General features: G+C 45.2%; 1 protein-coding gene and 1 non-coding gene across 2 annotated transcripts; both read right to left on the bottom strand.

Moving 5' to 3' along the window:
• Positions 1-2187: 2187 nt before the first annotated feature.
• On the bottom strand, positions 2188-33848 carry HSPA9 (heat shock protein family A (Hsp70) member 9). Its single transcript, XM_074960708.1, has 17 exons — positions 33628-33848; positions 31497-31555; positions 27707-27794; positions 27416-27597; positions 24986-25110; positions 23023-23096; positions 22831-22937; positions 21330-21492; positions 20438-20530; positions 17934-18143; positions 14644-14871; positions 13255-13359; positions 12007-12124; positions 7676-7770; positions 5521-5613; positions 3740-3880; positions 2188-2927 (listed from the first exon to the last, which is right to left on the bottom strand). The coding sequence occupies exons 1-17, from the start codon at positions 33706-33708 to the stop codon at positions 2865-2867; spliced, it is 2025 nt and encodes a 674-aa protein (XP_074816809.1). The 5' UTR covers positions 33709-33848; the 3' UTR covers positions 2188-2864.
• Positions 13728-13798, bottom strand: LOC141993077 (small nucleolar RNA SNORD63). Its single transcript, XR_012640771.1, has one exon. It is a non-coding gene; the product is annotated as a small nucleolar RNA SNORD63 (small nucleolar RNA).
• Positions 33849-72089: the final 38241 nt, after the last annotated feature.

Consider the following 72089-nt stretch of genomic DNA (forward strand, 5'->3'; position numbering starts at 1 on the left):
TTCTATTGCTGTTAGGACCTTGGGTGTTGCCAAGGTCTGAATGGGCCACGGAGACCAAACCTCCCCATCCCTGTGGGCTGCTATGCCAAGGTAGAGTCCCTGTGACAGCTGTGAACAGAAAGGCCCTTAGTCTCCAGTAGATGGATTACCTTCATCCAAGGACAGAAACAGATACCCCACTGAAGCCACCAGAAAATCAGACACAAGGAATATCACAGCAGCAACTTTCACTGCCACAAAATTAATTCAGATCGAAGACCAGCCAGCTTGCAAGAAAGACACCCCTTTTGTATCACTATAAGCTACATTCCTCCTCACATCAACCACTTCCCTGCCCCATGACAATCCTGAGTCTGCTCTGGAAACTCCTGGCTCAAAGCTGTGATCCCAACTACGGTGCCTCTCTCTCTTCCTGCAGTGATGCATGTCTGGCCTCTCTCCCCACTGACTATGTGTCTTCCAGGGCTCTGAGCTTGCATTTTTCTAAATTCAAACTCATTTAATCCTTTGATGCCCATCTTTTTCCCCTCTAGGCCTCTCTGTCCTCTGTGGAATTTGCATCCCCTTTGATACCACTAGAGCCCTGTTTAGCCCAACACCCCACCTCTTTTGGATCACTGATGAAGCTGTTCAACACCAGATCAACCTCCAATTATGGGGGCACCACTGTATACCTTGATACAACACCATGTTTGCCTCCGTACCGGCTTTCTGCCAAGGGCTCCTAGTCAAGCCCTTTATTTTCCAAGAAGACTTTTGAAACAGCCCAGCAAGCGCTTTACTCAAATCCATTTCCTTCTCACTAATTAAAATGGGCCTTTAATGTGTCCCAGCCCAAGGTGTTCAGCTCACACATAGGTGTCATCATTGAACTATTTCAGGCAAGAGGTAGAACCTGTAGATCAGATCTATTGGGTGGGGCTATTTATGACTTCCTTTCCACACAGATGACCCACCGCGTTTTACAAAGCCCCCCTTTGAATAGATTTAACAAAGTAGGCATGTTCTCAATTCCTCTCAAGAGGAATCTTCTAAAATCTGTATAGGCTTTTACGTGAGCCCACTTGGAGATGAAAGTAAGCGGCTGACCTGACTGCTCACATTGACTAACCCAATAGTGCCAAAGCTCCCTGCTGGAAACTGGCAACACACAGGGGTGGGAGGTAGGAGCAGCAGCTCTGAAGTGGAGTAGCTGAGTCTGCAGGCTTTGCTGTTAGTAGAGGAAAAACAATCTTGGTTTGTGGAGCAGAAGGGGGGCCAGCAGCAAGGGATGGAGAACACTTTAATCCAAAATCTATAGCTGAGAGAGCGAGAAGTCTAAGGAGTGAGCACAGAGAAATTTGGGGGGGAAGACCGTCAGGATGAGATGCTTGTTGGGGTCAGTATCGACAGATGTTGGAGGAGGCAGGGAATGGGAGGGTTTTGCAATTGGGATGAGAGTAGGGATTAGATTTACCATGACAGTGAAATCACTGCTGGGCACGTGGGAAGGAAGAAGTTTGGGAGTGGACAGGTTGGGATGGGTAATCCGTACTTTGGGGGAATTAAAGTATTAATTTGCAGATTGTTAGTCAGGAGCCAGTTGATACATTGTCTTGCCTGTTCATAGAAACTGGACTTTTGACCAAGTTTCAGAAGATAAAGGCTTCTCCATTGCCTCACTTTGCACTAGGTATGAAGTGTCCTCCATTGTATATACAATTCCAAGAACTGCACCTAGCCCAGACAAGGAGGAGACATTTATATGAACAACCAGTCACATTCAATTAAGTTTGTTGTGTAAGTGTAGTAATGAGGGTATAAACCCCCATTCTTCATAGTAATAGCCAACTGACGGCCTGGAAGAAACTTACAGAAGTGCAAAAAGCCCCATAATGCACAATTTCTTCTGGAGCCAGTGATGCCTGGCTCCAAGCAGGATATTGAATAGATAAAGCACTGGTCTGAGCCAGCAGGACAATTCCTACGTCCCAAGAAGAGCATGCAAGTACTAAGTAAGAGAAAGGCAGGAAGAACTTTTCTGAATGTAACCAGGACTAAAGCATCAATGAAGCTAGTTTCAAAAACATGTATGGTGTTCAGGTTTCCAGTTTGCTCACATTCTTTGTGTCAGTAGGGGGTCTACCAACAAATGCCACCACACTCGGATGCAACTAGCCAAAAACCTCAAGAGAAATTAGACGCTTTTCCATTTTTATTTTAAAAAATCCAGAATAGATCCAATAAGAACAATTTTATTATCAGGGAAGTTGTTTTACTATACGCAGAGAACAGACATGGTATGGAGCAGAAAGCTTAGACAAGCAATGCATGTAACTTCAATGTGGCCTTATTTAAAAGGAATCAAGTTACAGCCAAATTAAAGTAACCCATTCTCCTTCAGTACAATACTAAGCTAGCTGCAGATTTAACGTTCTCTAGCAACGTAGCTGGTCCTGCCACTGGTGAACCCAGGACCTGTTACAAATCAGTTCACAAGCACTTGGCTCCATGAAGAGGATACATAAAGACTCCCATCCCCACCCCAGAATCTGTGACATGGTTTCAAACCTTTAAACAAATTAAGTATACCACTTTGTCAAATGTTAGGAGTAAATGATGAGTGAATCCCCCAACCGCTCAGTTGAAAATACCACAGGGCTGAATATTTAGAACTTTGTCTAGCATGAATTAACTTTCATGAAATGATGATTCATCTAGTGGACACATCACTAAATTTATACATTAAAGAAATTATATATAGAATACTGCAAAAACACAGTAAGACTGAATTCTGCCCATTCCTGCTCAGGAAGGTCCCTTCGCTCCCAAGCTTCAGAATTTTCACCCTCTTCCTGCTGCAGTCTGTGCGCAAGAGTGACATTCTACTGTTTCTCTTCCTTCTGGTCCCCAGAACTTCCACCAGAACCCTCTCTCTCCGACGCCATCTGTGAAAGACACTATCTGTTAGTTACAGAACGCTACTCCCACAGAGATATCCTGATAGCTTGGAAGCAGCTGCCCAGATTTCTTCTAGACTGATCACAATATTCTTCTCACATTGAAAGACAAAGTCTAAAGACCAGATTATTGAAGGTATTTAGGCACCAAGTGGGAATTTCAAAAGCGACTAATACCCACTGAAACCAAAAGGAGTTAGGCACCTCAGTGCTTCTGAAAAATCTCATTAGGGCCTAGCTGACCATTTTAGACAGAGCAATCAGGAAGCCCATGATGAGTCTCTAGCATCCAGTGACTATGCACAGAAGTTTAAATAATGTTTGCCATCATTTTAGTGGTTTTTAATAACTGCATTTGAACATCTGGACATAGTATCCTTTCTACGCTAACTGAAAGATCTACATTCATACTTCTGCTAGGAGGTTTGCCTGATGCCCATTTATCTTGATGTATAAAAAGAGTCTCAAGTATTGCTTGTCACCCATCAAGAGCTTTGTAATGACTGTTTTGACAAGGTAGTTTTCCATTAAAAAGTTATACGTAATCGGTGGCACAGATCAGCAGCACAAACAAAATGCTACATAATATTGAAGGTCAGACTTCAGAACTTCTGTGATTGGCTGGACAGCTCATGACGTTGTGCCAGAGGAGATGTCACTAGTGCAACAGCTGCCCTTTAGGGGGAGTTGACCTGTGGCTTCGAGCTACCCAGGCACGGACAATCCTCTAAGGCTTCATTTGGATCAGCTCCCTCTCCCTGTACAAGCACCAGTGTGATCCACAAGCCCTGCACACCCACCTTTTTGTATGCCATTTCAAAGAGTTTAAGGGACGCCTGCTGCAGGCTGGACGCTGCCTGTCTGATGTTTTCTCCTGTTTCAGCATCTTTACGAGCCAGCAGCTCTCTCATTTTAGCAATCTCCTCCCTCAGTTTGTTGCACTGTAAACAAGTTACAAACAGTTACATTGCACTTAGTTCATTAAAACTGAGCCCTTCCCTTCACTTCCACAGCCCCTCCCAGCTCTTGCCAAAAGGAGTGGACTTAAGTCTCAAATGAAAAGTCTGCAGTGCCTAGTAGCTTGTCCAGTTCCCGGCGGGCATGTATCCACATCACTGAACACACTACAGCTGCACTAACTGGTCACCTTGTTTGCAGTCTCAGCAGAGAAGCCAAGGATTGAAGAAGCCACAGAGACAGAACTGCCCCCTTTGGCTGAACACTTGCCTCATTGATACCTTGAGTGATCTACTGCCACCACAGAATCAAGGGGAGCAGAAAAAGCTGCTCTTCATCTACCCATCTTTAAAACTCCTCCAGAAAGAACCACAAAGCAGAGTGTTCAATGCACAAAGCCCCTAAGTTTCCTCCCTTTGTTGTGTGTGGGAGGAGTGGGGATGCAAACAAAAGCAATATAGTCCCATCCCATCCCTACTGCCATCTGTCAAACCCTCCACACAATCTGGCACTTCTCTGTCAGACTGGGAGTGCGCTCAAGAGGGCAGGATTGGCGATGTGAGGTTACTGTGGGACAGCTGCACTGACAGAGCTGTGAGGGCGTGGGACACTCACTCAGCCATGTCTAGAGGCAGAATGTGGGCAGCCACTGTCAGTCCTTTACTTTTAGGCCCACACGTTGGAAGGAATACTATGTTCTTGAAGCCTTGTAAAAAAGATTTCCCTGCTCCAAACAGGCCACGCTCCTTACAGTGCCCATTATCACTGCCCCTCCGGTCTCCCACAAAGCTGATGATGGGGTTAAACATGTTTCCCATGCAACTTCCCTTCAGAGGCTAAGTATGTAGTCTCTTGCCTTCCCAGCCCCTGCTAGGCTGGAAAACAAGTTCTACGCTCTCACTGGGCTACACGAGCACCTGGCGTTTCCACACCCATGTTTTAAAGAGAAGCCCAGCAGTGATCTGGGTAGAGCCACTGAATCTTTATCCAAGGGTACTTGCCAAGAATCTCCAGCCTCAGCCCCTCCTAAAACCCCAAATTACTCTTTGTGTTTGAAGTGGATGCTTTAATACTTTTGCAGCTTGTGAACTCAGTTTTAAACATAGCTTTTGAAATGAAGAATAATGCAGAGATGAAGCAGTCACTGAACAGTATTAAAACCCCTCTGACACTACGCATCTGACTCACTACACGTAAAGGAAGGAAACTAAGTTAAAACCATTTAAGCTGCTCCCAAGTTCCTGGGTTCTGTACTTGCAAGTTCACCCATGGCTCTGAGACACTCAGGACAGAATGGAAGCCTTCAGTTAATGCTGATTAACTTACAGACAAAGTAAACTTGTTTCATACATTCAGTGTCTGAAGAAAAAATTCCCTCTGAAATCAGACAATCACCTCCACTGTACGAGTGGGACAAAAAGCAGCCAAGGACTGTGCTTACCTTCCACTGTTAAGAATCCTTCATGTATTCTGAAAGTCAACTTCTCTAGCAAGTTTCAGCCACATGCTATTTTAAACAGTTAAGAATCCCTGAGAGGTTACATGCTAACCCATTCTTCACCTGAGAGGGCAGATACTGTAGGGAACTCTGGCCCCTTTAACAAAGGCATCAGAAAATACCCACCTCATCTGCTGGCAGCTGATCCTTAAACTCCTCCATCTTGGATTCTGTATCATGGATGATCCCTTCTGCCATGTTCACAGCTTCGACACGTTCCTGGGCAAATTGACAAGTGGGTTATTTTTGCACACCAGGTTTTCTGGTCAAGAAATGCAATACCTACTAGCTTTCCTGGTTACAAAGATAACCAGCATGGGACCTGCTGCAGTGCTGCTTTACTACAGGTAGATGAACCGTGTGGTCCATTGCTCAAGTGCGTTAATCCACGTGGCGGCATGAACTATTGCACTGCTGGCAGTCTCAAACAGAGCAGGGCTGGATGTTCCACCCGTTTAGAAGAACGCCCCACAAGAATAATGCTGCAAGGTGCAATGGATTTGTTAGCAAAAACAAAAAACAAAAAAACCCACCTCCTTTATTGTCTATTGGTCCTCGTCAGTGGTTCAAAGTTCACAGCACCTAATCTGAAACCACCACCACCCAAAGCACCTGAGCTGGTACACCCTGCAGAGGCCAAGAGTTAAAAAAGGGAACTGGAGAGTGAACTGCCCTCATCCAAGAGTGGGTCACTCCAGATCACGGTTTAAGCATGTTAGCAGGCAGCACAAGAAAGCTTGTACTGCTGTCTGTGGTGCACCCAATCTGTGGAGGGGTGTGTCTCCCGCATTTCACAGCTGTCATCTGGGCACCTGAAACCACCAACAGTGGTTAGGTTACATAGGTCAGTGGGTTAGGAACATAAACAGTGACAAGACAAGGAGATGGGGTGGGAATGTTCAGAACACTCTACACAAGCCCTATGTGTCCACAAAGTCTACCTGACAGACAATACATGAAAACAGTTATGCAAGGAGCTGGCACCTCTCAATAGTGTATTTTGCACATGTAACTCCCAAATGCCAAGGGGTCAAGAATCTCAGGGTTTCAACAGAGGTCTGAAGCAGAGAAGAAAAAGCTACAACTCCTCCTAAGAAAACTGAGCTCCTTTCACAGAAAGCTACTCGAATATTCTATCCTTTGGTCTATACCAGAACCTCACCCTTTGAGGATCGGAGATTTAAAAGTATTGCCAAAACAATATCACTAGTTCTGTAGAGATGAGAACAGTGTAAAGCACCTACAGTGGGAATTTCCGCAGTCTGTAAGCATATGCTAGTGCCATATCCTACAGTATCAGCTGCTTAAATCAATGTTCTATATTTAGTAGAGCAATTCATTATAGTTTACCCTCATTAAATCAATTAGTCCTAACCATTAACCTTATGAATATTATAGATTGGATCACTTGAGTGCAGAAAGCATCACTCCTTTTTGACTAAGGAGACGCGGACTGTGACCAGATATTCCTTGAGGGAATGGTGATCTCATGTGCACAGAAGGCATAAATACCAAGACTCAGATGAGATCTGGCACTCAAGATGCTGGAGACCAGGCTTTTAACATGTGCACTGCAACTGCCCATTGAAAAGGGTGTGCGTGTCATGGGGGTTAGGACCAACATTTTGGTTTTGTAAAATTTACAAAAAAACACACACAACAAAACTTATTTCAATGAGTTCAGTGAAAACAGCTCCCTGCTGTGTTTGCAACTAAAGATGCAGCATTGCATTGTTCCAGGAGAAACTGGAAGTGAAAGTGGTAGGGCTAGCTTCACTATCCAAGATGAATTAAATGTAAACATTCAACAGCATCCGTGGTGAAAAGTAGATCCAACCAGATTTTAAAATTTCAGTTCACATATTAGTAACAGGTAGGGGAATTTGTCTATTTATAGCACAACCACGTCCCTTTAATTCTTTAGAAAAGAATTTTAAAATACTTGGTTTGTAAATATAAGGTCAGCTATTGACCAGAGGCCAATAAGCTGGGTATTTATATGCCTATATTTTCTTGCAGTTAAAGCCAACTGCATGTAGAAATTTGGTAATAGGGGGACAAGTGGTTATCTAGGCATCTAAAAATCCATTTGCATAGGCAATTGCACTCATTGCACATGCAAACATAGGCATGAGTACAATGATTACGATCTCTTAATCTGGCCTTTATATGTCAAGCCAGAAGTTGGAGTAGAGTGCCGTTTCATAATATGGAATGGAGATTTTTGACTGGCTGGTAAACTACCCATTAGAAGAGACCACAACAACCATCATCAAGTTACCTTTCTTCGCCTGTCTTCCTCTGCATATTTCTCTGCATTCTTCACCATGTTCTCAATGTCATCTTTGCTGAGGCCACCAGAAGACTGGATCACGACTGCGTTAGAAAATAAAGTACAGTATTAAAAAAAGCTGCTTTGTATTTTAATCTCTTCTCCTACAGTGAAGATCAAAATACTCATGTTCTTTTGAAGAGAGAGCTCCTACATTAATGCTCCAGACACACCAGCTAAGTTATGTTGCTAGGGATCGTTTCCTTGTACTAATGAGCTGCTAGCACAAGGCATGTATTTGAGCCAGTGCAATAGTGACTCCTTAGAGCAGTGGTTTTCAAACTTTTTTTCTGGCGACCCAGTTGAAGAAAATTATTGATGCCCGTACCCAATGGGGAGTGGGGATGAGGGGTTTGGGGTGTGGAGGGGGCTCTGGGCTGTGGCAGGGGGTTGGGGTGCAGGAGGGGGTCAGGGCTCTGGGTGAAGGAGGGGGCTCTGAGTTTGGGGGGCTCTGGGCTGTGGCAGGGGATGAGGCTCCAGGCTGGGGTGTAGGCTCTGGGGTGGGGCCAGGGATGAGGAGTTTAGGGTGCAGGAAAGGGCTCTGGATTTGGGGAGGCTCAGGGCTGGGGCAGGGGATGTGGGCACGGGTTTACCTTGGGAGGCTCCTGGTCAGCGGCACAGCCAGGGTGCAGAGGCAGGCTTCCCACCTGTCCTGGCACTGTGGACCACTGTGCCCCGGAAGTGGCCAGCAGCAGGTCTGGCTCCTAGGGGAAGGCGTGCAAGTAGCTCTCACCTACAGGCACTGCCCGCCCCCACAGCTTCCATTGGCCGGGAACGGGCCAATGGGACTTTGGAACCAGTAGTCAGGGCGGGGGCAGCACATGGAGCCCTGTGGCCCCCCTGCCACAGAGCCGGACATGCTGCTGGCCGCTTCCAGGGCGCAGCGCAGTTGGAACAGCCTGCCTTAGCCGGGCAGCATGGCTGACGGGACTTTTAAACAGCCTGGTCAGCAGTGCTGACCAGAGCTGCCGCGGCCCGGTGCCTTACATTCCAAGACCCAGTACTGGGTCATGACCCATGGTTTGAAAAGCATTGCCTTGAGAATGCTTAGTATAAACATAAACTAAGATCTGATGAGAGAAAAGTGCCGATCCCCAATGACTTTCCTTCCTAGTGCCACATTTACCACTTCTCTGCTCTCATGAGAGCATTCAGCTCTTGGGCTCAGAGAGCAATCCTTGTGCACCTTGAAAGCAACAGAATGCTGAATGGCTGCAGTTTCTCACGAAGTTGCTAGTAGTCTGCATTATTCTAGTTAGTGTGCCTATCTACGGAGACCTACTAGAAAGTACAAGGACAGAACAGCACTTGGAGAGGTTTGGTATAATGGACAAGACAATAGCCTGGCAACTCAGATAAAGGTTCTGTTCCCAGCTGTGCTAGATACCATCTTTGTAACCATCTGCAAGCCACTTCACACTGTTCTTCAGTTACTCCATGTGGAAAGTGAGCCTGTGTATATGGCCCTCAGGCCAAGGGGGCATTCTGGCTCAGAATGCAGGAGGAGTCTTTATCAGGCCATGGAGTTTCCTTTCACTTTTGGAGAGCAGCCCAGAGAAATTCAGAAGCAGGCTACAAGCCTGTTTCCAGCCACACTCTCCCTCCATTTCCTTCAGTGACAGAACTGTAGCTAGCTTTCAAATAAAGGCAACTTAATTTTTTCCTACTGCTGCCCTGTGAAAGCTGCCTTGTTTGAGCCAACATTACAAACTACATTTCAAGTGGGGTGGCATAATCCAATTTCATCGGAAAGCAAGGGACAGACGTCATTGGACATTTTACAACACTTCAGGAAGGGAACCAATTTTAGGTCTTCATCTCAGTAAGCACCTAAAATTTTTCACAGAGTATTCTAGGTGACAGTGAGCCTAAACCCTAAAAGCCTAACACTAGTCTATTTCAAATGAGTCAGAGATTTACAATGGGATCATGGTTGCAACCTTTGTTATATGCTACAGATAGCTAAAGGCTGGTATGAGAACCATGGTCCCCCATATCCTGTTGGGCACCTGCAACCAGCTAATACAAGGCGACAAACAGTGTATGCTCCTGCTCCAAATGAATTTGGTATCAATGAGGTGTTTTTTTGTTGTCAATAGCAGCAGGACTGAGCCCAAAAATATTCACCAAGATGATTAAAGCAAGTTTCTAATTATGTTTTCTTCAGCTATAACCCGCAAATTCCTCAAGGAATTCAATACCTCTGGAATGAAGAGGCAATACGCCATTTTTGAATGAAGCAGAACACACTGGAAGTCAACAAATCATGTTAGGGAAGTAAGTGCCAAATAATGACAGTTTTTCTTCAAGCTTTGTAGAAATCCAGCAATTCAGGCTAAAGAAGTTCTCCAAGCCAAAGTTATAGGGGTCTAAACCAGTGCTTGATGGTTACAACAGTAATTGTGGAGGCAATATTGCCTCTAATATTTGATTGTGTTGTTAAATAAACACAGTGACCGCTTCAGCTCTCCAAACTCCCTGCAGTTTAAAGATGTTGCTTCTAGGCTACCAGAATCAGCTGGTTATCAGGGGAACCTGCCTTAAACACCTAGGTTTTAAAATTCTTGTGGCAGAGTGGTTAGGAATAAAGTACATTCTTAGTACTGTGCTTGTTTGACCAGATGCACTCTTCATACCATGGGTGCTTGCCATTGGCCAGGTGTCTTGCTAATTAGCCTCCTCCCCCTAACACAGCTTGGCACACTGATGCTGTCCCATGACTAGACAATAAGCTGCTAGGACTATTAACATATGACACTAGTTTCACAGATGGACAGTGTGCCAAGGAGCATAGCACAGCAGACCAGTGAAAACAAGCTCCTACCTGGTCCAGGGTTCCCAGTCACCTACCTCCCTTTCTCCCCAACCAAAAAAACCAGAACAGTCTTCGCCCCAAGTGCCTCTGTGGGTAGGTAGCTCTGCTTCTTGGAGGTGCAAGGGGGCATGACCTACAGCTGCTCATCTGTCACTATCAGGGGACTTCTGTCTACATCATTGCATTTCACAAAGTGAAAGAGTCAGGCTGCTTTCAATGCAATTTCATCTGCTGAAGAGAAGACTTAAAAGCTTGTCCTATTTCCCACCAGTGACAAGTCTCAACAGGGACTGCTCGTGTACAGGGCTCATTTTAAATGGAAGTTGGGCAGCTTTAAGGTAGTAGATGAGGTCACAACAGCCACTAAAGCCCTTTGGTGGTCCATGCCGAAATAAATGTTAATGAATGAGCCAGGTTATTGAAGGGTGCAGTTTTTTACTGAAGTCACTGCCATTGACTCATACCACTCCACTCCTGCATTACCACAGGCTCCGACTGTGCCCCATGCCACCCAGTTCATTACTACCTCCCACTGGCTGGCTGTTTGAGAGCTGAGAGCCAAGAGCACCAGGGGCAGGGCACACACTCTGCCAGTAGGGAGAATGCAACCAGAGCTGGGTGGCCTGGGACAGAGCTGGAGACCAGAGCTGATGGGGAGCCTGGCACATGGGTGGAGTCTGTGCCCATGGGGGAGGCAGAGACTGGGGGGAGATCCAGTTCAGGTCCCAATGCCCCTCACAGCCGCAAGGAAGGGACTCTGCCATTACAATCCCAGCTCTAGATATGCCTCCCCATTGGCATGAGTTCATCCCAACTCAGGGCCTGGCCACAATTAGATTGGCTGTGGGAGGTGGGAGCCAATGTTAAGGAAGCAACCAGAGACTGGTGGTGAAGGGTAGAGCCCTGCCCCTGCTTCCGTGATGGAGAGACGATTGGGCCATTAGGTGGCACTGCAATCTGGTGTGTGGGCTCCTGCTCCCAGTCCTGGGCTCCGTTTGCCCTGTATTCCATGATTCCCCTCACTTTAAGCACAGTGCCTGGTACTCAGATCTGAGTGGGCTGGGTGCCAGCTGGGTGCACCGCAGCTCACTTGTGGCTACATCTCTGCTGCCTACTGGCAGGCCAAATAAAATGATCTGGTGGGTTGGATGTGGCCACCAGCGGCCCATCCCTGGTGCTCAAGGTTTAACACACTGGAGCGGATACCATACCTCCTGGATAACTGGTAACAAATATAAATTGTCCTACCTCTCCCTTCCCTGTATTTGCCTGCTTAGCACCCTTACTTGCTGAGCTGTGTGTGACTCTGATTGTAAGCTTTTGGGGGGCAGGGATCCCATCTAGCTTGAGACATCTAGCACACTATTGGGGGTCATACACTCAGAGGTTCATACAGAGTAGCCAAGCATAATTCCATAAATTTCCTTCCCTTCACTATAAGAGATCCAATGATAGCTGCACTTACTTTGCTGTTCGCGTCCCGTCCCTTTATCCTTTGCTGAAACGTGAACAATGCCATTAGCATCAATGTCGAACGTGACCTCAATCTGGGGCACTCCCCGTGGAGCTGGAGGAATTCCAACCTGGAAACCAGAAGTGCTTAGCCATTAGTTCCCCAACAGATGTAGGCTTGGTGTCGAAGCCTTCAGTGTTGTGCATATTATCTTGGTGAACTGCCAATTCAACTAAAACAACCTCAAAGCAGATCCCAGGATATGCTTGTCAGAAGTTGTGACAATTTAGTGGTATCTGACAGACTTAATGGGACAGACCTAATTTCATGCAGCAGCAGACTTCTACCCAGAAGCTGGGGAAGCTGCCATAAATGTCATAAGAAGAGCAAATGCTGTTTTACAACTTAATGCCAGTAAATCACTTTCCCCGTCCCATGCATGGTAACAAGTTCAATTTTCTTTAGTTAATTACTTGGGTCTATTCTGGAGAGAGCCAGGCCCCGCTTGAGGCTACCATGTTTAAATGGTGAGAGATTCACCATGCTTCAGGAGATACAAAACCATGCCTTACCGGAAGGCTCCTTCCAGCAACTGGATTTAATATTAGAGATGTCAAGCAAGAAGAACCCCTCTTAAGAACCTGTATAAGCTTCAGGCGGTCCCAAAACAGTACAGCCCTATTCAACATGACCACTCTTGAAATTAAATCAGAAACATCCATACGGATCAGGAGGACAAATACCTGTACAGGCTGATTATGTATGAAGAGAGTGAACTACTCAGCCACACTGAACTGCAGCAGCTATGTCCTATACACAATCACCCCTTGAAGCATGGTAACTGCTGTCTAACACAATCTAGGCTGCTCCAAAGGGATTTGAAGGGAGTGGGTGATGGGCCAGCTACCGGCTGCCTCAGGGACAACTGTGAAGCAACATGGGATCTAAGTACTGAGTTATATTTGGCAACAGGATCTAACATCCTAGTTCCATGGGTACCAAAAAAAAAAAAAAAAAAAAAAATCAATGCCTCTAAGAGCGTATGGCTACTGAAGGCAGGCGGTCAGTAAGGCCTACTGATTTACGAGCCTGGATCACTTTGTGCTTTACATTTGTGGGGCAGGTAAAAATCAAATGGCTTCTGTTAAAGTCCCCACTTTCAAGGGGGGAGGGGGGGAGGGGTTTCCAAACAAAACGGGAGGCTTGGAACTTACTGAGTAAAGATAGTTTAAAGGTCATGAACATTTAGTGCAAACATACCAAAGTGAACTGGCCAAGAAGCTTATTGTCAGATGCCATCTCTCTCTCACCCTGGCATACTTTAATCTCCACTTGAGTTTGCCCATCAGCTGCTGTAGAAAACACCTGTAGAAGGGTGAGAGAAACAGAATATTTGACAGCTTACAACCCCTGAATTGAACTACTTACTACACAAGGACTAAAGACTGGGAACAGCATGAAAACTTGGAAGTTAGGCTGGAGGGATAAAGAAATACTTTAAATGTGTATTTTCCCTCCATGCCTCACAAGCTTTTTAATACAGTAAAGACTGTAAGGCAAAAAGATAATGATTAGCAGGCGAGATTTCAACAAAGGCAGTCAAAGTGTTTGTCTGGGAGTCAGAGAGAAACAAGAAAATGAGCGCTGGAGCCCAATCTTTTCAGTATCCCTGCAAGATGGGGGGGAGCACTCTCTAGGACTCCAGACCAGCAAAGGCAGTTCTGGCCATGCATTGTGCTCAGTTATATTAAGTCTCTGCACTAGTTCTCTTCAGAATGATGTGCTGACAGTAACATCATAGCACAGACACATGGCCTGGTTCTGTCCCAAGACAAAAGCTCAAGAGATTTCTCACCTCATGCTTCTAAAGAGGGGGGAAGGAAGTTGAGTTTACTGGGTTGAAAGCTACCTCCACCCCAACAAAGAAGAGTTACTCACTAATCGGCCTCATTTTGTGTTGGATTTCAGCCTCTCCTTCCACTTGAATTCTGTCTAGGTTTTTGGGTGTGGAAAGGAGAAGAGACTCTTCCGGGATCCACTGCTCTCTTCCCCAATACCTGCATATTGCAGTGACCCTCATTAGCTAGCTGAAGAAGCCCTCAGCCTCAGATGGTTGTCAGAGAGCAACACAAGGCATATCCTCTCTCTCTGGGGCAGAGGGCTGCCTTAACAGGGCTCCCAGCCCTTGCTGCAGTGAGAACTCATCTTAGCCCTGAGCCCAGAAATGCTACCACTACTAAACCAGCTGGACCTTCACTGTGTGTTCAATTCCAAATGCCCTTTACCTATTCCCCATACTGGGTGTCCCACCTTCTCCCTCCCCAACCGTAGAATCATGCCCATGCTGCTACCTCTGCACATAGTGCTCCTCTAGTCATGCTACCACAGGCAGCAGAATGAAACTGTCAAGCTGTTCAGTTTCGTCGGCTGGGCTATGAGGAAAGCACCGAGTGGCATGACTTTGACCCTCCTGGAAAACATGGATAGGGAGAAAAAGCATACTGATCACAGTGTCCCCATGGCACTTAAATACAGGGACGGGGCAGAAATAGAACATGGGGCACCCAATGCCTGCTATTGTGCTGTCCCTAAGACAACAGCCCAGGAACTCCATTAGATGCAGACAGTTGCCACGATGTTTAACCGCACCTGGCTCTTCTTGGTTGGAATCGTCGTGTTCCTGTTGATGAGCTTAGTGAAGACACCTCCCAGCGTCTCAATTCCCAAGGACAAAGGAGTCACATCCAGCAGCAGCACATCGGTGACATCACCAGCTAACACACCACCTTGAATAGCGGCACCAATAGCAACAGCTTCATCGGGATTAACTGCTTTGCTAGGAGAACGGCCAAACAGATCCTGCACAGTCTGCTGCACCTGAATGAGTACAGAACACAGCCGATGCGTAGGGAACTCCTGCTATCACAGCCTTGCTGCCACAGCCCACCCCACGGCATAATAAAAAATGTATATGAGGAAGGAACCCCTCATTATCTGCCCTCCAACCAGCTGACACTTTTGCCGTTCCCTTCCCCCTACCCCTACCACTTCTGCCATCCAGTGACGTATGAGACTAAGCTTCAGGCCCATGACTGGCTCCTACTCCCCCCATCCCTCAATTTGCTCCTCCTAGCACCCAGCTGAGTGGATTCAGGTGCACCCGTATTTGCCCTACACCTACATCACCTAGGAGGCCAAAAGACAGACAGCCCCCTCCCCTGGAATACTGCTTCCAACCCAGATAGCCAGCAGTGAGTGACCCAAGGAGGGGAATGAAGAACACTAGCCCCCCGCGAGTTCAATACTCCCACCTACACTGACCCCTAGCTCACCACACAGCAATAACGCAGCAATATTCTGCTCGAGCAGAACAGGGATCACTTATCCCAGCTGGGCACAAGTCAGCACATTCCAGGCTTATTCTCCCCAGTGCGGGGACCAGCTCCGGGGACTGAAATGCAATAGCAAGCACAGAACCATGGGACAGGCTAGAAAATCCACAGAAAGGAGAGGACACACCTAATCTTGTTTAGTGTATTAAAGAATAAATGAAGCCATATGAAGGGCAACAATGTCTCCAGCCCCTTACTTAATGTGGTGTTTCAGAAGATACTTTGCGCTCCACCTTTTCAGAACAATATGCTGATGAATTTATCAGATCCATGGCTGAAGGATCAGGACAGAAACTCAGCTGGGTGTTTGAAACACCTTACACGGCTCTCAATTCCACTCCAAGGCACCCACCTTCACCACTGAGATTTTAGCTGATGCTCACAGCTCCTCTGCATCCCAAGCTGCGTTAGTGGAGCAGCCATTTTCTGCACAAGTGAGCACTGTGCTCCTGGGGAGCTGTGAGCACTGCTCCAGCTCATCTGCCCATGAACACTCCCTTGATACAGTGAAACACACAGGAAGACCATATAATTAACTGGAAATCTTCCCCCTAGGGGGCATGTTTTACAGTACAAGGGGAAGCATTACTTCTGATCACTGACCTGACATTTCCTGGAGCATTGGCTGTGTGAGAGCAGTTTCAAGTAATGTCAAATTCCACCCCAGCAGTGGTGTGAAGGGGAGCTGGGCAAGATGCAGTACAAGAGGGAGAAAGCTACATTAGTGTGTGCAATACACAGGTGCAGATTTCAGTATGCCTGTGCTCAACTCAGCCTGCAGTTAAAGCTTTGAGTGAGAGTAGTCAGGGAAGCGTTATGTAACCTTGCAAGGCCACATGGTGCTAGAAAGGTATAAATAGGATACTGACATTTAAGTAGTGTCTTCCACTCCCAAAGTATTCTCAGTACTTCAGGAAGGGCTTCCCCCACAATGGAAATAAAGCCACAGGGCATAACACTACATAAGAGACTCAGACAAAAGGCTAGGAAAATATTATGCCCAGTTTAAACTGCAGGGACCTTAGTAAGGGAGGATGCAATCACTGGACTTTGGCCAGGACAGTAGCTTTTAGTGACTTCTGTCCTGCAAACCTTAGAGTCATTGAAACCTCAGAGTATGTCTACACAGCATTTGAGCACCTGCAGGAGCAGCCTCCCAGCCCTCATCAACAGACTTGGGTTAGTGGGGCTCCTGCTAGTGCTCTGAAAGCAGCTGTGTAGCCAGCACTTTGAAGCAATCACTCCCAAGCAGACTCTTCCCACCAGGGTACTCTGGATCCTGGATGGCTGTCAGTCACAGTAAGACGGTGATAACATCTGAAGAGTACCACAGCATCTACAGAGTAAAGCAGTCTTTACTGTTCTCCACAGACTGGGAGTGAATAACTGAGGGTACATCTACACAACAAACCAACCCATGGCAGTGAGTCTCAGAGCGAAGGTGAACTGACTTGGGCTGGTGCTGCAAGGCTAAAAATAGCAGTATAGACATTTGGCCTTGGGTTGGAGCCGGGTCTCTGAGATCTCCCCGCCACCCACTGGATTTCGGGGCCTGGGCTCCACACTGCGTCTCTACACTGCTATTTTTAGCCCTGCAGCACAAGCCCATGTCAGTTGATCCGGGCTCTGATACTCACTGCCATGGTTTTTTTTTTTTTTGGCTGTGTAGATGCACCCTAAGAGACCTCCAGTAGCAGCATAGTCCACATTCTTGAGGACACCCTTACACAAGCATGTTCCCCACTGACTTCAGGGGAGCTGAACAGTTCTTTTTGGAGCTGGGAATCTGAGAACACTAAATCAACAGCAGGTGGGTCCTAAATGTTCAAGACTTTGCATATCAGCAAAGCAAGTCTAAGTCACCTACTGGTGCTTATCACCACAGTATACAAGAGTCAAGTATATCTAGGTAGCCAATGCTAAGAGCATAAGGCCAGTGAAACATGCTCATCGCTTATGCCAGGGAGCAAACACATACCCAATTATGCGTTAACAGCAGGTGACAGAATGACTTTGCTGACAGCCAGAACAGTGAACCTACAAGATCCCTAGATGGCAAAGCTAAGTTGACAAGAGGGGTGAATTCCAAAAAGTCACAAGTCTGGCAGCAGCATATTGACCACACAGCTGTTCTCCCAGGCTAGAGAGAAAGCCTTAAATTCTTAAATCTCAACAGCACTGCTTGTGTTCAGTCCACATCAGGCAGCAGGAGCCAGAAACAGACATTTGTAACTCCTGCCAACTCTCACTGGTCTTGGGAAGGTTAACTCCATCAGCAGTATCTTCCAGACAGACCCATGGATCAAACACCAACCAAAGGAGGGAGTGGAAATTGTTCTAGTCACATGAGCGGCATGCCTGATCCTGTCCCCCCTACCCACTCATCCTGCTGACTATACAGACAGCCCTTCACCTACAGCATCGCCAAAGTTTCTGGAATTAGGACTTAGGTTCCCTTTAAAATGCTTTTGTGCAACACAAATAAAAGTGACTCAATCCTTGGACAAAGGTGTTAAGTGGTGTGTGTCACACAGGAACATGCCATACCTTAGGCATTCTGCTCATGCCACCAACCAGAATGACTTCACCAATGTCGCTCTTGCTGACTTCAGCATCCTGCATGGCTTTTTGGCAAGGTGCTACTGTCCTCCTGATCAGATCTGCGACAATCCCCTCAAACTGGGAACGACTCAGCTTCATGTTCAAGTGCTTTGGTCCAGAAGCATCCATAGTAAGGTAGGGCAAGTTAATGTCCGTCTGCAAAACAAGAATTCACTGGTTATCAGAAGCAGGAAATCAAGACAAGCAACTATATGTGGCTTTCAGTGTTGTCACAGTTCAACAGATAACTGATCACTTACAGATGAAGCCAACAGGTTTCTGTAAGAATACCTTTAGGATTCTTTTGAAAAACATACTGAGTTTTTACACATATTTTAAGATTTCTGTATATCCCGTATTGCCTCAGTTTAAGGAGGCTGGTCACATTTTATATTAAGGTTCCAGTTACAAATGGCTTATAAAGGATAAATTATTAATATTATAAGCAGGTTACAGACATGATCTGCTTATGTTAGATGTTTATAACCATGGCTATAAGCAATCTATTGACCCATTAGACTTTAAAAATCTAACGATTGATATTTTAATAAATGGTTAATCAGTTAACTTATTATAAACTACATCTAAACAGAAACTTAACATTAAGTGCAACCACAGATCCTCCATGGTTAAGACAAATCTCATGTATTCTACCCAGTTTCTTCAGTGGTGGAACTTTTCTGTACATTTACCCATTTTTTAAATTTTATAAAGCTGAGTCAGGCCCTGTTCACAGTAACTTTGCAGAGCTGTGAACTGTTTGCTGTAACCAACATGTGTAAACACACAGGAATGGGAGTCTAGAAACAAAAACCCACTGGCACCTTATTACATGCAATGTTTTTTATCAAGAGCTTCACATTTCACATCACAGAGGTTAAAAAAAAATCGAAGTGACAAAACCCTGCAAGATAGAGCACATGCATATTTTCTGTTAAGATAGTATAGAAAAATTCACCAAATACCCCTCATTTCTAATTTTTTTTTTTTTTTTTTTTAAATACAAGACAGCCTACTCCACTGGGGTTAAACATTCAGCAACAACGAACTGTTTCCTCACAAACCAAACAATCTCTATTTTATAACATTTATGCTTGAGAGCAAAGCCAACTGAATATTTTAAACAATGATTTCCATTTAAAGTTAAGCACCAGGCATTACAATTTAAAATGCTCATTTTCTCTGACTATTTAAGCAAGAGGTTTAAAATCCAGTGTCCCTGCTTATAAGTCCACTGCACTAATTTGAAGTGAAGCACAGCAAAAACAGCAGCAAAAGTGCTGAGTCATGCTGACACTACAAATCACTGCAAAACATTAATGCCTCAACACACACACACAAACTCGATGGAGAAAGTTTGCAAAATCAGAACTGGTCCCTTGTTATAGACTAAAGCCAAGCTCTCTCCTCTTAAATAGCAAAGTCAATAAAGTCATATCAAAAGACTTTTCTGAAGGCTCTTCCTTATTTAACTCTTACTGGTGCAGTATAGAAGCATTTTCTGGCAGAATGGAGCGTATTTTCTAATGTAGCGTATTTTCTCTCTCCGGTGAGCTGGCAAACCAGAATCTGTTATGCCCTTGTCAGAACTATGTATCCATCGTGACTGACCTAAGGACCATGCTTCCTGTGATCTCCCCACATTGCCAAAGAAAACTCCCATTCAGAAATAACAGTTCTTAACACTATTCAAATCCTGGAAATTGGAAACAAAGACTCGAACTCAGACACTGTCTAGTTGACTTCAACAACATTTAAATGAGACTGCTCCCTTCAATGAAAAATAATTAATCATTAGCAACAGATAAAGAGAGGGATCTGGAAGCATCTGATAGGTGAAGCAGAGGGTGGGGGAAGTGATCCTTGGAATCTGCTCTCAGTGTCTCGTGACTAACCCCCTTGTGTGCAGCTTTTAAAAGAGTAGTTTTTTTAAAAAACAGATTTTCTTCATCATGCAAATAAATGGTTCAGTCAGTGGTTACATTTAAAACTGTAAGATTTTGAATAGCTAGAAGTAAAGCCAGAATGTATCAGAAGCAGGATTATCAGCAATTCAATTCCTTGATGCCCTCCAGAGTTCTGGAATAAGTAGCATGCAGACATGAGAACAAGGTCAGATATTCCTATAGGAGAGAGAGGACATATTTTGGGGTCAAAGCTAACAGGATTAATATTCCTATCCCGGAGGCAGAAACCGCCGCTGTTGTTCTAAGCCTCAAGCAATTACCTTGCATCACCTAACAGATGTTCAATTTTCTCTCAGATTGTTAATACCTATACTAGCTCATCAAAGCATTTCCCCCATGATGTCCTTTGCACATACTCAAGTTTGTTTTATCAACCCAAATTACTGCCTTCACATTTGGCTGGTCTTTTACCTGTTAAATAAAATGTGCGAAGTGACATATCAAAGTGGCCGACTAATGCACTTTATTGTACAGTCATCTCACCTGCACAGATGAAGAGAGCTCACATTTGGCTTTTTCTGACGCTTCTCTCACTCTCTGAAGAGCCATGTTGTCTTTAGTCAGGTCAATGCCCGTCTAACCAATAAGAAACGTGTGTTAACAAAAAACCTGTCAGTCTCCAAAAACCCAGAAGCCTGCAGCTGACATTTGCTGTAGGTCACCCCTGCCCCACTGTACTAGAAAGACATCTGCAAAAATTAGAATTTGAGTCCTAGTGCTTTGTCTGCTTATCCCCCACACTTGTAACCATAATGATAAATACTTGTATTTCGCATTTTACATACATTCGCCCTAACCACCAAGTGAAGTACTTTTGTAGTGATATATCCATTAACGATTAGAAGTATTGGAGTAGACACCGTGCCTTGCTGAAGGTAACACTGGATCAATGACTGAGTTATAATTAAACTGCACAAATTTTCCAGCTGCCACCCTTGTGCTCCATCTATTAGGCAGTAGCATCATGCAGCACTGATGGATTTATGTGGCCAATTCCCTTGTAATATGAAAGGGGGGTGAATTATCTGTAGGACAACCCCATAGAGACAGTGTCAAAGGAACAGAAGAGCAGAAGTCTTGCTATTCTGTTTGACCTAGACTCCTGTGAGATGTCCGCTCTTTAATTCGTATTTATTTTTTGACAAATATGAGGCAGAATACTAAAGAGCAATCCAAGTAATTTTAATACCCTACACTTTTAGCATTTAGGTTAATGGTCAACTAAAACTCAAAACATACCAATACAGAAGAGGATCCTCATCCTTCTGAAGTAATTTGAGATTCCCTAGCTTTGAGAACTGGTTTTCAAAGCATTCTTAGTAACACAATCAAAATTACACATGGCATGTTATCTGTGCAAACAGATCTCATTTACCTCTCTCTTGAATTCCTTGACAATATGCCGCAGCAAGGCCTGGTCAAAATCTTCACCACCCAAGAAAGTGTCACCATTGGTAGATTTCACCTCAAAGACTCCCTTCTGAATTTCCAAAATAGAAATATCAAAAGTGCCACCACCCAAGTCATAGACTGCAATACTAAGACAGAAAACAGAGAGACGATATGTCAACACCCTTTAAAGACAAAGTCTTTTGGCTTGAACACTTTCAAACTCATGAGACGGGGGTGCGGACAGCCATGTGAACCTTTACATTGCATGCATAGGCTATTGTCTACAAAGATGAAGGCTGATAGTGGGCCTGATCCTGCATTCCTTACACACCAAAAGTCCCCATTTGAAGACATCTGACTCCTATTTAAACTGAGAGTTTGTGGTGCACAAGGAATGCAGGGTCACGCCCATTATGTAATTTCAGCACCTGGTTTACTGTACTATTCAATTATTTCATCTCCTGGAGTACTGATGAATAGTAAGTTTCCTCTAAAGAAGCCTTCTCTAAAGAGGGAGTTACCAAGCTGACATAATCGGCCCACTCCATGCACATCTGGAATTTCTGACTTCAAATGAGAGTTCTGGGTGCACATGGACTACATGATTGTGCCAATAAGTAACCCTGGTCATTGCTATTACCTGCCTTACTAGGGAAGGCTTCTCCAGGGGAACTTCTTATTTACCAATGCTCTGTGCCTACCACTGACCAAACTAGAAAGATTGGAACTGGATATTGCAGTTCACAAATGCACTCTCTTTTTAATACAAATGTTAAGGCTGGTTGGTTTGTCTCCCATAAAGTCATAAGGCAAATTAAGGTATGGCACTAAAGCCCCAGCATTTCAGAGTTATGAGACAGCTTTTGGGAAAGGCTGGGGGAAGCAGAGAGTGCTTACACAGCACTATAAACTAAGAAAAATTCTCTTCAACAACATCAATTTACAGTTTGTAAGATCTATCACAGCAAAATTGTTATGGTAATACTGACATGCAGAGGATAATAAAAATAAATTTCTTAACAGGTACATCGGGAAACAAATGCTTTCCAGGGAAGAGATCTTGTCGCCTACATGCCAGTAAACCAGAACCTGGATAGAGATTTTTATGCCACATTTAAGCTTAAATATAACAAACCTCTCAACTCAATCATCTTGAAGAACCACACTAAGAAACTGTTATTACTTACCACAGTTGAGTGTGCTTAATTTAGAGGTGTGCAGTTGTGCTGCTGTGGAACTACTGCTAACTAATTTAAGATGCAGTTTTGGAATGAACATCTAAGATTCGGGTTTGTTTGTTTTTTTTAAACTGCTAAGAATGGAATAAAGCTCTGAGAGCAACTGCATAAAACAGATTACCGTGTGATTAGTTTAGCAATTAAGTCTGAACTAGGATTTTAAGAAACAAAGTCTTAAATTATTTACAAAACAGAACCCTAAAGTGCTCTGGCTAAGAGGGATGGGGATTACTAGCAGACATTTACACTTTGTCTTCAGACTTGTCTAGACCGTAAGCCAGGGCAGCAGCAGTTGGTTCATTAATCACCCTCAAGACGTTGAGTCCAGAAATCTGCCCAGCATCTTTAGTAGCCTGAAAAAGAGAAGAAAGTTGACCAGTGACAGAAGTTAAAATCTCTGCTTACAGACACAGGAAACACAGGAGCTTGTGACCCTACCTGCCTCTGAGAATCATTGAAGTAAGCAGGGACAGTGATGACAGCATTCTTTGCTGAGTGTCCCAGGTAGTTTTCTGGAAAAGAAAAAACAGCAAGTTATTGTAGTTAATAACTTCAGACCCACTCTAAATCCTTGGTACATTGTTTCTACTCCCTTAGCTATAAACAGAATAGGGGTCCTCAATCTGGGCTTTGTGACTTCCCTCCCTTTATGGAGAGATGGGAGAGGGTCCCAAAGCTTTTTTCCATTTTTAACATGGGGGTCACAGTATAGAAGAGCTCGTGACCTCTTAGAATAGCAGTCACCTCAAGACATTTCTATGCTTTCCACTAGTGATCAGACAAAACTGGTTAGTGTGAATTCACATATAACATTTGCAGACTTTGCTTTTATAGGGAGTAAAAAACAATCCTGAGGCTATTCCTTTACTTTGGAATGTCTTATATTTGGTCAACAGACTGCTTACCCATTGGCTATCATTTGTATGATTTGTCTGTCCAGTATAAGTATTTTCCACAGCAGGAGGATATACTGCAGATTAACGTTGGCAAATAAAAATGTAATTTATGGTTAATCAGAAAAGCTCCTAGTTTTCTGGCACATCCCTATTCAATATCACAACTTGCTGTTCTCTTTCAATCAATATTGGAAGTAGAAAGTCATCACTAAACACAACAAACCTATTCAAATATTTGGATGCACACTACCCATCCCAGAGACGTCACAGCACTTTATTTTATTTGCTTTAATATCCTTACAGCATTTCTAGCCAATCTAATTTACAGCTTTTGCGGTGACTGGTCTATCTGGGATATGGGTTGGCCTGCTGCACAACACTAAAGACTGCCATTTCCAGAATCTGGAGGCAATCTCTACCCTGCTGCACACTGCAACTCAGTCTTCTAGGCCTGTCCTTCCATCCCTGGTAGGCCTTAGTAGCTACTGCAAGGCTGAATAATCTATGTATAGTCAACACCCACGTGCAGTCTTACTTGTCATCACTTGATATTGGGGTGCACAAGTGCTCTCCAACCCAGAGAGCAGGTGAGGAGTAGTGAGGGTTCCAAAACTAAATGTCAAACTACCCCACCCTATTGTAGTTGGGGGATTTCCTTGAGGTCACAGTAGGCATGGAAGGGCAAAGAATCTCCACCTCTGTGGGCCATCGCCCTGGCAGAGCTCCACAGCCACCACTAGCTAGGGAGAAGTACTTCACAACATGAGGTCCCTTTAACATTTCTTCTCTTGATGATGGATATCAACTAGACATGTAAGAACCAACCCACCCATCATCATTCCCATCAGTCTACTAGCCACATAATGCAACTGGGCAGAGCTTAACTCCACGTGTAGAAAAGCAGCAGATTTAGGAACCTGACATGTTACAGCTAGCTAGGCAGAGGACCGAACTCTGTCTGAATAGGAAGTCAAATAGTTGCTGTATAGACCAAAAGGCTAGCAGGTATTTGTGACAGCAGCCGCTATGCCAAAGGAGGCAAGTATTAGGAGTTTGTAAATGGCAAGTTTCACAATATGCACGGTTATCTGGAAGAGATGAATAAGCATGTACAGGATCCTGGGAGGAGGAAGGAGTGTGCACTACTTCACAGCCAGCAGACATGACTGACATTTTGTTTGAAACACTCACGTATTTCAAGACTCTGCAAATTGAGACTTCGAATAAGAGCAATCAGGATAAAGCTTTGCCTGAAGCTGTAACTCTGTCAAATACCCTGACTTGGTCAGAACAAAATTAAGGGTCCTTCACTCTCCCTGAGGGTAAAACATAGCCTACTACCTTATCCCTACACAATCTGATGTAACTCAGGCCATGGTTTAGAAGGGTTCTAGAAGGAAGTTTTTATTAGGGCTGTAGTATGCTCAATATATTTATCAGACACCTAGTACCAATACCATGGTTAAACTTGTGCTCAAACAAGTTAAACACCTTGCTGTACCAACCTGCAGTCTCCTTCATCTTCATTAATACAAAGGCACCAATTTGGCTTGGAGAATACAGCTTCCCATGTGCTTCTACCCAGGCATCACCATTAGAGGCACGGACAATTTTAAAAGGAACATTTTTACTGAAACAAGAATTTCACATTGAGTAAAGTTTGTCTAGATAACACTGAATGCATCACACAAGACTTTAAATCATGATTTGAAGACTTCAGTAACTCAGCCAGAGGCTGGGGTCTATTACAGGGAGTGGGTGGCCGAGGGTCTGTGGCCTGCAACATACAGAAGGTCAGACTAGATGATCATGACAGACTAAAACGCCAGAAGGGACCATGAGTCTAAGCCCTACGGTGAATACACAGCTGGTATTGCTGGTTAACCTGAAATTGGCAAAACATAGTGACACCTTGGTTTTAAAGGGAGAGATCCTACAGTAAACCTTCCCCTAACAGCCTCAGATGTAAGGGAGGCATCTGACAATACCATTTGCAATGGTTTCCATCCAGGATCTTTGCATTTCTTGGAAAAGGTCAATATCAATGAGTTTGATTCAGCTCTGATGTATCCTGGCATCAGTTACAGCCAAGGACCCTGAGTAAGCTCAGGGTCGTCCAATTTGCTCCCTCCCGAAGGGCCCTATACAGGCTGTCAGCCTCCTGACACCACTCTTCACTCAACTCTGAAATATGGACTCTGGAGCCCTCATTTGCTGCACTGCAGTTGGTGGCTGCTCTCCTTTTACTCTACCCTTCTAGCATTGCAACCGTTCAGCTACGCAGCCCAATCTCGCTGCCCATTAAGTTCCTTGCTGCTGTCCTCCCCACTTTTCCTTTCAGCCACTCTTCCCCCATTGCTCTTCTCCGAGTACCCACCAGAACACCCAGTTTTTATCACGTACACAAGAGCTAAAATGTGCCGTTGCTACAGAAGCCATGATTAGAACCCAATCTGTGTGCACATTACTCTAATCCAGCAACACAGTCTCACTGTAACCTGTCCTTTCACATCCCCCAGCTCCTTTGTTTTTTCTTATATCCATGTCAACTCGTTTGTTTGTTTTTTTTGTTACACAGTAGACTTGTAAGCTCTCTGGGGCAAAGACAGTGTTTTCTGAGTGCTGTAAAAATAACTATCAGAACCTCTCACTTGCTTAAGTCCAAAATAACGTAAGGCCTATACCTTCAAAAAACCAGACTGTTTAAAAGCTTTCACACTAATCTGTGTTGGACAGAGTAATTTTGCATAAAACACCTGCAGAAGATTCAGTTTCTAGACTCAGGTACACCCAACTTTCTGCAGTATTTTGCAGAAAGTGCTGAGATTAAGGATCTACATTAAGTTGTAAACACACAAGAATTTCTGGGCACACAATAAAACCAATGAGCACTGAACCTGAACAGTTTCATTTAAGAATCCCAGTGTAAACTGTGCCATGAATGCAATTATGCAAACTTTAATTGATGTTAAACAAGATCAAACAAGTGGTCCACCTAGTCCAGAAGCCATCCTCTGACAGTGGCCATCATCAGCTGATTCAGAGGTAGATGCAAGAAACCCAATGGTGGAAAATTAAGAGATAAAAAAATGTTTTCCAGAGGTGTAGTTAAGCCCCACCCCCCATCAGCTAGTGTTTGGCTTATATTTCTCATCCACTTAAATATCTAACCATATTTTGAATCCCATAACTCTTGGCCTCCGATATCCTGTGACAATAAATTCCACAGGTTACTTTATGCACTAGATAGAAAGTATTTTCCTTAATAAATTGCAGGCATGCTGCTTTCCTTTTCATTAAATGTTTTTATATTATGAGAGTTTACTAAAGTGAGGAAAATAGCTTTCGAGTAGAACAAGCCACTAGAAGTGAATTGCAATCCAGAGAGAAGTGGCCATTAAATTACTGTTCTTCTCCCTCTCATGAAAGGTAACAGCTATTCAGTATCCCAATCACAGGGCATCTGCTCAGAACTTTTATATGACAGACATTATGTAGAAACTATAACCTTCCTTGTAATTCAGTGAATATTACGTGTGCAGTGTTCTATACAACGAGGACTCAATCAGAAGTCAGATGCAGGAAACACTCAGGGCAGGGGCTCTCAGGGTTCTGTACAGTACAAAGTACAGTTAGCACTTTGTCATTTGATCCATTCCTCTTGCCAATGCAGACAGCACCAGCTATATTGCATTGTCAAGAACCATTTACAATTATGAGTCCGCCCCTAAAAGCTTAAAAAGCAACATTAATAAATGCAGTGAAACACAGGCTCAACTTTTGAGGAATATGAGCAAACATGTGGGATACTATGCACCGAGTACCATGTCCCACCATGTGGAAACAGCACTTTGTTTTAGGCCATGCATGGGCATGCTGCACTCTGCAAATTCTCTTTCCAGAACTGGGGAATAACGTTAATTAGTTTTACTCACATATCTTTCTGTACTTCAGAATCATCATAGCGCCGTCCAATGAGACGTTTGGTAGCATAGAATGTATTCTGTGGGTTAGTTACAGCCTGTCGTTTAGCTGGCATCCCAACCAAACGTTCACCATCAGCTGTAAATGCTACAACAGATGGGGTAGTTCTGGCACCTTCGGCGTTTTCCAGCACCTACGTAAAAATGGTGAGAGTCTATAACCCAGGAAAACCACCTGCAAAAGTGGCAGCACTGATTCCCTCCCTTAGATAAATTGTTATACACTAGCAGTTAGTTACTCACCTTTGCTTGTTTTCCTTCCATAACTGCCACACAGGAGTTAGTTGTGCCCAAATCAATACCAATAACAGCACCTTTGACTGCTTCTGAGCTGCAAAATATATTTCAAACAAATGTTAGGGTTACCGCTAAAGGAGGATGCAACCAGTGAAACAACCAAAAAAGCTTTCTCTCCCGGCAAGATGATGTAGGGAGGGGAGGAATTACCTTTCAACCAGATTCTACCTGCAGTTGGGGAAGCAAATCCATTTTCCACTCTAGAGTAATAGAGGAAATTGGAGAACAACCGAGCCTATGTTGGAAATCAACTTGGTATCAGCAAATTGTGGTTCTGTATTAGATTTGGTCATTCCAGGCATATGTTGTGTCTAAATTCTTACTCATTTTCGATGTTCCACTGTGAAATCCCCTGGACTTTTTATTGGCTAGCATCACGCTTTAAATACTTAAGAGTCTGTATGCTATTTGTGAATGCGGTCCTTCAAAGACTGATGTCAAATCAGTTCTAACATCCCTAAACATCAAGTCTTTCATATGAAAGGCCTAATTCCACTTGGGGAGAGGGAGTAAATCTAAAATAAGCAAGGCTGTCAAGCGATTAAAAAAAAATTCATCGTGATTCATCACACTGTTAAATAATAGAATATTGCTGAATATATTGAATATTTAAATATTTTTGGATGTTTTCTACATTTTCAAATATATTAATTTTAATTACAACACAGAATACGAAGTGTACAGTGCTCACTTTATATTTATTACCAGTATTTGCACTATAAACAAAACAGCATTTTTCAATTCACCTAAGTACTGTAATGCAATCTCTTTATCATGTAAGTTGAATTTTCAAATGTAGAATTACGTACAAAAAACCTGCATTCAAAAATAAAACAATGTAAAATTTTAAAGCCCACAAACCCATTCAGCCAGTCGCTCAGACAAACATTTGTTTACATTTGCAGGAGATAATGCTGCCAGCTTCTTGTTTACGTCACCTGAAAGTAAGAACAGGCGTTCTCATGGCACCATTGTAGCTGGCATCCCAAGATATTTACGTGCCAGATGCGCTAAAGATTCATACGTCATCCCTTCATGCTTCAACCACCATTCCAAAAGAAAATGCGTCCATGCTGATGACGGGTTCTGCTCGATAACAATCCAATGCAGTGCACATTCATTATCATTATCTGAGTCAGGTGTCACCAGCAGAAAGTTGATTTTCTTTTTTGGTGGTTCAGGTTCTGTAGTTTCCATATCGGACTGTTGCTCTTTTAAGACTTCTGAAAGCAAGCTCCACACCTCGTCTCTCTTAGATTTTGGAATACATTTCTGATTCTTAAACCTTGAGTCAACTGCTGTAGCTATCTTTAGAAATCTCACATTCGTACCTTCTTTGTGTTTTGTCAAATCTGCAGTGAACATGTTCTTAAAATGAAGAACATGTGCTGGGTCATTATCCAAGAGTGCTATAACAGGAAATATATGGCAGAATGCAAGTAAAACAGAGCAGGGGACATACAATTCTGACCCAAGGAGTTCAGTCAGAAATTTAATTAACGCTTATTTTTTTTAACAAGCATCATCAGCATGGAAGCACATCCTCTGGAAGGGTGGCCAAAGCACATCTGGCACGTAAATAGCTTGCGATGCCGGCTACAAAAGTGCCATGCAAATGGCTGTTCTCACTTTCAGGTGACATTGTAAATAAGAAGTGGGCAGCATTATCTCCCTTAAATGTAAACAAAGTTGTTTATTTTGAGATTGGCTGAACAAGAAGTAGGACTGAGTGGACTTGTAGGCTCTGAAGTTTTATATTGTTTTATTTTTGAATGCAGTCATGTAACAAAAAAATAAAAATCTACCTTTGTAAGTTGCACTTTCAGGAGAAAGTTCACCTCATACCATTTTGTAGTGCAGTCTGAAATACTATTTCTTTTGTTCATCATTTTTACAGTGCAAATATTTGTAATTAAATATAATATACACGTTGATTTCAATTACAACACAGAATATATATGAAAATGTAGAAAAACATCCAAAATATTAAACAGAATATCAATTGAAATTTATTAAACAGTGCAATTAAAACTGTGATTAATCGTGATTAATTTTTGAGTTAACAGCATGAGTTAACTGCGATTAATCAACAATCCTAAAAAAAAGTTAAACTGATCAGAATTACCGGCAGTAGCTTTTTATCTGACACTTGCAATAGTTCCCCTACACACAGTTTTGATTACAAATTCCCATGAAAAGCCTATTCCCTGCACGCTAACCTGGAAAATCTGTAACAGGTTTATTCATTCATATATTCATTCATCCATTCATATATTCATTCATTCATATAGCAAGCATAAAAGCTATAGTACATTTCTGAAGAGTTAATATAGAAATCCAGGATTTTTGTAGTCAGAGCCTTTCATTTGTATCTAATAATTCAGATGTTAGCAGTCACGCCTGCTTGAAAGCAGCTGCCTGGAGGAGAGAGACTACAAAAAGTGCTCAGATTAGTTTATAAGGCAATTTTTAGAATGGAAAAGTGCACATCTATAGATAAAGAGGATGAACTAAGGCCCTGTTGAGGTCCTCTGATCCTGGGGTATTTAGAGCTACAGCTAACTTTCTTTCTGAAAAAAGACATGCTGACATTTTTAAGCCTTGACTGTGGGGTAACACGATGGGTGATATTTCTGACTGAAATGATTTACAGGGAGGCTCTGCTTTTGGGAGAGGTTGAATATCCTTTTTCCTTAGTTTACTTGAGAAAACTTGCCTTCAGTGGCAATTACACCAATTTATTAGACATGCAGTGAGCAAAGATAGGGAGATAGCCCCAGGTATGAGCTTTTCCTCTAGGGTTTCACATCAAACCCCTCCCCCCCCCCCGAGGTACCTCACTTCCATAACTTTTTGGTTCCAGTGCTAAAGGAGTTACATCAACTATATAACTTGATGAAAAAAAGATAACAGACCAGAATCCCTGGGTTTATTTTTTACCTTGGATAAATAAATTAAGAAAATCTGCAGAATATATTGTGAGGTAGCACAAACCACTTCAAAGAAAAAAAAATGAAAGTAAACTGATCAGCAGAGCTGTGGAACCCTCTCCAACACAACAACAGAAGATAATGCTGATGATACATCAGGATTAGCAGATAGTAATTTGTCACACCCATGTAATGTTCTGATTTCATAAGTAAGGGGGATTCCTAAATAGAATAAACTTTTTCAGGGATACAGAGTTCTAAGCGTTTCCTGAAAAAGCAAGGGAAACAAATAAGGAGACAGAGTCAGTCTTGAGAAAGCACCAAGTTTTGCAAATTTTAATACACAAATTTTCCTCTATTACTTTATATTGGATGGGAGAAAAGTTGTGTGTGTATTGATTATGCCCACAAAACAAATGTTTTTGCTTCAAAAGAAGTTTAATTGGGATCTATGGAACAAACTGATGGATTAGATGACATTAAAAAGGTTTTATTAAGTATCTTCTTTGCATTCAAATAAATAGGTTTGTTTGGAATTTTATTAGGTCTAAAAACTGTGTGTGTAGCAGGAAATTTGTTACCATACTTAGTATCTGATTATCTATGAAATGCTGTGCCAGTAGAGGACGTTTTGTTTCTCCTTAATTAACCATACACACATCTGACCAAGGATTTCAGATTATGAAGCTGGAGTCAATTTAAGTATCAAGACTATTACACGGTTATTTGTTTTTCCTTACACTTCAATCTTTTCCTCGTTCTCAAAAAAAGGGGGGCGGGGAGGAGGGAAGAGGAGACATACTTACGCATACTTCCTACTTGATACTGTTCTGAGAACATCTTGACTGAGAGTATTCCAGACTGCCTATAAAATAAAGTCAGGACATTACAGCAATCAGAGGTTTCTTGCATTTTATTTTGGGTAAAATTACCTCACATCCAGTATTTAAAAGGATCTGTAGCTATGCTACCTTAAAAATAATAAAATGTGATACACCTCTACCACCACATTAGCTGTGTGTTTAATCTTCAAAATTCCTTTTACTTAACTGAAAACTAACCAATGACTCAAGAAAATATTTCGCTATATTATACAGCCACAGAACATTTACCTTAAGTTTTATTATTTGTTGTTTATATGAAATGTGAACACTAAGACCCATATTATCCAAGCTGAGCAAGTTGCTGGTATAGAAGATTCTTGTTATGAACATGCACAAGTTAAACTTGTTGCAAATGCTGTAACAAGTAAAACTGAATCTTTAGCATCTTTAGCAACCAGCAGCAAATAAACATTAACCAAGTTTCCTGAAATTTCCTCAAAGGGTAGACTAGACCACAGTGCTTCAGAGTTTCTGTCTTTCGACTAGGTTTAAGAGATGCTGAACAAAAACTTCAGTGTTTTTGTGTGTGTAACCTCACGTAACATCTTAGTACAAACAGAACCCCATCATGAGAAGAGAATACTGCTTTGTTAATACTTTGGAGAATACAAGCCCCTCCTGCTTAGCATACACTTTGACCTGGGGATGAGTGAGAAGAGGAGAGGACAGAGGCTGAATCCAGCTACATTATGTAACTAATGTCACACCCTGAGCACTGCTGTTAGAATGACCTAATACCTGGTGTAGACATGGCTAGGTCAACTGAAAGATTCTTCTGTTGGCCTAGCAATCACCTCTTGGAGAGGGGAATTAACTGCATTGGCAGAAAAACCACTTTCATCAATGGGGCAAGTATCTACACTATGGTGCTACAGCAGTACAGCTGCTGCACTATAGCTGTGCCACTGTAAAGCATCCTGAGATCTTGACAGAGTATCTCTCTGTACACAGACCAAGGAGCTCAGAAACTAGGCTGCTGTTCAGCATTGATCCCCATTATCCTTGAATATCCACCCCAATATGATCCCCATTATCCTTGAACTGCTTAACCATTTGCACTTCAGTTGCCTCATCTGTAAAATGGGCATAATATTTATTTACCAGAGAAAAGTAGAAATTCTTAGCCATTTAAGATTCTCATTACAGGGCCAGATACAACTCCCACTAAAACCAAAGGGGGTCTTTCAGTTTCAAATCCACCCAGTTACCTTGAAAATCTCTTGTCTGTCAGCAATATCAACTAACAATGCTCCTTAACTAAAGATTCTCTACTATTTTTTTAATTTTTGAGGGACAAAGAAGATACAAAGCTTTTTACTTTTAAAAATAGCTCCTAAAACATGTGCTCAGTAAGAGATTAGCTGAAAACCACACAGTAGTAGAGCTGAACTCTAGCACTATACTCTGTCAACACATGCCGACAATGAAGGTCAAAGGAAGAGCCCCCGCCCCTAAACGCCGATGACTCTGTGCTGAACCATCTTTATTAGGTACTCCCATTCACCAGTCTGGGTGTTAAAATCAGAACTCTCCTGCTCTTACAGTTAAATCCATTTTAAACGCCCAGATTCCAGAAGAACCCTCCCCATCTCCAGCCGCCCCAGTCCTCCGGTGCTCCCTCATCACGAACATCTCAGCACCTAAGGGACCCATGAACTCATCCCCCAGCAGTACAAGGCCGCCAGGACGGACAGGGAACGAGGCCGAGACTACAGGACTTGCTCCAGGTGGCCTCGGGGCAGGCAGCGATCCAAGCTGGAGAGTTACACAACCCCGCAGGATGCGGGCCCTGGACTCGCCCCGGAGCTCAGCACGGGGCTACCAGCACCAGGGCCTCCACCAGCCTAGGCACCCCCTCCCTCTGTCTCGGGGCCCCACCGCGCAAGTCGCCGGCAGAGCCCAGCCGTGACCCCCGGGGGGCGCCTTACACCCCGCCCCCACCCTCGGGCACCCCGCACCACGAGGAGGGTGCCGCCCCCCTCGCTTCCCACTTCCCCCAGGTAACGCGCGAGGCCCCCCCGCACCAGCCCCCCCACGGGGCCCGGCCCCGCACCTGAGCGAGGCCGGGGCTGGGAGCGGTGCCCCGGCGGGGCAGCAGGTGGAGGCGGGCGGCGGTGCGGCTGGCGCTCAGCATGGTCTGGGTGCGGTGGGGCCGGAGACTCTCACGCGGAGAGGAGAGTGCGGGCTGCGCAGCGGCTCTTCTGGAAACCTCCACCCACGTGGGCCGGGGTCAGCTCACCCGGACGGGGCTGGCGACTACAAAGGCCTGACCCCGCACCAACGCCTCAGCGCCCCGCGCCGCAGCCGAGACTACGCGGCGGCTCCGCGCGGCACCTTCCCGCGCGCGCTACCCGATCCCGCGCTGCGGCCGACAAGCCTCCTGTGAAGCGCTGGCACCCTGGGGGAGTTCCACACAGGCACTGTGCCGGACAGCTGGGGTCCTGACAAGCACGGCGTACTCAAGGTCGGAGGAGATGAAACACTGGGAAATTGCAGCGGCCTTGCGTCAGGGCGACTGCACACTACGCTTGCGCCGGTTCGAGGCAAGCGCGCATGGGCTGTCTGCTCAGGGAGGTCGGTACGGCCCATGCGCAGATGAGCCGGAAGGTGGCTGTTTCCGACGACCTTACTGATCATGCGCAGTCGGAAGGCTGCCGAGGGACCACGTGTGCTCTGCTCCCAGCGTGGGCTGGCAGGGTTCTGCTACTTGAGCTGCCAGTGGTGTGCGAAACCAGCCCCGGCGGGGGCAAGGGTCTTGCGGGGGAAAGCCCAGGGGGAGGAGATGTGGTTCCGCGGGCACAGCCTTCCCGCGCAGGCATAGGCGGCTCGGCTCCCCACTCGCTGCTGGCAGTACAGGGCTGTGACACACGGTCACGCCTGCCCCCACAGCAGGGTGGGTTCCTTTTGCCCACCCCGCCCCCCCCCGCTTTCGCTCCATGCAGGACACTGGCCTTATGGGCCACTGGCCTGCCTGGCCCAGCGTGGCATGCCCATGGGCAGCACGGCCTATGGAGCCCCTAAGGCCAGGAGGCTGCTCCCTGGGCCACACTGCCCATAAGAGGGGTCTCTCCTCGTGCTGCGGTAGTCATGGCATGGCAATCCTGTTAACCTGCCCTGCCGCCGCACACTCTGTGTTTCACATCAGCGTTTTCAAAAGTGACCCTCGCCCAACCTCAGCCACTTGGGGCCTGCTTTTGTGAGCTGCTGAGCCCAGCTTGAGTCAATGGAAATTCTAGTTGCTCAGTGTTCTGAAAATCGGGCCCAAGATGTCTCAGGCTGGGCACCCAAAAGTGAGAGACACAAAATCACTGTCTACTTTTCAAAATTTTGGCTCATCTGATTGCGCTGGGTCAAGTAGCGAGTCAGTGTTGGAACCCACCATGGGACCCAGAGGTTCTGACTCCCAGTCCTGCTTTTAACCGTTTATTTCCATTTCCAATTCTGCCACTTGTGCATTTTGTTACCCCAATTTCCACATATTTTTGCACAGGCTTTCCCATTAGCACATAGTAGATATGAACAAGTGCAGTTCACACTATGCTAAAAGCTTTTGTTTCAGTCTCTCTAAGGCAACAAACACTATCTTAGGTCACGTTTGGAAGCTGATCATCACAGCCAGAAAGGCAGGGAACAATTTTCAGCTATTGAAACCCTATTCTGTTGGATCTGAATCTATCAGGGGGCGGAGTTCAGATAAATAGATAAATGAGCTGGGAGTACAAACAATATACCCATGTAAGTGTGTCTGTTGGTGCTGCTCTCTCACATTACCAGACAGGGGCAGCAGACTGCCGTGATAAGGTTACATCGCTTTCAGAAAAAAGAAAAGGAGGTCTTGTGGCACCTTAGAGACTAACACATTTATTAGAGCATAAGCTTTCGTGAGCTACAGCTCACTTTATGGCCCACCTTGATTATCACTACAAAAGGTCCCCCCCGAGCTCTCCTGCTGGTAATAGCTCACCTTTCCTGATCACTCTTGTTACAGTCTGTATGTTAACCCCCATTGTTTCATGTTCTCTGTGTATATAGAAAGAAAAAAGAAAAGGAGTACTTGTGGCACCTTAGAGACTAACCAGTTTATTTGAGCATGAGCTTTCGTGAGCTACAGCTCACTTCATCGGATGCATAGCATATCGTGGAAACTGCAGAAGACATTATATACACACAGAGACCATGAAACAAAACTTCCTCCCACCCCACTGTCCTGCTGCTAACAGCTTATCTAAAGTGATCATCAAGGAAGGCCATTTCCAGCACAAATCCAGGTTTTCTCACCCTTTCCCCCCCCCCACAGACACACATACAAACTCATTCTCCTGCTGGTAATAGCCCATCCCTCTTTGAAACCTCTCTTTATAATGCGCATGATAATCAAGGTGGGTCATTTCCAGCACTAATCCAGGTTTTCTCACCACCACCCCCCCCCCCACACACACACACCCCTCCAAAAACCACACACACAAACTCACTCTCCTGCTGGCAATAGCTCATCTTACAATGTGCACAGCAATAATCACAGGGCCTAACAACATCAGCCACACTATCAGAGGCTCGTTCACCTGCACATCCACCAATGTGATATATGCCATCATGTGCCAGCAATGTCCCTCTGCCATGTACATTGGTCAAACTGGACAGTCTCTACGTAAAAGAATAAATGGACACAAATCAGATGTTAAGAATTATAACATTCATAAACCAGTCGGAGAACACTTCAATCTCTCTGGTCACGCAATCACAGACATGAGGGTCGCTATCTTAAAGCAAAAAAACTTCAAATCCAGACTCCAGCGAGAAACTGCTGAATTGGAATTCATTTGCAAATTGGATACTATTAATTTGGGCTTGAATAGAGACTGGGAGTGGCTAAGTCATTATGCAAGGTAGCCTATCTCCCCTTGTTTTTTTCCTACAAACCCCCCCCCCAAGACGTTCTGGTTAAACTTGGATTATTGCTGTGCACATTGTAAGATGAGCTATTGCCAGCAGGAAAGTGAGTTTGTGTGTGTGGTTTTTGGAGGGGGGGGTGTGTGGGGGGGGGGGTGGTGGTGGTGAGAAAACCTGGATTAGTGCTGGAAATGACCCACCTTGATTATCATGCGCATTATAAAGAGAGGTTTCAAAGAGGGATGGGCTATTACCAGCAGGAGAATGAGTTTGTATGTGTGTCTGTGGGGGGGGGGGGAAGGGTGAGAAAACCTGGATTTGTGCTGGAAATGGCCTTCCTTGATGATCACTTTAGATAAGCTGTTAGCAGCAGGACAGTGGGGTGGGAGGAAGTTTTGTTTCATGGTCTCTGTGTGTATATAATGTCTTCTGCAGTTTCCACGATATGCTATGCATCCGATGAAGTGAGCTGTAGCTCACGAAAGCTCATGCTCAAATAAACTGGTTAGTCTCTAAGGTGCCACAAGTACTCCTTTTCTTTTTTCTTTTTACGAATACAGACTAACACGGCTGTTACTCTGAAATCTGTGTATATAAAATCTCTCCACTATATTTTCCACTGTACGCATCCGATGAAGGGAGCTGTAGCTCATGAAAGCTTATACTCTAATAAATTTGTTAGTCTCTAAGGTGCCACAAGTCCTCCTTTTCTTTTTACGGATACAGACTAACACAGCTGCTACTCTGAAACATCTCTTTCAGACTCTTCTTGTGAATGATGAGCAGTATGAGAAAGTCAACTTAATTCAAATTATTGACAAAGAACTTGCTAGTATTGGCAAGGTTGCAATTAAAGCAAAAGTGTTCTCAGAGGGAACTGTCCTGAAGCATTGTCTGCAACAATCCCCCGTTTTCTTTTCATTTACAGAGTCAGTGATAGAAAGACTGTCTATCCAATCCTGCCAAAAATGAGCCTCTAATTCTTGGCTCAGTTGCACTAACTGTACAGGCTGCTATCAACAAAGCAGCAGCCAGTTCAATTCAGTACTCAACAAGGATGTTGTAATAACAAATGAAGAAAGCAGCTCTCTTGAGTAGCTGAACTCAGAGCCTAAACATTTCCTCCATGTCACTGCAAGGGTAAGAGACTGAAGTGTCCTGCAGCAGCTCTGCGTACAGTGCCCTTGGAATGTTGGTGGTTTAATATTTCAGAATCTAGTTGATTTTAGCCAGGGAGCATACTCCTGAAAAGTCAGTGCCCCTATTTACAATTTCCAGATGTGGCCTTGCGTGGGCCCTGAGATGCTGCTGGACTCAAGGCCCAGTGGATGATCTAAAGAACCATTGTTGAAATGTCACACGTCCACCTTTCACCACACTAAGTGCAAGATCTTTTGTGTTAATTCAATATGCCCTGAATTAATTTACTTGGTTCCCCACCTCTTTCCCCCTGTCTTTTTACACCCCCCTTTGCACTACTGATGCGCCTCTAAATGCCTCTTTTCTTTCCTTGCCCTGTTCTTATCTCCAACCCTCCTTCCATGCAGTTCCTTCTCAGACCTGGTCCATTCTCCTGCCGAATCTTTGTCTATGCAATTCCTTCCCTGACCTTGTCTGCCATGGATCCTATCCATCTCTCCTCCTCCAAGTACCTCCTTAAAACACTCTTGTGCTGTGATGCCTATTAACTTTTGTCCTCCCCACAAGGTAGCAAAATAGATGAAACAGTCACTTCCTGACAGACAATGTGGCATTCCCCTCACCACTCAGTCACTCTGACCCCATCCTGCAAGATGCCGAGCAACTCTTGAAAGATGCCCAGTGCTCTCAACTCCCATTGAGTTCTCAGGGTATGGAGGATGCTCAGAGCCTTGCAGGACTGGGTCCTATATTTGCAGTTTCCTGGATCTGAGCCTTTCTAGGGAAGGGTGCTGGTGTGAGAAGGGGCTATGAGGAAGAGAAGAGGGCCGGTAGGGTGCGTTTCATCATCATATACATTGATGTGCCTCCCTGAGGATTCTGCGACATTGACTCAGTCTCCCAGAATACCTTTCTGGACCCACATTAGGTTCTCTCACAAACCCCTCTTTAAGGAGCTGTGCAGGGAACTGTGGGATGGGTACCCACAATGCAGTGCAATTGAAATGGTTAGAGGGAGTAGTGTGTGCAGATATAATTAACCCATTATATGTTAGTTGGTATGGTTAGTGAAGACACTTTGCAACATTTCAGGACCAAATTACTCCAGAGCCACTCAGCGTTCTAGCCTTGAAATGATCTAGTCGGCTAGTGCAAAGATAAGGGAGAGACTCTACAAAAATATTCTGCCACAGGATTGTGTCCTGCTCCCATGGAAGTTAATAGCAAAACTTTTATTGACTTCAGTGGGGACAGCATTGAGTCCTAACTGATTTTTTATACGGTTTAAGTCAGTTTCAATTTGTTTGGGGAAATGTCTTGTTAGTTCAACCCACAGTTGTCTTAAGCAGATTCCTCCATAACTGGCAGCGTGCAAGAAGGTTACATGCAATCTTCAGTTAAATGAATATGTTATAAAACATCTGTCATTGCCAAGGCAACTTAAATCTGTAGACAAATGTGACAAATTCTGCAGGGAGCTGTGCGTTAGCTTCTCCACAGTAATTAGTTCCTGTCTGCAGTGACTCTAAGGCAGTTGCTGCTCTCTGGCTCCTAGGTGTATGTTGTATATGCACTGCTGATGTGTCCTACTACGAAAGGGTCTTGAAGAGCAGCCTTTGGAGTCAGCTGCAGCCCAACTGCTTTCCTACACCCTGAAATGAGGTCCAACAGAAAAGGCACTGCCTGATCAAACATAACAAGGAGCCAAGCTATATCCAGGATTCAAGGGCCCAAATGGAGAATATTAGGAGCCAAATTCTGCTCTGTGTTATTGTTACAGTGTACAGGCCCATAATAAGCAACAGATATTCAAGTCAATGGGAATATTTTTGTGCTTAAAGTTAAGCATGTGTGGTGGGGCTAGGGTGACCAGATAGCAAGTGTGAAAAATTGGGATGGGGGTAAGGGGTAATAGGCGCCTATATAAGAAAAAGGCCCCAAAATCGGGACATCTGGTCACCCTATGTGGGGCGGCTGCCCCACACAGGCAGAAGAAGGGTTAAAACAGCCTTGGGGAGGCTGTGCAGAGCCCAACCAATTGGAAGAGGGCTTACTGAGCCAGCCAATAGGGAGAAGGCTTAGTGGAGCGGCCAATCAGAGCCAGGCTGGCCCATATAAGAAGGGCTGCTGAGCAGATTGATCAAAGGCAGTCTTTTCCTGGAGGGCAAGGGAGAATAAGAATGACTAGCTGCCCTGTAGGAGGATTGAGAGAGATAGCAGCATGGACGGAGCAGTGGTGGCCAGGGCCAGGGCCAGGGGAGCAAGAGGGAGCTCCAGCCTGAGGTCCTGATACAAGGGAGGAGAAAGTGCTAGGGCTGTGGGGAAGTGGCCCAGGGAAACAGGCAGTGGAGCAGGAGAAGGGGCTGTATGTGGCTGCTGGCTATAGGGTCCCTGGGCCATGACCTGGAGTAGCAGATGGGCCTCAGTCTCCCCCTGCTTTTTCTGCCCCCACCCCCTCCCTTCTCATGGAGGTGAGTAGCCAATACATGGATTGCAGTTTGCCACTGTGATATTCCCCTGGTGTTATCTGGACCGGTGATCTGCGAGGTCATCCAATCCTTGACTCTAGGAGCCAGCCTTACCCTGCTCTGCTGTGAGAAACCCCACTCCTGGGCTGTTCACGTATAGCCTCTGGCATGTAAGCTGCTTGGATTGTTCAAGCGAATGACACTAGCCAATATCTCCAGTCCCAGAAAACCCTCGGAACCTCTGTCTTGCAGTGTCCAGTTTTGCCTGCTGGACACTTCAAGCTTATATGGGTTTGTCAATTTAACAAAGAAATTGATATGCACCAGGCTTGTTATCCCAAGGGGAGTCTCTGACATGCTTCAAACCAAAAACAGTGCTCCAGGTAGAACAAATAAATAAATTTATTAACTACAAAGATAGATTTTAAGTCAAAGCACAAGAAGTTGGATTTGGTCAAATGAAATAAAAGCAAAAGGCATTCTAAGCTTTGATTGCCTTTATGAACTTACATGCTTCTCACCACAGGCTGGCTGGTTGCCCTTCAGCCAGGCTCTCTCCTTTAATCAGTGCTTCAGTTGCTTGGTGATGATGTCTATAGATGGAGCTGGAGGAGAGAGGAAGAGCATGGCAAATGTCTCTCCCTTTTATCATGTTCTTTCTTCTCTCTTGGCTTTGTCCACCCCCACCCCTTCAGGGTCAGGTGGACATTACCTCATTGTAGTCCCTGACTGACCAAGGGAAGGGGGGTGACTCACTTGAGAGTCCAACAGATCCTTTGTTGCTGCCTAGGCCAGTGTCCTTTGTTCCTGTGAGGCTGGGCTGGGTTTGTCCCATATATGACCTGATGAGGTGTGAACTGCCCCTCTGTTTCTGGAGAGTTTTGCCTGGGCTTGTTTTAAGCCACAAGGACACATTTTATACCTCATAACTAAATACATGAAATTACAACCTATAACATTACTATAACATCAATGCTCAGTGCATCATGAGCCTTCCAAAGACACCCGACAGGACAAACTTTGTATTGGATACCACACAATCATATTATAAGGATGAACATGGGGGTGCAGCATGTTCCCCTGAGATACAGAGTGTCACAGCCACCAAGGCAAGTGGCTGGACTAGGACTGTTGAGTCCCCTGGAAGGGGGGTGAGAGCTGAGTGGGGCACAGCTGGAGGGCTGTGTCCAGAAGAGGACACGGTGGTCTGGGGAGCAACGTGGGTCCTAGAGGTGGAGGCAAGAGTGATGACGGGTGAGACACCACTAGATGAAAGTGCTCCGGTGAAATGAGAGCTAATTCCCAGGATGTCCAGCAGGAGGCACTGCGGTGGTGAGTCACACCCCATTGCAATGTGCTTGAGTAGTTTGCTGGATCGGAGCCTGAACAGAGACCAGGCACAACAGGTGTGTGTAGAAAACGACCAAGAGGTGGCCGGGAGAAGAGTTGGGAAGATCAAGGTGACATATAAGTGGGGGTTTCACAGGTAGTATGTTCATCTTTGTTAAGGGAGTAAGAAAGGTTAAGGAATCACTGACAGGACACTTGCCTAGCCATTATCATTAGGCATTTTACCATGGGCATCACAGGGGATGGGAGTCTTCAGAAGTTATTTGGTGGACGACAGGAGTGGCTGTATAAATTGATTCGGGATAGGTGTTCAGCACATAGAAGGGAGACAATTGTACCATGCTCATCACTTAGGTAACCCCATTGACTTCAAGAGTTTCTCCAAATTTATACCAGCACTACTGATACTAGAATCTAGTGCAGCTTGGGTCCTCATCGACAATCACCAGGGTACATTTTATCAGCTATGTGGATGTGAATTTTATTACTTGATCATGGCCTAGAGGGAGACTAGAAAGTCATATGGAAACAACAGAACAAGTAGACAAAAATCCACAGCTGCTTTAGAGTCTGTTAGCAGCTCACAGAAAAATCCTTCCTACTGTTTCAAGTGTCAGTGACTTGTCACTGGTGCTAAAGATGCAGACCACAGTGGGAAGCAGCAAACTGCATTTCACCCTTGCACAATCACAGCTGTTGTGATAGGTATGTGAGGCACCCCCAGGCACCAGAATAATGAAGGCAATTAGCATGTTACAAATGAGAACCTCCCCATTATACATTCTGTCGATTGTTTCCCTGATCTGAAGCTTTTCACAGATAAAAAAAGAAAACCACTGACAGAGGGAGGTTCCAGAAAGCCTAGCTCAGCTCAGTGAAGGTTGGTCTCTGTACAAAGAGCCATGTTCAAAGAAGGCTAGCTGTTTACATTATCAGGTTAAAGAAGACACAGGTAAAGGATGGGGCCAACCTAGCCTGAGTCCATCAGTCCACAGGTGAGAGCTCTGAATTGGTAAGATTTACAATTAAGCCACAATTTGTTTTACATTTAAAGTGGAACATGAAGTCCATGCAACAGCACATTTAATCCAAAGTAAATATTTGTGGCTGGTTCAAAGCCCATGCAAAGCCAAGGCACAAAGAGGTTAGTGGTCTGTGCTGGAGACGAAGACCAAATCTTCAGCTGGTCTAAAGCAGCATAGCTCCCTTGACTTCAAGGGAATTACACCGATTTACAATGACTAAGGATCTGGCTCAAGTACCTAAATCCATCATGCAAGGCATCCTGAAGGGTCAAGCGTGGAAAGAGGACAGTCCAGCCAGAGTTAATATCCGGATAGGACACAAAAGAGAAGTCAGGCATCAGAGATGGTGAGTGGGTCATCCTTCAAGGAAATACAGGTGCTTGTGAGATGGGTGATTTCCCTGAGGAGGGAGGACAAGGCTCAATCAACAAACCTCCCGAGTGGGAGAGCCTGACTAGGTCTCCCTATGCAAAAGACAGACTATACTTAGGTCTGTATTTTCCCCCCAAACCAATCTGTCTGCTCTGAGCCAAAACCCTGCTACCTTTACTCTTGCTGTGTACCGCTGTACTCTGCAAGGGGTTCTATCAAAATCAGTGGAGTCACCTGAGAAGTATGGCACGGCTCAGTGAATAAAGGTAGTGGAATCAGACCCTCTTGGAGTGGGAGAAACCAACCAGACAGCTCCAGGAAAGGAAAGACCTAGGCCTGGACTAGAAGTGTTCTCCGCTCTCCACTAAGGAACTCACCCTGGCAAGGCAAGGGTACATCCATGAAATTGCTTTACCTCTTTTAAGCAACAAAGATGACTTCTTCTGGAGACATGTCCTTCTTGACCCAGTAGTGAGCACTTGGGTGAGTTGATACCTACACAATGGCGAGGTCCAATATTATTATTGGTCTTACAAAACACTCAGCAAATATTATCAGGGATTCTGAGAATGAGGAATTTAACTTAATTCAGGAAACACTTACCTGGCATAAGAAAGAATCAATATCCTGTGTGAGTCATAAACTACTACTACATAGAACTAACGCATAGAACATGAGCTACAGTGGAGGTAGAAATAAAATAGAAGTACGAGCCCATCTAGATCCTGTAAGTGGATAGTTTTTGTTACAAGTATAACTGCAGAAATCCATGTAGCCTATGAGGTCTCCCTCCAATGAGAAGGCACATCAATCCCTTTGTCTGAATGATTTGTAGTCTTGGGGCTTTACAAATCAGCGGAGGGATGATGCAGAGGTTGGAGCACTACCCTGCTGTATATTAATCTGGGTTCAGTTATCTGCTCTGCCACAAACCTCCTGGGTGACCTCGGGCAAGTCACTTAGCCTCTCTGTGCCTCAGTTCCCCATCTGTACAATGGGGATACCAGCACTGCTCTGCTTCATGGCGTGGTGTGAGGAGAAGTACATTAGTTTCTGAGCTCTTCACAATTTTTACAGTAATGGGGGCCAGATAAATACCCAAAGTGGATAGATTGTTGCTCCTGCATTCCCCAGATCCATGGCTGGATTCCTGCAATGGCCTATGCTTGGCGCATATATGGAAACTTCAGCCATGTGCCTTTTTAAGGTGGGGAGGCTGGCACAAGTACATGAGCACAAAACACAGGTGCTCTTCATTGGCTCAGTCTGCTTCTGGATGCCAATCAGTTAGCATCCATAAAGCCCTAAATAGCCTGGGACTTGGCTGGCTCCCCGAGAGCATTGTCACTGTTATGGAAACACGAGCTCATGTTTTGAAGCAGATGAGTAAGACAACAGCTCTGAACCCCAGTGCACTGGAACCCAGAGGAGTTCTGCCACTGACTTCAGTGGGGTTAGGATTGGGCCCATGTTGCCCCACTGGTGCAAGTATTGCTGGTGGCATTGCTATAGTACAGGCCCACATGGCCATCTCGCTGACACCTCCAGTTTGTGCTGCTCTGAATGAATGTACGTTTGGCAGAAGATTTGTGCTACTGTACATGGCATGTTCTGCTGTGTAAAAAGCTGACAGTAGCCAAGGAAGATGATGCTGATAAATCAATATTAAGGCCCCATAAAAACCCTGTAAAATTCATCTACTGCCAGGAAACCAAAGGCTGCACAGGGCTCTGCACCTTGTCAGACAGAGCCCTCGCGGAGCAGCAATATCCGACCCCTGCTCTGTAACTTGAGGCTTCCCTGTATGCCCAAAAATCGCATTAGCGTTTCCAATTGCCATATGCCAGAGGTTCTCAAACTGTGGTTCATGGACCACCAGTGGTCTGCGAGCTCCATTCAGGTGGTTCACGGATAGTTCCCTCTCAGGTGCGTGCGTGGGCGGCCACACATGAGAAAATGAAGGGCCACCCACCTAATTAGTGGAGCCATGCAGACGTGGCTCCGCTAATTAGGTGCCTGGACCCTGGAGAAGATGCACATATAAGGTGAGGTGGAGGCCTTGGGGGGAATAGAGGGTAGGTGGGAGGGGGCAAGGGGTGGGGGAAATTTGGGACATGCAGGGCTGCGGCAGCCAGAGAAAGAGGCGACTTTTCCCAACTCCAGGGCTGCAGCTGCCTGAGAGAGACGGCCCTCCTTCCCAGCCTCAGCTCTGTGGCTGCTGTGGTGGGGGAAAGACCCCGATCCTTCCCAAACCAAGCTCGGGGGCTGCTGAGGTGGGGGAGAGAGGGAGTGACCCCCCTTCTTCCCAGCTCCAGCTCGGGGGCTGCTGCAGCGGGGGAGAGAGGGCACATCCATCACTTTAGAAAGGTAAGACTACTGATATTAAAATATGAGTTGTGTGCTTTTATTTGTAGAACAAAAAATGTTTATTATTAAGTTTTTTTTATATAGCGCTTTTATCCAAAGCGCTTTACAATAGTCAGCTAACGGTACAAACAACATTTGGAAAGATCATTAAGTGGTCCGCCGAGACCCTCAGCAATTTTCAAGTGGTCCGCGAAAAAAAAAGTTTGAGAACCACTGCCATATGCCATTCCAAGCTCAGATCTAATTGCTGTCCTGGATCACGCCTGGCTCTCACTCCGCCTTGCTGCTCTCCACAGTTTGCCCTGGGATTAAATGTGGTTTGAATGGTTCTCTCCCAGATGTGAGGCATTTATTTCTAGCCTGCATTTATTTCTCTGTGCTGCATCTCATTCTCTTATTTTCTGCCCATACTTCTAACCTGTCTGGCTTTGTTGTTCTCACCAGTGTTTGAAACATGCCCCAGTGTCCCATCATGAACACAGTGGGCTGTTTACTCTTTCTTCCAAATGAATCCTGACTGAACGCCAACCCCTGCAGTAATCCATGGGGCACTTCCCCCACCCTCTCAAGTCTGAGCCCTTGATCAGTACTCTTTGTTTGCACCTTTGGCCAGTTTTCTGTCCATCTGACAGCACTAGTGGGCCAGTCCCTTTGCCACCATGCCCCAGTTTCCCCGCATGTAAAAGGGGAATAATGATTCTGAGCTCTTTTGTAAAGTACTTTGAGATCTGCTGGTGAAAAATGCTATATTGCTATTATTATTTATTATTCTGTTCAGGTTCTTACACTGTGCCCATTACCATGGTATCTGAACAGTTTTACCCCAGCCAATTTGAATTTATACTTCAAACTGGCTGGAATGATCCACTTGAGTGTGTCAAGCCAGATGATTGCTGCCTGGACACACTGAGTGACATACTGAGTCAGCCTGCGAATGACACACCTAGTCCTGATATTCAACTGCTTGTTTTTGCAATTGATGCAGATGATTATGGCAGTTTATAGTGAGCTCAGCCTTGTGACAGATGCATGTACATTGAAAGGGAAGGTTTAAATTTAGAATGGGGGAAAAAAATTGGTGTAGGCATAAAAAGAACAAACATGCATTTTCAGCCACTCTGGTGCTGAGAGGGTGGGGAAGAAAAAGAGATCAGAATTTCAGATCCTCTTCTACTGAATTTTGTGTCCCAGAAAAATCAATAGTGAAGTGTTTTTTCATAAACACCAGACCACCACAATATTCAGACGTGCTACATGGCACCTCCTACCTGCGGAGCTGTCGTGCCCAGCTAAGAGCAGTGTTCTCCACGCCTTACTCACGCAAAACTCCCACTGAGGCTGGTGGGAATTTGTGGCATGATTCTAGATCACAGATATGAGCCAGTGCTGCCAGTCCTGCCAAGTCAGTGAAAACCCTCAACTCCCACCGATTTCAGGGGAAGCTGAGGACACTCACAGCCTGATACTCTGACATGCTGAACACCTTCAGCTCAGCACCTCACAGGATTGGGCCCTACTTTTTTTTTTTACTTTTTTTTTTTTTCAGTGGAGGAAAGCTATTAAAGAAGTTAAAAGGGTTTGAAAAATTGCAACTGATCATGCTCCATGGGCACCTGCTATGGGCTATATGGTGCCCTGCGCCTATGTGGGTACCCGGGATGGGAGGGAGCAAACAAAATGATGTCCACGTCTTGCATCGCTCCGCAGAGCTGATTACAAGCATAGTCTCGCCCAAGTGCCATGGCTGAGGGAGGCGAGTGGTGCTGGCCATCCCAATGCAGCAGGAATCCTGGCCCTGCCTCGCCAGTGTGTGCCAGGAAATCTGGCTGTCCCTCAGAGGGGAGTGAGTGCTGCACCCCTTGAGAGGGGATGGAAATAGCTGCAACAACTCAAGGGAGCACAGCAAGTCTCTGGATCTCCCTGAAGTGCCTGGATCTCCCAGTGTGGGAGGGCAGGGGCCCCACTGTTCCCTCTAAGCTGTGTGCGTGTGCGTGCGCACACAGATCCTAAACCTCGCACACACGGCAAAACACTGCACACACAAAAATTTGCACAGAAGCACAACAATTTGCAGAGAAGAAATTTTTTGTGCACCTGGCCTGTCAAAAATTAGAGGGAACATTGGGCAGGGCCTAAGGCACAAACAAGCAGCTTGTGGAGTTTAATGAGCCCCATTTGTGACATCATGTAGCGAGGAGGGAGAAAGTCAGCCATGCCCTCATCCCCCACCAGCAGCCCTGCATGCACAGGGGCTGCTGCTTCACCGAAACACAAATAGAAAAACTTCCCTGTAACAGGGTAGCATGGCCCAGTGCTAGAGTCACCCCAGGCTCATGCTAACTCCTGCACTGAGATTCAGGGTAACTACGGCTGAGTGATGCTGGCAGTGGGGATCCAGACAGCTCACCCAGGAGGCGGAAGTCTCAGTATGGCTCTTAGGATGGTGACAGAGGAGGCACTAGAGGGAAACCCAAAGAGCTGCCAAGCTACTGTGTAGGTTGTGTGATTGTTTTTCAGTTACCAATAAAGCCAGCACCTGGGGAGCGGGTAAGTTGGGACACTAACTCAGAGTCTCCGTGTTCTGCTGAGGATGAGCTAAGGATTCAGCCTGTTCAGACCGCCAACTCCCCCCCAGTTCTCTGTGGGTGTATCTGTGCAAGTTCACCTCTTTTCGGTAGGTTCGGAGTAACTGAAATCCCTGGGTGTAGTTAACATTCACCACTGGCTTCAGAGGCATTGGAGTCCTGCACCAAGATTGTGCACTGAACTGCGTCTCAGATCGAATTGCTTAAATCAAGAGAATGGCTCCAGCAAGGACAAAAGGGAGGGGAAGGACTTCACAGTCTTCCCCTCAGCTCCTCCTGTCATTAACACCTTGCTGCTGCTTCTGAGTCAGATGCCTCAAGCATCCAGAATCGTCACCTCCAATGTAGGCAAGACCAGCTGTGTCTGAGGTACAGAAAACGTAGGCACAGTGTGGACAGAGGTGGCAGCTGTTCAAGTGCATCTGCCTCTGGTTGTGTGGCCATCTAACTTGGGGCAGGCAGTAGAACTTCTCTCCTTCCAATAGTTTTCCTTCACCGCATGCGGTGCTGCAGTCTGTGTAACCCCCCTGGCCTGCTTTAGACCAATGGACACTAGCCTAGGGGCAAACATGGGAGTTGCCAGGCCTGAACACCCCAGTTGTTCAGCTAGTCAGCTGTTCTGCTTTGGGCAGTGGCCTATAGCAGGTGCTTCAGAGGGAGGTGAAAATCCATCTACACTTGGCCACTTGTGCAGCTAGGAGGAGGTTGATAGATTTATTCTTGAGCCCAGCCAGCAATCGACTTACACCCAGAGAATTCTTAAATAGCAATTCTTATCACTCACATTGCTAATGGGTTAGTAGCATTATCTCCATCTTTACAGATGAGAAACCAAGACACAAGACTCTGACTCATCAAGGGTCTCCCAGCAAATCCATGGCATAAAATATATTGTCCTGACTTCTACTCCAGGGTTCTACTCCAGGGCTCTCCCCACTGGCCCTTACTGCTTCCTTGGTAACCCTTCGAATTTTCAACCTCATTAACGTCACTACTCTAGTCTTGCTCAAGATGAGCAAAATCCATTTTTAAAGCAAGCTGGAGTTATTTGCTTCAACAACAACCTGTGGAAGTGAGTTCCGTGGGTTAATTACATGTTGCTTTAAGTACAATGTTCTCTTTTATAGCCACTTTGAATTAATGGCATGAAAGGTTCCCTGTATGCAGTCTTCTTAGATCATGTCACCAAGTCTGGAATCCGGCTGAGTTTGCTGATGAAAAATAGCACAAGGCACACAAAAGTGGGCAGAAAATAAAGAGAATTAGACTGACAAAGCTCTTGTTATTTCCAGGGAGTCATTTAGGATGCTGTCTATTACTGTGCCTTTCAAAATGTGGCCATAGTTTAGTACAGTGGTTCAAGTGACCTTAGCCATTAACCTCTGTGGTTTCCCCCCTCCTCTGAGATACTGTTCAATTTTAGCCATTTAATCATTTTGTATTGAAATATGTAGTTTTAAGATATTCTTCTGAGAACTAGTGATTTTTGTCTGTTTTTTTCCTCCCAAACTTCAGTAGCAAGAATGCATAAATTGTGTGACATAGCTGCCTTTTCATCTGTCCAGGGAGTTATAGACTGTGCACATAAGACAATTCATGTACCTCCGCATAATGAGGTGAGTTTTATAAATCATAAATCTTCACTTAATATGCAGGCAGTGTTTGCTGCCAGGTTTAGGAAATCTGATGTAGTTGCCAAGTTCATGAATGTCATAAATCATTCATGCTAAGGTAGCCTGCAATTGCTTAGTCCTTTGAGGCAGGCCAATTTCAAGGTGGTTGTTTAACACACAAACGTGATCCTTGTTGATTGTTGATACAAATATCTATTTTCATTATTTTTTAAATATACCTCCATTTTTTCCTCTTTAGGTGAAAGCAGTTGTGTCCTGAAGAATCCATGGCTAATGACATTGTTCTTTTTAGTCTCAAAATTCCATCAGAAATACATTACCCAATACATAAAAATCTGTAGATTTGTGATAGTCTCTCAGTGCTCCAGTAATTCAACTCGGATGTCTCAATAAATCTTGATGCATGTGATTAAAAGAAGAGATCCTCAACTCTTAGCAGGGTGTTTTTTGTTACACTGTATTTTCCATGAAATTGACATTAATTAAAGGTGCACTGATCCCCACAGGCTTTTGATCTCTGCTTGGACTGCAACTGCTGTGTTCAGAGAAACAGTTAAAGCAGCTGTAGGGCACAATGGGCATAGTGCTGAACGTTTGGTTTGCATAAGCATCCACATGCTTGTTCGGGGTTATCAGGATCTACTGGATTTGCAAAATGCAGGTGGAAATGTCATGGGGAACCAGCTTTATAGTGTTTATAGGACATAGGACTGGAAGGGCCCTCGTGGGTCATCTTGTCCAGCCCCCTGCTAGCACAGGCAACCCCATCATATCAGCCCAGTCATAAACGTATTAGGCTCCATCTTAGAACCAGTTAGGATGGTCTTCTCCAATGTTGTAGGAGCAGCAGTGATCTGCATGCTCTGTATGACTATGCTATGTATAACCTGTATGCTCAAAAGGTCTGTTACACTTTCCCCCACCTCTCCTTTTGTCTCCTCTCCCTCTTTGAATACCTGTGAAGAGGCTTTCCCCCTCTCCCTCCCTCCTGGAATGCTTGCGGGATGAATGGGCTGGTTGAACAGCTGGAAGATCAGAAGAGCTCCCAGGTAGACAAGGTATCTACGACTCTAATTAGGCAGCACTCGCATGGACACTGCATGGACACTGCCCAAGGTGGAGTGTGACCAACCAAATGTGGCCAAGTCATCTCTAGTCACAGGTCATAGCACTCTGATTAGGCAGCGCTCACCCCCCCAATGCATGGACACTGCATGGATACTGTTTGAGACGGAGTATGACCAACCAGATGCAGGTGAGTCATCTCTAGTTGCAGGCCCTGAGGAGCAGGTCCTTAAAAGGAGAAGGGGCCGTGTGCTCAGGAGTGCACTCACAAGCTTGTACCCCCTGTGAAGGCCCTTCGCCCGGACCGCCTGGCTAGTGGTTCACCGTGTTGCATTTAATCGTGCCTTGGAAGACTTACCTTCATCGCATTGTCCATCGCTGCGCTGTGGGACACTTACCTTGAAGGATCCTGACATCTCCAGCGCCGTGCCTGTCCTGGGAGCGTGAGTATGCGAGTGTGAGTGTGACCCCCCCCCAGCACTTCTTTTGAGCTTAGTATCAGTATAACAAATGTGCTGCTTTCTGCCAAACTCTGGTGGGTCATTAGTCCTCCCCTAAGCTTACTAGCTGGCCCAATTTCGGGTAACATCCACTTCTTCCATTGAGAGGTTGTCCCAGAGCCACTCTCCTCTGATTGTCAAAATCCTTCTTATAATTTCCACCCTACATTTATTCATCGCCAGTTTCTCCCTATTTGTTCTTGTGCCAATGTTTTCCTTTAGCTTCAGTAGCTCTTCTGACTCCCTAGTGTTCACCCAGATGTATTGACAGACAATCAGATCCCCTCTGCCTGCATTTTACTAGGCTAAACAGCCGAGCTCTTCCTTTCATAAGACAGGCTCCCTATTCCCTTGATCATCCTATTAGCTCTTCTCTGAGCCTGTGCCAGTTTGAATGAATCTTTCTTGAATATAGTAACCAGAATTGTACACAGTATTCCAGATGGGATTTTACCAGTGCCTTGTCCAATGGCATTAATACTTCCCTAGCTCTACTGGAAATACCTCTCCTGATATATCCTAGGATCTTGTTTGCCTTTTTCACGGCTGCATCTCATTGGTGGCTCATAGTCATCCTATGACCAATTAATACACCCAGGTCTTTCTCCTCCTCAGTTCTTTCCAACCCATGAGCCCCCAATTTACAGTAGAAATTAGTATTAGTCCCTAAGTGCATGACCTTCCATTTCATACTATTACATTTCATCCCATTTCTATCACTCCAGTCCTCAAGGCTTCCGATACCTGATTCTCCTCTGCATTGATGATGCCTCCTAACTTTGTGTCATGAGCAAATTAGTGCACACCTACATTTTGTGTCAAGGATATTAATGAAAATATTAAACAAGATGGGTCCCAAGATAGGTCCTTGAGGAATGCCACTAGTAACCTCCCTCCAACATGATCGTTCTCCTTCTGGCACAGCCAATTGCCTCCTCTTTAGCCAGTTCAATACTTACAATTCCTGTACTAGTTTCTGGGCAACAGTACACTTAAAACGCTGCATTGGCCCAGCTGCACCGATGCAATAAGGCTTCTTTAAAATACAGCCAGCTCTCCTGGACTCCTTTCCCCCTCATATTAGCCTCCCAGAGGATCCTGCCCATCAGTTCCCTGAGGGAGTCAAAGTCTGCTTTTCTGAAGTCCAGGGTCCATATTTTGCTACTCTCCTTTCTTCCTTTTGTCAGGATCCTGAACTCAACCATCTCATGGTCACTGCTGCCTAGGTTGCCACCCACTTCTACTTCCCCTACCAGTTCTTCCCCATTTGTAAACAGCAGGTCAAGAGGAGCATTGCCCCTAGCTGGTTCCTCCAGCACTTGTACCAGGAAGTTGTCCCCAACACTCTCCAAAAACTTCCTGGATTGTCTGTGCACTGCTGTATTGCTGTCCCAGCAGATGTCAGGGTGATTGAAGTCCCCCATTAGAACCAGGGCCTGTGATCTGGAAACTTCAGTTAGTTGTCCGAAAAAAGCCTCCTCTACCTCATCATCTATAGGACACGCCCACCACGACATCATCCTTGTTGCTCTCACCTTTAAACTTAACCCAAAGACTCTCGACAGGCTTTTCTCCAGTTTCATACTGGAGCTCTGAGCAATCATACCACTCTCTTACATACAATGCAACTCCTCCACCCTACTTTAACTATTTTACATCCATCTCTCCCAGGGCTAATTTCTAACAACCTAACTCCCTGAGCAGCTACCCCACAGCCACCATATCTTACATGTCTTGTCTATGCTAGCCCGGTAATAAGGGATTGGGCACGAAGGTGAGAGGAACAGAAAAAGAAGATGAAAACATAATGGAAGGGGAAGAGTAGATACGGGAGGAGGAAAGTGACAGGTGGAAATTAAGAAAGGGAAAAGAAAACAAAAAGAGATGGCTTTAGTTTAGTAAAATGTCTTGCAATTATAGCAACATATGAGCATTGCAGGGGAAATGCTAACTAATATGATGTTTATGTAAATATATGCAGATTAAATTTGGGCCACTGAGCTACTTACAAGTTGCAACCCTTAGAGCTCCAAAATCTCTTAGAGCTCTCTTCTGTGCAGAACTGGTTTCCTAGGCTCTCCAGTGATATCCGGCATCCATTTCTAGCCCTGGCAACTTGAGATATTGGACCTTAAAACTGTGACATGATTTTTTAAGTAAGTTTTCCATAAAATGTTTAGATTATTTGAAAATGTGTTAGTATAAACTCCTCTGCCACGTTGGGACCTGTACACAGCCACCTAGGCCACATGCTAGGGAAAAAGAAAAGGAGGACTTGTGGCACCTTAGAGACTAACCAATTTATTTGAGCATGAGCTTTCGTGAGCTACAGCTCACTTCATCGGATGCATACTGTGGAAATTGCAGAAGACATTATATACACAGACACCATGAAACAATACCTCCTCCCACCCCACTCTCCTGCTGGTAATAGCTTATCTAAAGTGATCATCAAGTTGGGCCATTTCCAGCACAAATCCAGGTTTTCTCACCCTCCGCCCCCCCACACACAAACTCACTCTCTTGCTGGTAATAGCCCATCAAAAGTGACCACTCTCTTCACAATGTGTATGATAATCAAGGTGGGCCATTTCCTGCAGAAATCCAGTGGTCACTTTTGATGGGCTATTACCAGCAAGAGAGTGAGTTTGTCTGTGGGGGGGGGCGGAGGGTGAGAAAACCTGGATTTGTGCTGGAAATGGCCCAACTTGATGATCACTTTAGATAAGCTATTACCAGCAGGAGAGTGGGGTGGGAGGAGGTATTGTTTCATGGTGTCTGTGTATATAATGTCTTCTGCAATTTCCACAGTATGCATCCGATGAAGTGAGCTGTAGCTCACGAAAGCTCATGCTCAAATAAATTGGTTAGTCTCTAAGGTGCCACAAGTCCTCCTTTTCTTTTTGCGAATACAGACTAACACGGCTGTTACTCTGAAACATGCTAGGGAAACTTTCCGAACTGTAAAAAATGTTTTCTACAATATGTGGCATCAGCAGAACATATGAGCACGTGTGTGGTAGTAGAAAGCACATGCTGCTACTCCTTAAGGGCAACCTGCATGATTCACTGATAGCTTCGCCCCTTATGAGCAAGGAAGCTACTCCAGCACCTAACTAATCATAGCTTTAAACCATCCCACCAGCTCAAATGCTTACTCCACAGTAGAGGAAAGTGACACATGAGAAAGGGCCAATGTACATGGCAGAGGGGCATTGCTGGCACATGATGGCATATATCACATTGGTAGATGTGCAGGTGAACGAGCCTCTGATAGTGTGGCTGATGTGGTTAGGTCCTATGATGGTGTCCCTTGAATAGGTATGCGGACAGAGTTGGCAATGGGGTCTGTTGCAGGGACTGATTCCTGGGTTAGTGTTTTTGTTGTGTGGTGTGTACATTGGCCAAACTGGACAGTCTCTATGCAAAAGAATAAATGGACGAAATCTGACATCAAGAATTATAACATTCAAAACCCAGAAGGAGAACACTTCAGTCTCCCTAAACACTCAATAACAGACTTAAAAGTGGCAATTCGTCAATAAAAAACCCTCAAAAACAGATTCCAACAAGAAACTGCAGAACTGGAATTAATTTGCAAACTGGACACCATCAAATTAGGCCTGAATAAAGACTGGGAGTGGATGGGTCACTACAAAAACTAATTTCCCCCTTCTGATACTCACACCTTCTTTTCAACTGTTTGAAATGGACCACCTTGATTACATTGGCCTCATTAGCACTACAAAAAGTGATTTTCCCCCCTCAATGGTATTCATCCCTTCAACAGTTGAGAATAGCCCACTTCCACCTTAATTGAATTGGCTCATTAGCACTCACCCCCCCCCACCTGGTAAAGCAACTCCCATCTTTTCATGTGCTGTGTATTAATATCTGCCTCTGTATTTTCCACTCCATGCATCTGATGAAGTGGGTTTTAGCCCATGAAAGCTTATGTCCATATAGATTTGTTAGTCTCCAAGGTGCCACAAGGACTCCTCGTTGTTTTTGCTGATACAGACTCACACGGCTACCACTCTGAAACCTATCCCCACATTAGAAACTTGAACATAGAGTTACAGGATTTCTGGGGCCTTTTCAGTAACATTTGTTTATATCTTTATTTATATGGATGGCTTCATGAAATGAAACTTAATTATTATTCAGCACTTTCCTTCTTCAAAGAAGTTTACAAACATGATTTAATCCTCAGATCACCCTTTAAGGTAGAAAAGTGTTTTGGAGCAGAGCCAAAACACAGCGCCTTCCTGGGGTTCAACTTATGCAAAGAAGATGACAGATCCAGTGCAAGTCTTCTCCCCACACTTGGTTGCTCCTAGGGTTCCTAGATAAGGGTTGCTCAGCTCACACAGTAGGTCCTGTTGTGCAGATGCCTGTACTCTAAGGGTCCATTTATGCGGCATCAGGGAGGTGTAATTCCCGCCTCGGGTAGATGTACAGCACTAGCTTTGATTTGGTTAGTGCCTAAAAATAGCAGTGGAGGTGTTGCGGCATGGGCATCGGCAAAGGCTAGCCACCCAAATACAACCCTGTCCATCCCCCAACGTGCATTCTCTGGCAGCCAGCCAGAACCACTGCTGCCACGCTGCTATTTTTAGGTGCTAGTGCATGTATATCTACCCAATCTGGGAATTACATCTCCCAACTACAATGAAGCTGGACCCTTTGTTCTTTCAAGTAACAAAGGTCCAAATTAGCCTGTTACATAAAATCAGTTGTAAAAGTCAGCAACAGATGGGGACAAATAGATTGGAACAGACTGGATTGGTCAGGTTACAAGTAGCAGCATAAGGGGTCTGCAAGACTGCAGGTAGAGTCATGGATTGAAGTGGCAACACCCTGAGTGAATCTAGAAATAGGAGGAAATATGGATGATGCTGATGCCCCTTCCTGGATATTGTGTATTTGGGAGTCACTAAAGGGAAAGAGGGGGACACGGACAGGCAGGAGTGAGCTTTACCATCATGGCTTCTACCCCCATGGTCTCCTAGGACCTGGGGATCCACCATGACATGCTTGGCCTTCATTGTGCTGATCTCGGAAGGCAACTTGACCAGACTGGCCCAGAGAGAAGGAGCAAATGACATTGCCACCACCAGCTTCTGCTAAATCCTGAGCATCACCTGGGATGTGAGCCTTGGGGTTCTGCTGTCACACTCTTTCTCATGTGTCACTTTCCTCCCCCACCACATTTTCCTTTCTCTCCCTTTTTGCCTTCTCTGTAATAACTATCTGGCTGAGCCAGCAAGACCAGTCCATCTTTTGCAAGCCTGCTGTGAGCCCATGACCAGAAAGGCAGCTACACAACCAGCTCTCAAAGTGACTGATCAGATCATGAGCTGGGCCCACATTTCTCAAGCAAATGTCAGTATCACAGAGGGACACGGCATTTTCTCGCTTTGCTGTTCTTTTCGCTCCTCTCTTAAGAGCATACGAATGGTCATATTAGATCAGACCAATGGTCCATCTAGCCCAGTATCCTGTCTTCTGACAGTAGCCAATACCAGGTGCTTCAGAGGGAATGAACGGAACAGGGCAGTTATGGAGTGATCCATCCCTGTCGTCTGATCCCAGCTTCTGGCTGTCAGATGCGAGGGACACCCAGAGCATGGGATTGCATCCCTGCCCATCCTGGCGAATACCCATTGATGGACCAATTCTTTAAAAAAACCCAGTTATATTTTTGGCCTTCATAACATCCCCTGGCAACAAGTTTCACAGGTTGACAGCACAATGTGTGATGAAGTCCTTCCTTATGTTTGTTTTAAACCTGCTGCCTATTAATTTCATTGGGTGACACCTGGTTCTTCAGTTATGAGAAGGAGTAAATAACACTTCCTTATTTTCTTTCTCCACACCCGTCATGAATTTATAGACCTCTATCAGATCCCCCCTTGGTCGTCTCTTTTCCAAGCTGAACAGTCCCAGTCTTTTTAATCTGTCCTCGTATAGAAGTTGTTCCATACCCCTAATCATTTTTGTTGTCCTTTTCTGTACCTTTTCCAATTCCAATATATCTTTTTTGAGATGGGACAACCAGATCTGCATGCAGTATTCAAGATGTGGGCATACCATGGATTTCTATAGAAGCAATATGATATTTCCTATCTTATAATCTATCCCTTTCTTAATGATTCCCAACAGTCTGTTTGCCTTTTTGAGGCCACTGCACATGAGTGGATGTTTTCAGAGAACTATCCACAGTGACTCCAAGATCTCTTTCTTGAGGGGTAACAGCTAATTTAGACCCCATCATTTTGTATGTGTAGTTGGGATTATGTTTTTCAACGTGCATTACTTTGCATTTATCAACTCATCTGTGTTGGTCTTGTTTTAAAGAAAACAGGACTGGATTTTGTAGTGAGGCCTTATTGGAATCCTGGGAGGTGGGCAGGAGCAAGTTTGCTGAAATAAAATAAAATGCTGAAATGAAATAAAAGCCTAACTTAAATCCTTTACATTTCAAATGCTTTTTCATCCCCTGATCTTTAATAAAAGGTTAAAAAGATTGTAATGGTGGTTGTTGCAATGGGAGTGAGCCAGCAATAACTTGACACACAGCCTCAGATCACCCTTAACTGTTTAACGTTGAACCAGGAAGAGGAGGTGGAGGAGGCATTTCTAGAACAAACGGGTGCACAACTGGTTGAAAGACCGTTCTCAAGGAGTGGTTATCAATGGTTCACTGTCAAACTGGGAGGGTGTATCTAGTGGGGTCCAGCAGGGGTCAATTCTGGGTCTGGTAGTATTGAATATTTTCATTTGTGATTTGGATAATGGAATGGAGTGTATACTTCTAAAACTTGCAGGACACAAGCTGGGAGGGTTGCAAGCACTTGGGAGAACAAAACTTGACAACTTGGAGAACTGGTCTGAAATCAACAAGTACTTTGCACTTGTCTCTCTTGAATTTAATCTTAATTTAGGAAGGAAAAAAAATCAGAAATGCATAACTACAAAATGGGGAATAAGTGGCTAGACAGTAATACTGCTGAAAAGGACCTGGGGGTTATAGTGGATCACAAATAGAATGAGAGTCAACAGTATGATGCAGTTGTGGAAAAGGCTAATATTCTGGAATTTATTAACAGGAGTGTCATATGTAAGACACAGGAGATAATTGTCCCTCTCTACTGAGCACTAATGAGGTTTCAGTTGGCATATTGTGTCCAGTTATGTGCCCCACACTTCAGGGAAGATTTGGACAAATTGGAGAGAATCTACAGGACAGCAATAAAAATAATCAAGGGTTTAGAAAACCTGACCTACGAGGAAAGGTTAAAAACAAAAACTGGGCATGTCCTGAGGACTGGATAATAGTCTTAAAATGTGCTAAGAATGGTGATCAATGCTAAAGAGGATGGAGAACAATTGTTCTCCATATCCACTGGAGGTAGGACAAGAAGTAATAGGGTTACTTTACAGCAAGAGAGATATAGGTTTGATATTAGAAAAATCTTTTAAACACTAAGGGTAGTTAATCTCTGGAACAGGCTTCCAGAGGAGGTTGTGGAATCCCCATCACTGGAGGTTTTAAAGCACAGGTTGGACAAACACCGATTGGGGATGATCTAGCTTCACCTGGTCCTGCTTCAGTGCAGGGACTGGAGAGGTCATCTAGTCCAGGTCCCTTCCAGCCCTGCATTTCTAAGATTAATATCCTATCCCTTGTTGGGCCTGAGACACCCCCACTTTTTAACACAACAATCCTCTGTCTCACAGCCAAGATCCCCCCTCCAAGGATCTGAAGCTGGGACCTTCCTTCTGGCTGCAGGTCCTTCCGTCTAGATTTGATAGTGCTGGCAGGTGTTGCAAGGTGGGATTGGTTTCTGTCCTTGTGTTCAGGGCAGACCATTAACACCTTCTTGCCCTGGTTCAGTGTGGCATTGGCCCACCCATCACATCTCTCAATTTCATCAAGGGGGAAGCTGGGACAAGAGAAATGACTTGATCAAGGACACACTGTGAGTCAGTATCAGGGCTGTGATTAGGACTTGGGAGACCCCAGACCTGAGCTTATCTCACCAGATCTCATCTCTCTATATATTCCTACTACTGCCAACCCCAATTATTCAAAAAATCACAGATTAGGAACCCCAAAACCATGAGATTAAAAAAAACCCACCACGGTTTTAAAACCAAAAACAAAATATATTTGGGCTTCCTTTCACTTGCCTTCTAGTTTCTGAGCCTTTAGGCTGCTCTTGTGTCACATTTCAGGCTTTTCTCCCAGTGCTCTATTAGTGACTGGAGAGGTAGAAACCCTAAGGCTTTATGCTCCACTAAAGGTACCGTCTCTAGAGATCTGATTGGAGGTGCTTGGGAGTCCCTGATTGGGCTGGGTACACTATTTAAGCCAGAAAGAGATGCAGGACGTTGTCCATACCACTAGGTAGATGCTGGCTTGCTGCTGCTACAGACCCTACCATCAGCTACCTCAGTGGTTCTCAACCAAGGGTACATGTACCTATGGGGGTATGCAGAGGTCTTCCAGTGGGTACATCGACTCCTCTAGATATTTGCCTAGTTTTAGAACAGGCTACATAAAAAGCACTAGTGAAGTCAGTACAAACTAAAATTTCATACAGACAATGACTTGTTTATACTGCTCTATATGCTATACACTAAAATGGAAGTACAATATTTATATTCCGATCGATTTATTTTATAATTATATGGTAGAAATGAGAAAGTAAGCAATTTTTCAGTAACAATGTGCTGTGACACTTCTGTATTTTTATGTCAGATTATGTAAGCAAGTAGTTTCAGTGAGGTGAAACTTGGGGGTACACGAGACAAATCAGGCTCCTGAAAGGGGTACAGTCATCTAGAAAGGTTGAGAGCCACTGAGCTACCTGACTCCCTTCCTTGTCCTCAGTTCCTGCCTTCTACTGTGTCCTCAGCCTTGTTCTGGCCCATGAACCTTGTTGCACTAGTTTCTGACTGCTTCAGCTCCAACCCTGGGCTACGGCTCTTTGGTTTCCGGCTCAGCACTGAACCTCGGCTTAGGGTCCTCTTTCCTGTCTGATGCTGGCTCCTGACCTGCTCATTGGCCTTGGCTTCCTGAACATCACACTGACTACCAGGCTGGAGCACCCATGTCCTAGTTGCTGCTATCAGTCTTCCACACACCCTGATGTAGGAGTTTCTTTTGCTGTGTCAGCTCATTCCAGAAGCTTCTGCAGACTGCTCTGCAGGGATCCCTTGCCTTCAACATTCACAAAATCAGTTACTGGATGTTCTGATGTCCATGTAGCACTAGTGCAACCTTGAAATGCTTCCAAAAGGGGACAAACAGCTAGAGAGTCATTCATCCGTAACTGCCAGGAACATTTTATTTCCATTTTTCAGACTCAGCGAGCCTCTTAACTTCTGAACACTTAAACATTCCTCACTGACTCTGACGTGGCTTTAAACCTTAAATGCTACTTAAACTTACTTCTGTGACTTCAGATGTAGATTTTATTTCCAGGCTTGGAGTCGTTAGAAAGGTTCTGATAGCTCGGACATCTTTAAAAAAGTATTCATTTGTAGAAGCCAATCGTCTTATAAAGCAATAAACTAGGAGCTTCTTGAGTGGGAGGAGAGAGATGGAAAAATGTAGGAAGTGGAACAGAAGGATTGTTAAAAGCCCATGAAGGTTTTATCAAAGACTTACAGATGGGCAAACAGACACTTGTACAAAGGACAGAATGAAATGAGTTCTTGGATGAAATGAAATTAATGAAAGGAGGAAGGGAGGTCTTGAGGTTCAAGCACAGGAGAGCGAGAGCCAGGAGATAAGGGTCTGATGGTCAGTCCTGCTTCACCCCCTTTACACAGGAGGGGCATAAAGAGGCAGTAAACCAGACAGAACTCACCAATGGGAAATAAACCTCTGTGTCCAGGGCTTCCCCCCTAGTGGCATGGAGCCAGCAGAGCCAACTCTATCCCACCCCCGGGGAGTCTCTTGTGAAGAGGCTGTGCCTGGAGCATTGCTGCATTCCAGCTGTTTGAAGCTGCTGGAATGGCCATGGGGCTGATGGAGGCCATGATGAAAGGTGTAGTTGCTTGATTGCTACTATAACTTGTGTTTGAGACCAGACAGAAACTATGGTAGATGGCAAAGTAGCATAAAGCCACCTTTTCCCTCCACCCCAAATTCCTGTGCATGTCAAACAGAACTGGTCACTGGGCCCATGGATTCTATTCCAAGCTCTGGCACTGACTTGCTGCATGGGCTTGAGCCAGGCACTTTCCTGTTTGTTGCCTCAGTTTTTTTATTGGTACACTAAGGATAGTATTGCTCCCAGGTTGTTGAGAGGCTGTATCAATGTCTGCAAAGTACTTTGGCATCCTCACAAGGTGCTATAGAAGGGCAAAGTATCATTTTTATCTGACATTTGTCAGATATTTTTGTCAGTTTACTGACTGGAATCTACCAAAAATCTGCGGAAACCTCAGTTCTGGCTCTCTTGGGGAATGGAACCAGCAGGAAGGATGTTGGTTCCCATGAGGCAGGTGCTCTCAGGGCAGAGCAGCAGCTGCCCCTCACAGCTTCTGAGATCTGCCTGGGAGGAATGAGAGCAGTCCTCTCAATTCCTGCTCAGTTCCACAAATGGGCTGCCAGTTTCTCGCAGCAGATTGTGTTGGAGGCAGAAGATAGCCCCACTAATCATACTGGGCCTGTCTTTGTGCTGTCCTTGGCCACGAGATCTTGTATCCTCACACCCAGTGATATCTCCATAAAATCTCATGAGATTTCCCATTGGCTGAGCTTGTGAGATGTCCGCCATTTTGAATCTAAAACCAAACCACAAGATAGCCCCAAAGCTTGAACCCTAAGCAAAAACTAATCCAGACCACATCCAAACACAAACACTGCCACCTCAGCACATCTCTTTTCTAGACCACAAAGAGTTCTGTTGTGAATCAACACATAATCCCCAATAAGCAAAGCTAGAGTGGGCCAATTAAAAACAGACCTGAGTCTGACAAGGGAGGTCACATTGCCAGTGTGCAGTTGCTTTGTGTCCTTGACTCATCTGAAAAAGGGCAGATATAAATATACATATAAAGGCTCATGATAAATTATTGAAAAGGGATAAGGATATTTTATAGACAATTTTGATAAAAGGACAGAAAAAGAGTTTTACAGGAGTTCTAAGCAGAACGATCTCTGATATGAACAAACAATAAGCGCTCTTTGCATGGATGTAAAGTTGGTATGGAAATGAGCTCTAAGAAGCAGAATGAGTCTGAACCAGCATTGTTTGTTCTCAGCATTGTGCGGCGTGCACCTCCTCTGCTCCATAGTGCATTGAAGATTGGCCCTTGATGTTGGCACGATCGACACTGAAAAATGAGTTTTGATGTTTACCCTTTACAAATCATTTAAATGTTATGTGATTCCTTAAAAATATGAATGAGCCTCCTGCTAGTGCAAGATGAAAGTCTATCTCCATACCAGTGATTTTCATGATGATCCTTTTCATCTTTGGCTGCTGGAAGCTTTGACAGAAAATGTATTGCATTTTCCCCTCTAATAAAATGTATTTTTTTTATATAAACGTACACTTATTTTTGAATTATATTGAGTGACAGACCCTAGCTGCAGTTAAATCTGCAACATGGAGGATAAATCTCATTTCTCTCTGTCTCTCAAGTTTCTGGGGCCTAATTCTTCTGCTGCAGGGTATAAGTAACTTCTATTGACTTTAAGTGAAAGTTACTTGTATCCTGCGGCAAGGGAACAGAACCCCAGGGATTAATTTGCTGTTGATTAAAAGCAAGAGACTAATAGCGCTAGGCATAGTGTTGTGTGGGCAAGCATTGTAGAAGCTTCCCACATGCAGCTTTGTCAATGCATTGACTTGCAAAAGCGCAGCTATTGCAGTCCCAAGGACCCCCCATGGCTCTGTTAATCCACCTCGCTCCTGACTCGCAAAGCCTCCCGTTTCAGTTCTCACCCTCACCACGCAATTCAGCCTCGTTAATCCAGATACACAATGCACCGATTCTAGCTATACCCCTTCACAGAACTCTGCCAATGCACCTCAGAATGCCACTCGGCAGCATTTTCTGCTCTTCCAAACCATCTACAAACACAGCACAATCTTGACCCACAACACCCCACGCCTGGAAACACCTCTCTAATGCTGGTGCACCTCAATCCTTTGCTACAGCATCCAGGTCTGCTATTCTCAGCCAGTGCCTCTCCTGAGCAGACTTTCTCTCTGCCAGATTGTGTGGTGATTTTGCGATAATGTGACTGTGCAGTCAGCAGATGTGCAGATGAAACTTTCTCGCTCAGTTCTACTAGTGATCTGGCATGATTTGAAACGTGGTCTTCAGAAATTAAAGAGAAACACTGTAACCCACTTTGCCTCTGACCTCTCTCCATACCTAAATTTGTTTCTGGTTAAATCACCTATGTTTGGAGAAACTGAAGGAAATAACATGATAAGAGGAAGAAGGCAACACCAGTGAGATTCTGGTTATTGTATTGCAGTGGTGCCTAGAGGTATCATTGTGCAAAGCCAGTATAAATACATGGTAAGAAGCAGTCCCTGCCACAAAGACAAAGAATATTATTATTCCCATTCTAGAGATGGAAATTGAGGCACAAAGAGATGAGGGCTGAGATTTTCAAAGCTGCCTAAGGGCATTTGACACTTGACACCCACTGATTTTCAGCAGCACGCACCTAACTCCGTTAGATTTCTGTGAAAATGCCAGCCAAAGCTTCTTGCCCAAGGTCACACAGAAAGCATGGGGCAAATCCAAGAAGTGAACAGAGATTTCCCGAGTCCCAGGCTCATTCGTTAGCCACCTGACCATCCACCCACTTTGATGTGATTGAACATAACGAACTATGCAAGAATGAGAGACAACTTCCAGGAGACCTTAGGAAATACACCATCAGCACGATTAGAGTTGTTCTCCAGGGAAACCGATACAGCAAGAAGATGGGAAGATGACTGGTGATGGAACAGGAACAGATGGTCTTTCTCAAGGATAACGATAGGACAGTAATTACAAGAGACAAGAAGAGAGTTACTGGCATCCTTACAAGAATTTGTCTAAACAATCACAGAAGGCATTAACCTTCCATGAGAGCAAGAAAGAGAGTGTACGGGAGGAGGAGGAAGAGATTTGCCTGAATAATTCTAAGGGCTAGATATAACTTTATAGTCTGCCCCAAGTGAGGGGCAGCCTATAGCTGACTGCCAAAGGAGCAGGTTGGAGTACAAATTGAGGCTTGGAGACTCACAGTTCTTGGCCTGCTCCTGCTGGGTGAGGATGGAGCTGAGTCATCCTTTTCCACAGAGCATCTTACCTTGCCCTGTGTGTACCAGGCTATCTTCTCCAGCTGGTGATTAGAGAATGTGGAGCCAAGTCTGCTACCCTTCCCCATCACTCTACATACAAACACACACACACACACACCCCTCCTCACAGCAGGAAGTATCAAGTGAGGCCTTTGCAGACAGTGTAGGGGCTCCCCCCCATGATATAATTCACATTATGAACATACAAAAATGAACATAATTCAGCAGCAGACTTCTCAAAACGCCATCCAGCAGGATGTAACCTGAAATGTGCCACCTTGGGTAGAATACCAGTTCACCTGTTTAAACTGTGGAGGAAACAACACTGTGCCAATGATCTCACAGCCTGGGATTCGCAGTGGTCATTGGAACCACTGCCAAGAGCTCTCTTGGGCTGAAGCAAGAGTCTAGAGGCAAGTTAGCAAAGTAAATCCTGGTTTTATTAAGGCTGATTCATCTGAGTTTAACTGAAACTATGGGTACGTCTACACTGCAATTAGACACCTGTGGCTGGCCCGCACCAGCTGACTTGGGCTCTTAGGGCTCAGGGGCTGTTTAATTGCCATGTAGATGTTTGGCCTGCAGCTCCAGCCCAAGCGCTGAGACCCTCCAACCTTGCAGGGTCCTAGAGCCTGGGATTCAGCCCAAGTCCAAACATCTATGCCACAATTAAACAGCCCCTTAGCCTGAGCCCTAAGTCCTCAAGTCAGCTGGCCCAGGCCAGCAGCAGGTTTTAAAATGTGTAGCGGGGTGGTTGCCCTGCTCCAGCCCTGAAGGGGTTAAAGGCAGCCCTGGAGAGGGCTGTGGCTGGGAAAAGCTGAGTGAGTAGCTGACCACAGGTGTGACCAGCTCAATCAGGGCCCAGCTGGCCCTTATAAGAGGGCTGGGGTTGAGGAGCTGAAGGAGTCTCACTCTAGCTCTGGAGTGGGAAGGGCTAGCTGTCTGAGAGCTAGGTACCTTAAGTGGAGCAGTGCTGGGGAAGGGCAAAGGGGAGCTAGGGAGCTCCTGCCTAGTAAACCCCTAGGCTACAGGCCTTGATGAAGGCCTACATAGGTACTGGGGTTGCAGAGGTGCAGCCCGGGGTTAGGCAGAGTCAGCTGGTCCTACCCCCTTGCCAGTGATGAGTGGCCATTACCGACTGCAATCTGCCCCAGGGAAAGGAGGCTGGATGATGACTGGCAGTAGCCACTGAGGCAAGGTGGGTTTAGAGGATTGGGGGTTCCCCTGGGAGGTGAGACCCAGATTGTGGGTTACTGCTGAGGGCAGAACCCCAAGGTAAGGGGCACTGGGGTCCTGGTGGCTGGAAGAGCTAATTCTCAGGATGACCAGCAGGAGGTGCTGCACCGGTGAGTCATCTCATCGCTACAACATACTAGAGCAGGGGAACTCCAGCTCCTCACTTCCACTCCATTGCCCACTCAGATTTAACACTGACTTTGGGTAAAATTTGCAAGTCAATATAGCAGATGACTAGATTATAAAAATCCCAGGTCTTATTCCAGGGGTCAACCTTCAACCATTTCCTACTCATTCGTTATTTGCATTTTTGCTAATGCAAATATTGTTCTGAGAACAAACTAAATTGGTGTGGGCATTGTAAAAGGGGTGGGGAGGGTGAGTCTGATTTATATGGCAGAGAGGCAATGCTCAAAAAGGGTCTGTTTTTATAATGAGATAGCTAACTATGAAAGAGCCTACTGGAGACGAGGTACTCTAGACCCAGGCTCTCAAAGGTATTTAGCCCTGGTCTACACTAGGACTTTAGGTCGAATTTAACAGCGTTAAATCGATGTAAACCTGCACCTGTCCACATGATGAAGCCCTTTTTTTTGACTTAAAGGGCTCTTAAAATTGATTTCCTTACTCCACCCCTGACAAGTGGATTAGCGCTTAAAACGGCCTTGCTGGGTCGAATTTGGGGTAATGTGGACACAATTCAATGGTATTGGCCTCCGGGAGCTATCCCAGAGTGCTCCATTGTGACCGCTCTGGACAGCACTCTCAACTCAGATGCACTGGCCAGGTAGACAGGAAAAGAACTGCGAACTTTTGAATCTCATTTCCTGTTTGGCCAGCATGGCAAGCTGCAGGTGACCATGCAGAGCTCATCAGCAGAGGTGACCATGATGGAGTCCCAGAATCGCAAAAGAGCTCCAGCATGGACTGAACGGAAGGTACGGGATCTGATCGCTGTATGGGGAGAGGAATCCGTGCTATCAGAACTCTGTTCCAGTTTTCGAAATGCCAAAACCTTTGTCAAAATCTCCCAGGGCATGAAGGACAGAGGCCATAACAGGGACCCGAAGCAGTGCCGCGTGAAACTTAAGGAGCTGAGGCAAGCCTACCAGAGAGGCGAACGGCCGCTCCGGGTCAGAGCCCCAAACATGCCGCTTCTATGATGAGCTGCATGCCATTTTAGGGGGTTCAGCCACCACTACACCAGCCGTGTTGTTTGACTCCTTCAATGGAGATGGAGGCAACACAGAAGCAGGTTTTGGGGACGAAGAAGAAGAAGAAGAAGATGATGAGGTTGTAGATAGCTACAGCAAGCAAGCGGAGAAACCGATTTTCCCGACAGCCAGGAACTGTTTCTCACCCTGGACCTGGAGCCAGTACCCCCTGAACCCACCCAAGGCTGCCTCCTGGACCTGGCAGGCGGAGAAGGGACCTCCAGTGAGTGTACCTTTTTAAAATGCTATACATGGTTTAAAAGCAAGCATGTGAAAGGATTAATTTGCCCTGGCATTCGTGGCTCTCCTGGATGTACTCCCAAAGCCTTTGCAAAAGGTTTCTGGGGAGGGCAGCTTTATTGCGTCCTCCATGGTAGGACACTTTACCACTCCAGGCCAGTAGCACGTACTCGGGAATCATTGTACAACAAAGCATTGCAGTGTATGTTTGCTGGCGTTCAAACAACATCCATTCTTTATCTCTCTGTGTTATCCTCAGGGGAGTGAGATATCATTCATGGTCACCTGGTTGAAATAGGGTGCTTTTCTTCAGGGGACACTCAGAGGTGCCCGTTCCTGCTGGGCTGTTTGCCTGTGGCTGAACAGAAATGTTCCCCGCTGTTAGCCACGGGGAAGGTTGAGGGGGTAGCCACGCGGTGGGGGGGAGGCAAAATGCGACCTTGTAATGAAAGCAAGGTTTACCGTGAAAGTGTAGCCATTGTTTTATAAAATGTCTTTGTTTTTCTCCACCAGCTGCATGTGTTTCAATGATCACAAGATCTTCTCCTTCCCAGAGGCTAGTGAAGATTAGAGAGGGAAAAAAAAACACACTCGTGATGAAATGTTCTCTGAGCTCATGCTGTCCTCCCACACTTAACGAGCACAGACAAATGCGTGGAGGCAAATAATGTCAGAGTGCAGGAAAGCACAAAATGACTGGGAGGAGAGGTGGCGGGCTGAAGAGAGGGCTGAAGCTCAAATGTGGCGGCAGCGTGATGAGAGAAGGCAGGATTCAATGCTGAGGCTGCTGGAGGATCAAACCAATATGCTCCAGTGTATGGTTGAGCTGCCGTTACAGCCCCTGTGTAACCAACCACCCTCCTCCCCAAGTTCCATAGCCTCCTCACCCAGCTGCCCAAGAACACGGTAGGGGGGCCTCCGGCCAACCAGCCACTCCACCACAGAGGATTGCCCAAAAAACAGAAGGCTGGCATTCAATAAATTTTAAAGTTGTAAACTTTTAAAGTGCTATGTGGCATTTTCCTTCCCTCCTCCACCACCCCTCCTGGGCTACCTTCGTAGTCATCCCCCTATTTGTGTGATGAATGAACAAAGAAGGCATGAATGTGAAGCAACAATGACTTTATTGCCTCTGCAAGCGGTGATCGAGGGGAGGGTGGTTAGCTTACAGGGAAGTAGAGTGAACCAAGGGGCTGGGGGTTTCATCAAGGAGAAACAAAGAGAAATTTCACACCGTAGCCTGTCCAGTCATGAAACTGGTTTTCAAAGCTTCTCTGATGTGGACCGTGCCCTCCTGTGCTCTTCTAACCGCCCTGGTGTCTGGCTGCGCATAACCAGCAGCCAGGCGATTTGCCTCAACCTCCCACCCCGCCATAAACATCTTCCCCCTTACTCTCACAGATATTGTGGCGCGCACAGCAAGCAGTAATAATAGTGGGAATATTGATTTCGCTGAGGTCTAAGTGAGTCAGTAAATGCCGCCAGTGTGCCTTTAAACGTCCAAATGCACATTCTGCACTTGCTCAGCCTGTAGTTGAACAGCTCCTGACTACTGTGCAGGTTGCCTGTGTACAGCTTCATGAGCCATGGCATTAAGGGGTAGGCTGGGTCCCCAAGGATACATATAGGCATTTCAACATCCCCCACAGTTATTTTCTGGTCTGGGAATAAAGTCCCTTCTTGAAGCTTTTGAAACAGACCAGAGTTCCTGAAGATGCGAGCGTCATGTACCTTTCCCGGCCATCCCACATTGATGTTGGTGAAACGTCCCTTGTGATCCACCAGAGCTTGCAGCACTATTGAAAAGTACACCTTGCGGTTTATGTACTCGGCGGCTTGGTGCTCCGGTGCCAAGATAGGGATATGGGTTCCGTCTATGGCCCCACCACAGTTAGGGAATCCCATTGCAGCAAAGCCATCCACTATGACCTGCACATTTCCCAGGGTCACTACCCTTGATATCAGCAGATCTTTGATTGCATGGGCTATTTGCATCACAGTAGATTTGCCCACTCCAAATTGATTCCCAACTGACCGGTAGCTGTTTGGCATTGCAAGCTTCCACAGGGCTATCGCCACTTGCTTCTCAACTGTGAGGGCTGCTCTCATCTTGGTATTCATGCGCTTCAGGGCAGGGGAAAGCAAGTCACAAAGTTCCATGAAAGTGCCCTTACGTATGCAAAAGTTTCGCAGCCACTGGGAATCGTCCCAGACCTGCAACACTATGCGGCCCCACCAGTCTGTGCTTGTTTCCCGAGCCCAGAATCGGCGTTCCACCGCATGAACCGGCCCCATTAGCACCATGATGCATGCATTGGCAGGGCCGATGCTTTCAGAGAAATCTGTGTCCATGTCCTGATCACTCACGTGACCGTGCTGACGTTGCCTCCTCACCCGGTATCGCTCTGCCAGGTTCTGGTGCTGCATATACTGCTGGATAATGGGTGCGGTGTTTAATGTGCTCCTAATTGCCAAAGTGAGCTGAGCGGCCTCCATGCTTGCCTCAGTATGGCGTCCGCACAGAAAAAAGGCGCGGAACGATTGTCTGCCGTTGCTCTGACAGAGGGAGGGGCGACTGACGACATGGCTTACAGGGTTGGCTTACAGGGAATTAAAATCAACAAAGGGGGTGGCTTTACATCAAGGAGTATTTCAGGCAGGACTTCACGGAGGGTTCCAATAAGAAATGGTGCACCTAAGTAATTGTTCTTATTGGAACAAGCAGGTTGGTCTGGCCTCTGATTGATACATGGCTAGATTTACCTCGGTGCACCTTCTCTGTGAGTGACTGTAGTGTGACCTAGAGGAATGAGTCCCCTACATCTTTGGCTGGCAGCAGAGGGTGCAGAAGGACTGCAAGCCATCCACATCTCATGGCTGCTCGGCAGAAGATGGTACAATAGGACTGCTAGCCATCCTCATCTCTTGCCTGCCCGGCAGAAAATGGTACAATAGGACTGCTAGCAATCCGTATCACCTGCCTGCTCACCATAAGATGGTTCAATAGGACTGACTGCAGGACTAAAGAGAATGACCTGGTCAAGTCACTTCTAATGTAGTCCCTGCACCCATGTCTGCCCAGGCGCTCCTGGCCGACGTGGCCAGGAGGGAGGGAGGGAACGGGGGCCTGACGATATGTACCCAGAACCACCCGCGACAATGTTTTAGCCCCATCAGGCATTGGGATCTCAACCCAGAATTCCAATGGGCAGCGGAGACTGCGGGATAGTTTCCCACAGTGCAACACTCCAGAAGTCGACGCTTGCCTTGGTACTGTGGAAGCACTCTGCCGAGTTAATGCACTTAGAGCATTTTCTGTGGGGACACACACACTCGAATATATAAAACCGATTTCTAAAAAAACGACTTCTATAAATTCAACCTAATTTCGTAGTGTAGACATACCTTTAGTTAACTCCCATAAGTTTCAATGGGAGTTAAATGCCCATATACCTCTGAGGATCAGGGCTTGTTATATTTACCTTGATGTAGCTACTCGCTAGTCAAGGTCAACCCCAGTTGGTGGCATGGGGGAGTGCTTGAGTATTGTCCTCATACTGAAGTAAAAACTACCAGTGCCTTCTCCCCACTAGGAATTTACAGTAAGACAACTAACTTGAGAGACCCCTTGCATTGTAAAAACACACATTTTGTGGCCAAGACGACACAGCCTAATCCCTAAACTGTTATCTCTAGACTTTCTAAAGTTTGGGGTTTTCTAAATGACCCATTTTGTACAAAAATGTGATGCCATTTGGGGGTGGGGGGGATGCCCATGAACTTTAAACCTCAACTCCTCTTCAACTTTTTTATTTACAGCTATTTAGAATTAAGGCAGGTGTAGCCCATAGAATTATTTTGCTAGCTATTAGATCCTACTAATCCAGCCAGCAGTATCAATTAATGTGTTTCTTTTTCTGAAATTAATCCATTTTATTCTTCTATTTTATCAGTATTAATTCCCTGGAATTTAGGATGTGTAGAAGCATGTGTTTCCTAATAATTTTTGCTGAAATGCAAGAAGCCTACCAGTCTGTAAGATCTGCTATGTAGCAAAAAGTATAATTAGTTATAAATATGTCAGCATAAAAGTTGGCAACCTTTGGCACAGATAAGAATGGTCCCTGAACTTTGCAGAACCAAAGGGAGGAACTATTCACATCACAGGTTTATCCAGCATCTACAACCAGTCGGTAACTGCAGGGTACACCACAACTTGGAGGTCATCAAGAGAGCCTAGGCTGGCAGTTTTGGAATGAGATAAACCATATTAATATATTTAGAAAGTGCCATAATCCACTAACCTATAGGAGAAGGGTACCCATACATTTCTTAGGGTACAGAAATAAGATTTGGGGATAGTAGGTTGGGCCTGAATTACATAGGTCAGGATCCTATAAAATACCTTATAAGAGAGCTCTTCTAAGCTCTGGTAAGTTCTAAGCTCTTCAAACTCCGGAAGCTTCAGTTTCTTGGAGTGTTTTTTCCAGTTCTCCTGGTCTCTAGAGACCATCTTCTATCACGCTATCAGCTCAGCTTGTGCAGTACAGTATGACTACTCAACATTTCTAACCATTGGGAAAACCAGTACCATCATGTAATCGGGCACGCCAGGAGTGAGGCTGGTCCTTCACCTCCTATTACCAGGTCCTCAAGAAAGAGTGTGAGTATGTTAGGTTAAGGTACTTATAATAGAAATGGTACCACCAGGAGTTTTGGAATTCTTGTACTGTTTTGCAGTTAAAAGTTTCATTGCATTTCTTATTTTTATGTTAATTTCAATAAAGATTTTATCAATTTGGTATTGTCCTCAGTGTATGTGTTCTTGCCAATCACCACGAGAATCCTCTCCCGATATAGAGCTCTGAGTTCTTGAACTCTGTAGTCTGAATTGGATAAGAACCTATAAATCTTCTGGTCAGATGCGATCAGTGGTGAGCCATAACAACTAACTGATCAAATTCAGGTCAACACAGGGCAGCAGCCCTATCTAACAGCTGCTTTAAACCAGAAACTTCTGATGAAGCTGGATTGCACTCCCAGACTATTTTATATATATATATATAAATAAAAATAAAATGTCTCTGCTACCCTCATG

Source organism: Natator depressus, chromosome 8 (assembly GCF_965152275.1).
Source record: "Natator depressus isolate rNatDep1 chromosome 8, rNatDep2.hap1, whole genome shotgun sequence".
NCBI classification, from domain to species: Eukaryota; Metazoa; Chordata; order Testudines; family Cheloniidae; genus Natator; species Natator depressus.

Bases quoted from the DNA above. Each gene is read 5' to 3' on its own strand.
- HSPA9 (XM_074960708.1), bottom strand. From the start codon at position 33,708: ATGCTGAGCGCCAGCCGCACCGCCGCCCGCCTCCACCTGCTGCCCCGC. The intron at 21,493-22,830 runs GTAAATGTCTGC...TTTCTGTCTTAG, and splicing joins GACAAGTCTGAAGACAAAGT to TATTGCAGTCTATGACTTGG. The intron at 14,872-17,933 runs GTATGGCATGTT...GTACTCATTCAG, and splicing joins GCATGAGCAGAATGCCTAAG to GTGCAGCAGACTGTGCAGGA.